The sequence below is a fragment of the Phalacrocorax aristotelis genome, chromosome 8 (assembly GCF_949628215.1).
Source record: "Phalacrocorax aristotelis chromosome 8, bGulAri2.1, whole genome shotgun sequence".
In the NCBI taxonomy this organism is placed as follows: domain Eukaryota; kingdom Metazoa; phylum Chordata; class Aves; order Suliformes; family Phalacrocoracidae; genus Phalacrocorax; species Phalacrocorax aristotelis.
This window is the reverse complement of record NC_134283.1, coordinates 38535420-38605031: the sequence shown is the minus strand read 5'-3', so window position 1 is coordinate 38605031 and position 69612 is coordinate 38535420. Positions and strand designations below refer to the sequence as shown.

The 69612-nt window shown below is 49.2% G+C and overlaps 3 protein-coding genes across 5 annotated transcripts; 1 reads left to right on the top strand and 2 right to left on the bottom strand.

Moving 5' to 3' along the window:
• Positions 1–13093: 13093 nt before the first annotated feature.
• Positions 13094–28680, bottom strand: LOC142061503 (LON peptidase N-terminal domain and RING finger protein 1-like). 2 transcript variants are annotated; one of them, XM_075102653.1, is made up of 12 exons: positions 28155–28680; positions 24348–24466; positions 23562–23684; positions 22666–22797; positions 21837–21972; positions 20987–21080; positions 19212–19326; positions 18448–18569; positions 17878–18036; positions 16807–16969; positions 16571–16717; positions 13094–15482 (listed from the first exon to the last, which is right to left on the bottom strand). In XM_075102653.1, exons 1-12 carry the CDS (start codon positions 28543–28545, stop codon positions 15285–15287), a joined length of 1899 nt encoding a protein of 632 aa, XP_074958754.1. In that variant the 5' UTR covers positions 28546–28680; the 3' UTR covers positions 13094–15284. The 2 variants fall into 2 exon arrangements, with proteins under 2 accessions (XP_074958754.1, XP_074958755.1); XM_075102654.1 differs by having other exon boundaries at positions 18448–18527.
• Positions 28681–45044: 16364 nt separating this feature from the next.
• FAM114A2 (family with sequence similarity 114 member A2) lies at positions 45045–56547 on the bottom strand. 2 transcript variants are annotated; one of them, XM_075102650.1, is made up of 14 exons: positions 56421–56547; positions 55033–55238; positions 54715–54814; positions 54150–54245; positions 53750–53862; positions 52713–52847; positions 52389–52547; positions 51651–51774; positions 50580–50659; positions 49744–49872; positions 49386–49525; positions 48541–48613; positions 47906–47959; positions 45045–46647 (listed from the first exon to the last, which is right to left on the bottom strand). In XM_075102650.1, exons 2-14 carry the CDS (start codon positions 55234–55236, stop codon positions 46546–46548), a joined length of 1509 nt encoding a protein of 502 aa, XP_074958751.1. In that variant the 5' UTR covers positions 55237–55238; positions 56421–56547; the 3' UTR covers positions 45045–46545. The 2 variants fall into 2 exon arrangements, with proteins under 2 accessions (XP_074958751.1, XP_074958750.1); XM_075102649.1 differs by having other exon boundaries at positions 56441–56543.
• Positions 56548–56555: 8 nt separating this feature from the next.
• Positions 56556–66880, top strand: MFAP3 (microfibril associated protein 3). The gene is made up of 3 exons (XM_075102651.1): positions 56556–56661; positions 60949–61410; positions 62797–66880. The coding sequence occupies exons 2-3, from the start codon at positions 61131–61133 to the stop codon at positions 63537–63539; spliced, it is 1023 nt and encodes a 340-aa protein (XP_074958752.1). The 5' UTR covers positions 56556–56661; positions 60949–61130; the 3' UTR covers positions 63540–66880.
• The last annotated feature ends 2732 nt before the right edge of the window (positions 66881–69612 follow it).

Sequence of the window (69612 nt, the reverse complement as noted above, 5' to 3'; positions counted from 1 at the left end):
AGCAGGAATAAGGCAGATTTCCTTTTCACAAGATGTACACAGACTGCAATATTCAAATGCTCTCAGGGAGGTGGATTTTGCTGGTCTTTAAATTTGGAGGTCCCGAAAGTTGTCCTGGGGTGAGAGGTGGGATAGTGTCACATCTGCTGGGCTGCAATGTGTCCTTCCATGGCTGCTCTGTGCAAGCCCACACTGCATCCGTCTCCCACTACATCTTGGCCAGCCAAACTCAATTTAATACAACTATAAAATTAATGACATTGAAAATAGCTCTATGGACTTTTTCTGTGTGCTTCTCCCTTGCCACTCTCCCAACACACACATAAAAACATCCAACCATTGGGCCAGACTGAGGTCTCTCTTCCAGCTCTGCCCAGGGTGTGCCTGGCGGCGGGCAAGAACAAGCACAGATGAGCAAGTGCAATCTTGCTCAACCCAGCAGGTAAGCGCAGATGTTTGGAAAACTAACCTCTTTGAGACCAGAAGAAAAATAAGTCTGTTTCTGCGAGATTGATCTGCTGGCACCAACAGGGAGATCAGCTGGACTTCTAGGAGAGTGGCAACAAACAGCAAATTAGAAGGTGTCAGCCCACTGCGATTTCAGACAAATTAGAAAAGGAAACGGCAATGTTGCTGCGCTGTGCCTTTCAGCAGCTGCCGGCTAGGCTAAGCCAGCTTCTTGCTTTCCTGCAAGCCAGCTTAAAAGGCCCGTGACTCTGCTGCAGTGGCCAGTGGCCACGTGCTAAGGCGAGGGATCAGGTGGCCAGGGGAGAGCTGCCACTGCAATGCCCTGCGGGGATACTGCACCCACTTCCCATGGCCCAGGGCTGGCAGCGGCCATCAGGCACCTTCAAGCTGAGCTGTTCCTCCCACCAGCCAAAGCTTTCACTTCCTGTCAACTATCTACATTCTTAAAGCAAGCTCAAAGCTCTTTCTGGTTGTCTTAGAGGGCTTTGAAATACAGCTACCCAAAAACCAAAATGCCAGCGCCTCGTGTGCAGCAGGAGCGCTGGGCAGGCGCTGCAGGGTGCTTTGGCTGGTGTGAGCACTGGTGGTGAATCACCCTTCTGCTACAGCCTGCTTTGAAAATAAAATTCCTGCATTCACTAAGCAGCATCCCTGTCCACCTGTGCAGCCCAAAGATAGATCTGGATTTTCCTTAAGGTCGCCGATTTCCACCTAATTGTGATGTTTCTAAATCCCTCTCTTCTGACAGCAAGATATTCCTCACTGTGCAACAGAAGAGGAAAGCGAATCATGTTCAGAAACAACCATTCCCACAGGAGGTCAGTGGGTCAAACAACTTGAGCTGCCTTCACAAACTGAGATGATCTGGTGACAGATGATTCCACCAATGCACGATATTTCAGTAACCATTGTTTAGCTGCACTAAGGAGGATCTGAGGACTGAACAAACGCCCCACAGAAACTGTGTCTTTATCCCCAAATGCTGACCTAACATAGAGTTTAAACTCTGATCCCACGGTAATGATGCTCCCAATGCTTTTGTCCACCAGATCTGATATTGCTCCAAATGAGATGGATATATAAACATTTCTGCTGATCCTGAAAGCCCTAAGAATAAAAAATCCTGGATTACTACAGCACAGAAGCACATTGCCGAGGAGTGCGGGTTGGCAGCCAGATTCTGTTCAGATAGAAGCACTAACATGTGTGGCTTTGTCTTTTTCTGAAGTCACAGAAAATTAAAGAAATTTTTGTCCTTGGTTCTAAGGAGACCAATCCTTCACCTGACATTTTTGAACTTAGATTAATGAAGTCTGCTTTCACTCCTTCTCCCATTTTCATTGAATAAAGGCAAACACTTGCCATTTTCTCCTGCCACTTTTATCATAGAAATTAATGCTCCTTTTTGGCTGAAATATCTGGAACAAGTTAAACTAACCCGAGAAATTATTGCAATAGCTAGATGTGCAAGACAGGCAGAATGAAGAGTCTGCAAACAAAGTGGGGGAGGGAGAATGCTTTCAAGTGTTTTAGAATTACAAAGGGTTTGGGTTTTTTTAATTCTGTTTACATTTAACTTTGCACATTAAATTTGTAACTGTGGTGTGCAACCAGGTGCAGTAACAATATACAAAATCTTATTAAGAGGAGCAAATGAAGAAGATGGGAGAATTTGGGATGGGAAAAGAGGGGTGTTGTGATGGAATTAGCACCTGCTGATTTTCAGCCTAACAATAAATTAATTGTCAAGAAACTCAAAGGGGACCAACTACCGTCAGTTAACTATGCATTTAAGAAAAATAATTGGAATGCCAAATGCAATGGCTCACAGCAATCTCCAAAATGTCCTGGCTCCTTGGATTTCCATCCAGCGGGCTCTGCCTTGCTACAGCTTGGCACTGTTCAATGTCCTTTCCGCTCCTCTCTTTCGCTTGCCGATGTTAATTGCTGTGGTTTTTTACCAACCCTTGTTCAAACTTAAATACAAGTGTCTTGAGAAGTCTGGCTGGATTGAAATATTGTGTCTGCACCTTTTCATCCTTGCCAGTGATGTCGAAATGAAAAAGTGAGATTTTAACCAGGTTTGCTATTAGAACAGAAAAAAAGGATCAACCGATTACTGGTCTCACTTAGGGAACTCTCTCAGCTTAAGCATTATCAGCCACTTCATATTAACAGTTGTAGAAAAGAAAGTTAAGTGTTGTCATCCTTCTTATACAGTGGCAGAAGTCCTGGACTGAGTGAGAAGTGACTTGTTAAGGTTGCTCAGAAATATAAGTGCCGAACCAGAAATTTAATCTCCACCTGGGGATTATTTGAAATTCTCATTGCTACCGCAGAAATAGGAGAAGGACCTGTACAGAGAAAAGAAAAACAATGGACGTGTGGGTATACTTCAGGATTTACATTTCTATTACTTTTCAATGGTTAATAGATACACCGTCTCCCACAGGATGGGCTGCAACCTGCACCCTCCCTTGAACAGTGAGTCATGAGAGCCCTCCTTCCATCCCAACACCACTTGTCTTTGGAAAGGGAGGTAAGCTGCCAAATCAGGACCTTAATCCAGGTCTGAATCCGGGTTAAAAATTCTTATCAGGGATCCAGTGAGCTCCCCAGCCTCAGGCAGCTGGAGGCAGTGGGCTGTTGGGCAGTCGAGTTATACTTGGTCAACTGAAGGATCCCAAAGTCTTTGCTGAGCATGCCTGGGGCCACCTGAATTGATCACCCCATTCCCAGCAAAACTCTGGATAATCTCAGGCTGGGCAAAGGCCTTGGAGCAGGAATGGGCTGCAGCGGGACCCTGTGCCCCCATGAATGCCCATCTGCAAACCCAGGGCTGAGAGAGCCCAGGCTCCCCACAAGCACCTGGGAAATCTGAGCTCAGTCTAGCACAAGCCGAGAAGCCCAGCCAGCCTGAGCCTTCTCAGCAGTGACATCTTTTCTGTCACATAAAAAAATCTCCTGCAGAAAACAGAGGAATGAGAGCTTATCTCCAAGATATGTCATCTCCCTGTGCCACCTTCAGCTCAGTGTTGTCATGGAGCTGCCAGGGGACTCTGACCTTTGTGAGAAATGTTAAATCATTGTGGTTTTCATATTGTTTAATATTCCTCATTGATTAGTTTCCATCTCCCTGAAGGCAAGAGGATTTGACTGAGAGCCAGAGCTCAGCAGTAGCCAGTGCTGTGGGTGGTATTGAGCTTTCCAGAGAGAGAAAGCTGACTAAATAAAACGCAGCAAATGACTTTCAAAAATAAAGACAAGAAAACAAATTACTTTCAGAATGGACGTTTTTCCTGACCTGGACTAAAATCCCACTACCATTTCCATAAAACTTTAACTCCCAGAGACAGACAAATGTTGACAGATTATTTCAGCTCCAAACCATGGATTTCATTCATTGAAGCTACAGAAATGACATGTGGGCCTGGGTTGGTGGGTTTTGGGTTTTTTTTTCTGCCAAGAATTGGCTGTATTTTCTGTGCCCACCCAAGAGTAGGCTTGTGGATGCACCAGCCATGTTTCCTTGCCAATGAACAGGGATGCAGGTGGCATGATGCTGTGTGCTGGCTCCCCACCTCGCACCCTCTCGTGGACAGGACTTCCAAGTCCAGCCTCGAGCAGGAAGAGCTGCATGTTCAGCCAGCACAAGGGGAGCTGCTGCCAGGGAAAAGGCTGGCAGAAGCAGGGCACAGAGCTTGGGGGAGGCAGTTTTTCACCGAGTGGGGGCCAGCATGGCTTTCTGCACCCGGAACATCCATCCTCACATAAATCCACCCCTGTGCCAGACATGCTGAATGAAGCAGAGCTGCTGTGTAAGGAGGGGTCCCATTGTTACAGCCTGTTTAATTGCCTTGAAGCTCATTTTGAGGAACCCTAAGCAGTTAGCTCCCTCCTAATAGAATAGCCAAGAATAGCCATGTCTGGGCAGCTCTTGCTACTTGATTAATCTCATCTCAGGCCCAGCCTCCCTCTCCCAAGCTTCTTCCACAAAGCCCTGACTCGCCTTTTTCCACTGAGTAATGCACAGCACAGACCCCTTGACTCCCAGGCTGTTTCTTCAATTTTATTATATTTTTGAAACCTGGGTTCATTCTTTTCCTCCCGCTGTGTCCAGCCAAGTATACGTTGGGATCTGATTTACGAAGTCAGGTTTTGCATCTCCTGCCAGGAATCCCGGTAACAGCCTCCAAAGGGGACCTGATGCCCAGCACACCCTGTGCCATCCTGGCTGTGCTGCAGCTTTTGGCATCAGCAGTGGAGGAGCCCCGTTGCAGCAGCCGGTGCAGGGGAACACACTGCTCTCTTCTGCCCAGTCATTCCCTCCCTGGTCCCAAGCTTTCGGGGTCTCCATCGTTTTCAAATGGTTGTTACACCTCCCCAGACTGCCTCCCTCCCCCTCTCCCCAAACGCCCACTCCTCTGCTATGTGGTCATTAACGGGGAACTCCTGCCCACAAGGCTGCAAAATTGCTGACCTTTCTTCTACCAACAAGTACCAGAGACATGGAGAGGAAAAAGAAGAAAATCAAGAGGAAAACATAGAGCTGAAGACTGGTCATTGCTTTTGTTGTTCTAAGGGGTTTGTGCTATCCCATGTCAGCTTAGGCGAGGTCAATATAATAGTAACGGTAGATACTGGAGAAATACTGAGTATTAAGAAGTAGCTTCGAATTAATCTCAGCTTTATTTATTTATTTTTAAGTACAGCAGTGCACCTCCTAGCTCCCTTATCTTTTTGGGTGCACCTGGAACTGCAAAAGCTTTAAGCTTGCAAATCCAAAGCTTAAACAGGGTAAATAGTTTTGCTTCAAACACTCCAGAATTGTATTAAAAAAAAGAAGATGAAAAAGGAGGAAAATAATGCTCTATATTTGGCCTTTGGATTTGTTGCATGCACAGGAGAGGAAGGTTTGGGGGAGATTATGGATTTGTACAGGAGCTGAAAAGCTCGTTCCTGCTCAGCAGCCTTCATTGCAATGAACGCAGGAAGGAGCGAGCTGCTCTTCTTCCATGCCAGCGGGCACCCCAGCACTGCCCTTCCATCCATGCTGAAGGGTCCTTCTGCAGCGTGGGCACTGCGGATGGATTTCCCCCAACTCTACTCAATGCCTTTAAAATTTGCTTTTTAAGCATCTCTTTTCCCAGCTCAGAGTAAAACTTGCCTTCCTCCCACTGCAGTTATTTGTGGAAGCTTTATAAAGTGTCCTGGAAGAAGAATCATTTTCCCCCTTCACTCCTGGGCCCTTCAAAATTCTAAAAAAAAAAAATAATCTAATCCTCTTCCTAGAAAAACAATAGTGATGTCAGTGTGTCTGAGTGATATCAGGAGTGGTCATGGAGGCATCCCCGTAACTAACCCCTGAAGGATCCCCACGGGACTCTGCTCCAAAGGAGCCTGCAAGCGGCAGAGCAGGGACCTGTGCTTGCCGGCAGCACTGGAGGTGACTGTCAGCAGAGGATGCTCCACCAGCACAAATTTTCATCGCGCAGCTAAAGAGCTCTGACAGCACATGCCAGCTGAAGCAGGGTGTTTGCATCACCCTAACAACACCACCTGCATCTCTTGCTGTGGAAACACACTCCAGTCACACCAACCATGGCTCTTCTGTGCTGCAGAATGTGCAGCCGGGGGCACTAGCGACGGGACTGTGACCTTGAGGCAAAGCCTGGCCAGAGGGTTGAGGACAGCTTAAGCCATTTCCCAGAGGCAGAGACAAAGGGGGACAGGCCAAATCCTGTCTGATATAAATGTTTCCCAACCCATGACAGAGTGAGTCTGTCAGCAGCGGGGCATTTCCCACTGCTTGGGACTGTCCCCCACGGGATGTTATGACCTCTCGGTCTAGGTTGGGACCTAGGAACCAAGAATGGGATTTTCCTGGCATTTGGGGTACATCATGCCTGATTCCTCAAGGTTTAATTTTTGACCAGGATCTTGCAGTGTTGTAAAGAGGATTTGTGCTACACTGTCCATCTTTTAGCTATTTGCAGCAAAACAGGGCACTGCATATAAGAAAAAGAAGATCTGCAGCAGCAATTCACAGTCCCATGAATAAAATTTGATGAGGAGTTGCTTTCATTCAGTCCTGGCTACTTTTTCCACCTACACTACACTCCCCAGAGTACATGTGGTTGGTCATGGACAGCGAGCAAATCTGCCCAGAGGTGGACTTGGGTTTGATGTGAGTGAGAAACCCTAATGTAAACCCAGTTTTTAAAGGTATCTTCAAGAGCAGATTGATGTGCCAGTGGATTCAGATCCATATTCCAGTTTTTTCTTCAGGAAGGCTCTATGTCCTTTCTGCAGGCTCAAAAAGCAAGGAGACGGAAAGGGCTTCCAATCTATTCATATTAATTATATTTCTTTCCGGTCTCGAATTTTACAGCACTCCCCAGTTTGAGCTTCTCATTTTTCAGTGTTTGGGGCTAGCTGGCAGGTTTTCAGTTTCCATCAGTGGAGTAAAGCGGATGGTTACCCCCAAGTGCGTGAGAAAGCCCAGAAGAGCCAGGGGAGGTCTGAAGGAGGGAGCGGGATGGCACCGGCCTCACAGCGGAGAGAATGAAGAGGGACAGACACTCCACGATGCAGCCCTACCTGCTGCTTTTCAGTAATCACCCAATTTAGCTGCTTTTTTTCTCTCTCTCTGCTTTTTCACTATTAAGATTTATGGGGAGGAAGGTGCCCAGCTGCATCTGAGTGAAATAAACCTCTTGTGGCTGGTAAAAACCAATGAGCTATTCTTCCAGCTTGTTAGCAGTCAGGAAGATGGAGGGAAGTGGGAGGAATCCAGAGGGTGAGGTTTTCTAATGCCTCACTCGTCACTGCCGAACCCAGTGCTATTTATGGTGCAATTATCACCGCAGACAGACTCCTTTATCATCCAGCCAATATTCTGGGTAGAAATCCTATTGCAGCCCAGCCACTCCATATATCATCTGGGTGCAGGCAACGGCCAGGTGAAGAGGTGCACTTGTGGAGAACACATTTGCCAGACACTGCTTGTCCCTGGCAACCCTGCCCACCCCCTATTTATGACCCGGCAGGACGCTGCCGTCCTTTTGCCCTCCCAGCAGTGCCCAGTGCAGCGGAAGGAGGCAAGGACAGTGTAGAGCTGTTCTGCACAGCAACGCCAATGGGGGCTTCCTGCAGGAATCTGCTCCTGTTGGGGCACAAGGCATGGCTTTTTACTAGTAACACGAACACAGAGCCAGCAACAAGTCTGCCAGACTGAGGATGGCTCAGGGCAACAGGGGAGGGAGAGGGATCTGCAGAGACGTGACAGGAGGTGAGTTTTGAATCCCCTGTGGTTTCTTAATGAGCCACAAGGCAGGAGAGGGGGAATCAAGCACCCTACACCCTGGCCATGCCTCTGAACAGCAGGTTTCCTGGGTCTGTGCGTAACCCCACAACTCTGGTGCACCCTCCTCACCTCCTGCCTGGGCCCATTGCCCAAGCCGGTGCTACAAGCATCGTCCTCGAGGAGTCACCTTGTGTGGGCAACACAGCTCCGCGGACCCAAATTTGAACTTTTTTTTCCTTTTTTCTCTTCCCCAAATTCCTTTTTCTTTAGGGAGGAAACTGGGCCTTTCGCCTTACTTTGTGCTGAAATCTCTCCCAAAGTTTGGCTGTGTTTCTGTATGGGGCTAGAGGGTCCACAGGGCTCCTGCACAGCCCACTCCTCTTGCTGGTTTGGGACAAGACCAGAGCAGATTGGCTGAATGACAACACCAGTGAATCCAGGTTTCCTCTTAAATACCTATCTGGAAAAAGACCATGGTGTAGATTCTCTGGTGTCTAATAAGGGTTGAGCATCCCCTTTCCACTGGCAGATGCATTTCTCTTCTCTATTTCATTGCCCTTTTTCACAGATCATGTCAGGACCTCGACATATCTGGAAACCACTTCCCCTGTGTCAAACGTGGGTGGTACTGGGCAGCTGCTAGCAGGAACCAGCAAGAACACACACAAGGCTGCTGAGTCACGTAGCCTAATTTTCACCGAGAATTGGACTAAACTCCCACCCACGTCGCTGTTTCCACTGCCAGGGCAGAGCTGAGATGCACCCCGGTCTCCTCTCCATCATGTCCCCTTTATCTTTCATTGCACAAAGCCAGGCTGCATTTATTAAGGGATGAGCCTTAATACTTACAAGGAGTGAAATTCTTGAGGCAAAGGAGCTAAAATTACCATTGCTCACACTGCCTGTTTACCTTCTAATTGTCACTGACTCCTGCCTTTTCACATTCCTGGTGCTTGAAAAGGCAAGAACAGATCTAGGCAGTGTAACTTAATACCCCAAACATACTGGCTTAATTGCAATCCCCATAAGCCAGCCACACAAAACTAAACAAACTCGATTAATTCATTTCAATTTGCACAAGTCTTCCTCTCAGACCGTAATTAATGGAGGGAAACAATTAAGGTAAACACCGCACAGCTGAGAGAGCTGTCCTTGCTAAAAGTCACATTTTATTGTACTAATGCTGTATTTATATAAGTTTCACACTTTTAACAAATTTCCCATTTCCTCAATGTTTAATCAGTCCTGCAAATATTTTGCCTGGCTTGAAAGGGTTTTGTGAAATCAGAAATCAGCAGCGGAGACAAGGGGTAAGGAGAGACTGAACCACCAATGGGCACTTGGGGGGACAGGGGCTCTGAGCAGAGACTCATGCAAGGGGCTGGTATATATATAGGGCCCCGTATAATCTCCCTGTCTCCACAAGCTGGCACATTCCAACTGAGTATTGGCGATGGCTTGCTTTGCTGAGTTTGCTTTGGTTGGGTGGTGGTGCCCTACACTGAGGGAGACCTCACAGAGCAGGCAGTGCCCGTCGCTCCCACCCACTGCAGCAAACATCTCCCCATTGCTGGCTGCCAGCTCTGGCTCTTACAGTCCTACACATCTGGACTGAAGCTAATTGGTGTTCATTAAGGCTTTGACAGCCTCCAAGAGAGCCATTAGCATCAGTGATGGCTCTCTGCTTTACCCATCCAGGAACATGGTCCCACCTGAACCCTCCCATGGCAGGGGCTGGCCAGAGCGGTGCCGGGGAAATTCCTGAGCCCTTGCTCAGCCTCAGGTGTGTTGCTGTCATGGGACTGGAGCCAGTCACACACTGGAGGGCTAATTCCTCCTCCAGGTACTCCCTGAGGGGCTGAAAGGTGCCTCTGAATGAGGCGATGTGGGAGGGCTGGGATGCAGCCGCATGAGCTGCCCCAAATCCAGGGCCCCCCGGCTGGACGTTGGTGGCGTCACTGGTGTGATGGGCCCAAATGGGGCTTATAAAGCCTGTAGGAAAAGCCTGTCCCAGTAAATCTGTTTACTAAAGGTGTAAATGATCACGCTGAGAGAGCCCCACCTCATGTATCTTCCCAAGTTTCCTGGTCCTGCTTGGATCAGAGCTTGGCTTTGCACAGCTCCTGTGTGCAGCACAGCCTGGGGACATGCCAGTGAGGCTCCTCCAAAATGCCACCGAATGGGAGGGGAAGGCATTTGTCCAGCTGCCGCTTCATCTCTGCTCTGGGCTGCCTTCAGCACATGTCCGCAATCACCCTGCTCTGCTCCATACAGGACAGAGACTGATTTTGCACCAGGACCAGCCTGGCCAGAGGAAGCAATGGGGCCATTTCTTCAGGGGGACGGGCAGGTCCCACTCTAACTGCTCCAGCAATGGCTTTGAGTCACTTTTTTCATCACTTGTCATTTTCTGTCTTTGAATACATCCCGTGGGTGAGTTTTCTTGAAAGAGACGGCACATCTGTCTTCATTGCTTTCCTTTATTTTTTTTTAAAAAGCAGGAACAATATGATCCATCTTTCATTTCACCAGCTGGTATTGCTAAAGGATGGAAAAAAATCAGGTGCTGTTTTCTCCCTTTTCTTCCCACCTTCATTAGCCTTAACATGTACTGTGCTCCTCTTCCAGCATGAGCATGGCCTTGCTAAAGAAGATCTTAGCTCGAACAATCTCACGTCGATTTTCCACTATCTCAAGTACCGGCTGCTCTAATTAGTTTGGAAATGCACCATTTGTTAAAGAAAGACGAGGTGCAGGCTGACACCTGCTGTATTAATTACTTGCCTCTTTAGCTAATTCCTTGCCCACACTATTAGGTGAGTGAAGTTGTCACTGATGTCTCGAGTTGAAGGTGCTGAATGGGAAGGGAGGAAATGGCATTGCTAGAGAGGAGGTAGGGGGAGCTGGAGGATGTGTTTTGGGGTGGTGGGAGCAGGGCCTGTGCTAGTTCTGGTTTACACCTCCCCAGAAATGTAAAATCCAGGTTCAGGATACATTCCAGCATCCCCAGAGGTAGGGGGACTGGATGCGGTGGGAAGAGGGACCCATTTGGGAAGTGGTCCCCTGCCTATCAGCGACCTCGTTGGGTGACCCTGGGCAACATGTTGCCCCTCCCCACCCCTGGTTCCTGCCTGTAAAATCCAGAGAAGGATACAGATGTCTGTTCGAAAGGCCGTGATGACAAGTGTTATATAAAGGCCAGAAATCGGAGCACATGCAGTTATGGAAAAATACAGGAAGGAAACAAATCCAAGGAGCAGAAAGCAAAGTGCAGCCGTGCAAGCAGGATGGAGCTCCTGTGCTGTGGGGTCGGGTGGCTCCATCTCCCCTCAGACCCCAAGTGCCTCCAAGCAGCCTATGCAGAGGCAGCCCCATCTCCCCATGGCTCTGGCTGCTGATCTGGGGATGAAGCTTCTGTGCATTCTACCACTGAGCCTGGGGCACAGAGGCTGGAGGTGCCTGTAGCTACCAGCCCAGCCACGCCAGGCAGGACCAGATCTGGCCTCTCCACAGGCTTGTGACAGAGGACAAGATGAAGCAGGAGCCCTTGGAGCTGGGAAAGGAGCCACTCCTGGCCGCCTCAGGTCCTCTGTGTCCTCACAGAGTCAGGCCATAGCAGCCTGGGTCCAAAAGCTGCCCAGAATTGACCTTGAAAAGTAGAGCATCTCAGGAGGGGATGGTTTGGTGGGAGCCAGTAATGAGCCCAACAACCACCTCACAGTCCCACCTGATGGTGGGGATGCTCAGGTTCCCTCACCCAGGTAGACATTTGGGGAAGGTTTGAGAGAGTGGCAGAGTGGATGCGGCCAGGCCCCTCCCAACTGCCCCATCCAGATCCCAACTGCTCAGTGAAGCAACCTGTGAGCCCAGTGGGGCTGTGAGATGCCGGGTCTGCTTTTGCAAGGGGTTGTGGGACACTGTTATGTCCCAGCTGTGTGCCGGGACAAGAAGTTGCCTCATCTCCCACCTTTGAGCTACGGCCATGACCAGCAGGGTGGCCAGAGGAAGATGGCGACGAGGACACCCCTCAGCTGCTCCAGTCCCCAGAGGGCAAACAAGACCTTGCTGGCTGGAGAGGAGAAAGGATCTCCCAGGACAGACACTGTGCACTTGGGAAAGTGGAGGTGGCCTCAAGTGATGGACTGCACCGGTCCCCAGCCTCACTTCTGTACTGATGGAGGACTCAGGGCAGCCCAGCCCTACTTGCTCTGCAGGGCCAGGGCTGAGAGTGGGGCTGCTTTTGGGGCTGGGGGTGAGGAAAGCATGGACAAGGCTCTGGCAGTGGCTGATGCTGCACATCCCCTTCGCTGTGCTTTCCTCCTCACTCGCACTCAGCCTCTTCCTGACATCTAGCGGGAGCAGGGCAACACAGCAAAGAGATCCAGTGCCAGCTCCAGACACGCATTAGCCACCCGGCCCGGCACAAGGCCTGGGCTGCCAGAGCCACCAAAGGGGTTGGCATTGGCCGCAGCGCACAGCTGGGCTTCACCAGGGCATGGCTGTTTCTGTAGGGAATTGCTGGGGGTGAAACCCAGGTGTAATTCCTCATGGACCCAAGTATTAATGGCCTGGCAGAGACCCTGCTCTGTGGCATGGGACCTTTTTAGAGTTATCCACCATCTCAGACCACTTGAGCCCTCTTTCCCTCTTCTACAGTTGTTCCAGGTTCCCGAGCAGGATGCAAAGCAGAGCTGGGCAGAGGAAGTTGCCTTCTTGCCCTTGGTTTTAGATGCCATGTTTGGGAGGTAGAAGGAAGAGGTAAGGTAGGAGCGAGAGACAGGTAAGAGCTGTCTTGGCAGGACATCCCCGTGCTCAGGGTTGAAGACCATCCCCTCTCCATCAGGACCACCCTCTCATTCTAAAGTCTGTGTGTGTCTCCCTGGATTGGCACTCATCCCTAATGCCAGCTGCCAAAAGCAAACCTGCTCCCAGCTCACAGCCCTCTGCCCACAGTTGCAAAGCAGGGGACAGGGACAGATGCTCTCCACAGTATTCAAGGGACAGACACCCTCCAGGGTCTTCATCTCTACCAGACTCATCTCCTGCTTCCCATCCTTCCCCAAAGCCTTCAGCTGCAATGACAAGCAGAAGCTAGTCCCTCCTGCCTTGTTTCTCATGCTCACTTTCTGCAAGGAAAACCACCTTATGTTTTTTTTTCCCTTGTTGCCATCTACCTTTGCTGGACTGCATTCACTGTCTAAGTTGCTGTGTGAAGGACAGGGTATAACCTCTCCATGCTTCCCCAAATCTCCCTGGTGATGCCCAAGCACTTTCATCAATGAGCAGCCAAAACTTAAACACCAGAAACAAAACAACAACAACCAAAAAAACAGGTCTTTATTTCAATGACCAGGAAAAAAATTTAATTCAAAGAGCAAAGATACTAACATAAACCCCGAAGGCACTCCAAGCAAACTGGAGCGATTTGCACGAGTCCCTTCCCAAAGCAGCCAGGCAGATGCAGCTCTGGTCCCCAGCTCTCCCCCAGCAGGGACATGGTGCAGACCCACACTTCTCCCCGGCATCCCTCCACACCACGCCCTTGCTAAAGGGACCCACAGCAGTCAAGGGAGCTCCCACACCTGGGTAACAGGCAGTGGGGGTAGGTGAGGGGCTCAGGGTTGGGGGTATCACCAGGTGAGCTCACATCGACCCTGTGGAAAAGAAAGGCACTTCCCAAACTTCAGTGGCATCTGCCCTGGGACTGTGAGGCATCCCTCCATCCCTTACCCCTGCCCACCCCGATCCAACATCCCAAGAACATAGCCCCTTGGGAGAGCCATGGTACCCCAGAGACAGCAGCAAAGTGTGGGAGGACATGGCCTAAAGGTAGAGGAGCAGATCCAGATTTCAGTTGTCCTCTGCAGCCCTGTGCTTGCTATGGTCCCCGGGGAGCGAGCCCTCAGCTCCCCCTGACTGTTGCTCCAGGGAGGCACTTTGCTGGAGAGGAGAGACCGAACCTCTTGCTCCTGGAGAGGGCAGGACAGGGAAAGGCAAGTTGCCCTGGGCAGGGACCACTCCAGAGCTGTGTCCAGAGCCTCCTGCCCCAGGCTCAGCCCAGCAACACATGCAGTACGGAACTCTGTGGGCCCAGCCCAATTTTCTCTCCCACACATATGTTCGACAGCCCACTGAGTCCCCAGATGGGGTGTGGAGCCCTTGAGAGAAGGGATAAAATTCTGAAAGCAATGTTAATCCAATGACTAAGTGGATGTGACTCCTGTAATTCAACCCAAAGCCACTGAAATTACAGATGGGAGGCAAATCCCAAACCTTCAGGATTTCTATTGAGGAAAGCCTAGTCTGTCCAGAGAGATAGTCTTTTCGCTGTGTATAAAGACAAGCAGCAGCCAGCCACTTGCAGACAGGCACCTGCTCCCCTGCCATGGAGCTCACAGCCTTGGTCACTGGTCCTACCCGTTCCCCACCTCTCCAGAGGTTGAGTTCCCTTTGACTTCACCCTGTGCTCTTTTGGGGGATCCTGAATTGTTTCAGGTCCCAAGTGCAAGGATCCGGCCTCAGCTCAGATCCTGATTTTCTCCTGAGGAGGCAGAAAGTTCACAAGAACCACTGAACACTGGAAAATTGCACTGGTCAAGGAGCAGAAAGTGTCACAAAACCACCTCCAGGTTTAAGTCTCTCGTGCCATCAGCTCCTTCCAGCCCCCCAGGTCCGACCCTGCAACCTGAACCCAGTCAGGCTCAGGAACAGCAGCCTTGGGTGGGGGGAAAAGCACCAATGCTGCCAAATCCCCACCTCCCCCTGGCCCTTCACGGCAGTGGAGCTGGCAGTCAGGGAAGTAGCCGGCAGCCTCCAGCACACCTCCAGCCCAGGGAAGTGGCCAGTGAGCAGCAGAGCACCGAGCAGAGCAGTGGGAAGGGGACGTCAGGACCCAGGCACATTAGGAGAGCAGCATCTCCTTGCCGTGTGGCTATGGAGGTGGTTAGAAGGATTGTTTAATTTAACCTTTCTTCTCATTTGAATAGAAATTAAGTTGAAGTCATAAGCAGACGCAGAGCTGTCAGCTCCCAGGGCTGGGGCAAGCTGTTGGCTCCTCTCTCTCTCCCGGTGCCACCTCTCCCAAGCCTCTAAATCTGCTGCATGGAGCAGGACCATCTACTAAAAACCCCTACATTGTCCTTCAAAGGAGAGAGCCAAAACCGAGGCAATCCTGGCACACGGTCCTCTGCCCTAGGGAGAATCCTCCCTAGTGCCAAAGCAGCTCAGGAAGTTATTTTGGTTCCCGAGATGCAACCCAGCTTTCCATCCCAGTCCCTCCTTTGGTGGCACGACACGGCTGTGTCACTGAGCAGCTCCAAGAGGCGTCATGGACGGCGTAGGGTCGCTGCCGGTACAGCATCGGCCCCACCGAGCCGGGCAGAGGCTGCCCAGGTCATCTCTGAGGTTGCTTTCAGGGGGGCTCAAACCACACACAAAACCATGAAGCAACACACAGAGAAACCCAAGGCGGAGGAGGTCTGCCCTGCGGAGAGGCCGGGGGCTGAGGAGCTCAGACACGGCCCCGGGGGCTGCACTCGGGCAGCGGCTGCCCGGTGCGGGGCTGCTGCAGCAGGGCAGTGAGGATGAGCTGCAGCTGGGTGAGGCGGGCACGCAGCGAGGTGGTGGAAAAGAGGTTCAGCTGGTAGGACGGGTCAAGGGGCAGAATGGAGATGAGCCACCAGCACCATGTCGGGCCATCTGCCGAAGCCTGGAGGGGAGAGAGGGAGAGATCCCCACTTCAGGAACTGCAAGGCAAATGCATAGCCTTTGGGCGGCATCACTAATGGGAAACATTTGCTGTTGTCAGGATAGCAATGCCAGCTTTGGCTAAGGTATGCCTCTGAACTGCCCTTTGTCTGTCCAGGCTCAAAATTGCTGGATAAACTAATTTAATTTCCAGACAAGCATTCCCCAGGGAGTCTCCAGACACAGATGTAACTAGGAAAAAGTCTATACTAAAGAGACAAAGAAATATCTTGTGCGTTTCCTTGTTCAAGGCAATGCCTTTTGTAAACATGGGCCAAATCCTGAGTGGTCGGTGTCTTTTATCATCACTCGAAGAGGCAAGGCACAGGCCAGGCAGGCACAACCGCTAGGCAGTGCTATTGCAAACTATCTTTTTTAAAACCTGAGCCAAACTGAGAAGGAAATGCTCAATTCAGCTGAAGGAGGATGAATCATTTTGTAACTTTAAGCACAGCACTGATGTGACTGCTGGCCAGGACAGTCTTAGCCTGGGAGAAGGCCGCAAGAGCATATTTGTAATGGTCCAGGCAGGAAACACTTTCTCAAAGGAGTGAGAACTAAATTTTGGTTTTGTTTTTTTTTTTCCTCCAGAATCTGAATTTGTCAAGGAACTTAATAAGCAAACTAGATCATGCCTTCTCAGCTCCTCTGGCCAGCTATGGCTGTTTCAAAGGAACATGATGAGAGAAGAGACTGCAAACTCTCTGAGCTGTGGGGTTCAGTTCTTTGCCCAAATTCAGGCAGTTCAGTTTCTTGGTTGTCGTTTAGGAAAAAGAGTCTGGGAAAGCTTTTAAAACTCAGTGCTCAGTTTCCAAGAACAGTTTAAAACCATCAAGAAATGTTAAACAGCTTTAACAAATAGGCCCTACCGTATCTCTGAATGAGAGGTGCTGTAACCAGTAGTGGGAATGATGAAAAACAGGGTTTGTTTTGCGCATCTTGGTGGGGAGCCGAGCAAGGAAGCAGGGTGGTCAGCGCAGGAAAGGCGCTGCTTCAGATGCTCTCTTGGTACCCTCTCTATTTAGAGCATCCCTCCCCTGAGGGTGTTACCTGGATGTCCTCTTCCTTCTCCGGCAGTGGTCCATGCTGCATCAATATGTACCTGGAGGCAAGGTCTCCGTGCTCACAGAACCGCTGAGCTAAGCGGTAGGTGCTTTCGTGCAGGCACTGCAGCTCCTGCAGCTCCTCCCCCGCCACCTGTGTGGAGGGAAGAGGAATGCAGAAGGTGTCCATGGGGATGCTCTGCCCCATCAGAGCGGGGGCTTTTGCCCTGGCCCTGCCCTCACCTTCTTGTCCTCCAAGTACTCGATGTCAGCAGTGTTGTAGCCATCCCTGTGTCCGCGCCTCAGCACCCGGAACCGCCTCCTGCCAATGGTGTCCACCAAGGACCTCCCGTCCGCCAGCAGCTCGATCTGCCGGATCTCCAGCATGCAGCCATAGTCAGCAAAGCTGACATAGCAAGGAGCCAGGGAGAGAAAAGATGAGCTGAACTGGGATACCAGTGGTGGGAGAGCTGCTTCTCCTGAAGGCACCACCTTCAGGGAGGAAAAGGCCCAGGAACAAGCTGGCTGGGAGGGGGCAAATTTGGAGATTCATTCAACCCTGTTGAGTTACCACTTTCTGCTAAGAGGGCAGGGAATAGCAAGCACACTGTCCACACTCCCTTGGATTTGCCTTATTCCAAAATGACTTGTGTCCTCATACTGCCCTGATGTCCAGTGGTCCTTAAGACACCATCCATTGCAGAGACATCCTCCCAAAGCCCAGAAAATGTTATTTATTTCATTTCACTTGAACAGGACTGGAGCACGGGGATGACATGTAATGTAAATACAGGTATTTAACATAATACTTGGGTTAGGAGCCTGGAGACTGAGGCCACCTGAGATCTGGGGGTGCTGCCAGGAACATAAGGATGGCCACACTGCACCAAACAAAAGCCCATTTAGCCCAGTGTCCTCTCACACACAGAGTATGAGAAATATGGCAATTTTAAAGTGCTCACTCAGAGGAGCTGGAGGACATGGCCAGGGAACCGTGCAGCTCAGAGACGTCCTGAGCCAGAAGCTGTTCCCAGACCATTGTATTTAACAGCCACCGCTGGCCCTGCCAGCCCCAGCCCTGGCCCCATTCCTTGTCTGGTTGGTGTGATACCAGGAAGCAGGGAGATCCCGTTTCACTGGGCTGTGTGGGGAATGCACCACCTTCCTGCTGATTTTATCTGCAGGGTGCAGTGGGGTAGGAAGTTGCACTTATTCCTCCTCTCCAAATTACTCAGGACTTCAGACACTTTGGACTGGGGCAGAGAGGGGCAAATCAGCCAGGGCAGAAGGAATCCGCCTTGCCCAGAAGCTCACCTTTTCCCATTCTCGTATATACACATGCCGAACCTCCTCGTGCCAGTCTCCTGGCACCGCCGGATCATGAGGCGGTAGCGAGGCTCGAAGACGTGCAAAGGGCAAGCGATGCCTGGGAAGGACATTGTGCATACGAAGATGGGTATGTTCTTTGTCAGGCTGAGGGACAGGAGGAGAGACCACCATGAAACCTTCCAGTTCCATCAGCCAATACCATCCCAAGAGCTCTGCATCGGCTGCTCCCCAGAACCAGACATGTCCTTTAGCCCAAGAAGTGATGCTGTGGCACAGAGCACACCAGAGCTTCCTCTTTGCTCACCAAGAGCCCAAGGGCAGACTCTGCCCACAAAACAGCTCCTTGCAGAGATGTTCCCTCATCCCCAGGTGCCCATGGCGTACATCTGCACCTAACCAGCACTACTGTGACATGGTCCTAGAAGCAAGACAGACATCACCTGAGCAGAACCAAGCCAGAGCAATGGTATGTGGTGTGGACAGCCCCCTCGGAGCCCCTCCTGGCTGCCATGCACACATGCACATGCATGCGCACTGGAGCAGGTCCCTGCTTACTTGGAGAGCTCTGCCATCTCAGCCCGATGCAGGTCCCGGCGCTCAGCCAGCTGTGTGGGGAAGATGGCCAGCATAATGTCCTGCAACAGCACAGTGGGGCTGTAGCTTCCAGCCTTCAGGTACTGAAAGAAATTATACCCAGAAACAGGTTGGAGAAGAGCAGGGGGGAGCCCTGAGGCCCTGCCAGACTCTGAATCACACTTACTTTCACTGGAGCTGAGGGTAATTTTAGATCAGAGAAAGTCAGGGATAAAACCTATTGGGGGATGTTGAGCCACCTAGCAGGATGGGATGTCAGCTCCACCGAGACCTCCAGACACAGCTCAGACCCAGGGCCTGTCCAACTCAGTATCCTGTCTCTGACAGTGATGCAGTCCTTGTATGACAACCTGATTTTCCTGATGGTCTTATCTGAATCCCTTTTCATTAAAGATTAAATAAAATCTCCAAGCTAGCAGGTTTTCCATCCATTTCCATTTTTTAAAGCAATTAGCATTTGCTTCTTTCTTCCTCTCTCTCTACATCTCTCAGTCCTGTTTACAATCTTACTAAATCACTGTGGCATCTTGTGGAAATGAATCTCTTGGTCTTAATTATCAACTGTCTGGTCATTCACAAGTGAATGGAGCTGACACTGTCACACCAGGGAGCCACTAGCATGCAAGCATTGCACCTTCCCACCCCAGCCCTGGACACGCTGCCGGCAGCTGGAGCTGGTGCCCATCTCTCCCTTGGGCTCCCTCCCACAGGATACGTGCCCTCACCTCTCTCAGGCTCTGTTTGCAGAGGGGGCAGTTGGGCCGGTGGTCCAGGCAGCGTTCAAGGCACTCCTTGCAGAAGGTGTGCCCGCACGGCGTCGTCACCGGCTCAAAGAACAACCTGCAAAGGGACCAAAGTCAATGAACTGCAGAGAGCAATGCAGGGGAAGGAGAGCTGGTAAGCCCAGCAGAGAGAGAGTTAACAGAGCCTCTGTCCACAGGGCTGGGTGCCCTCAAAACTGTCATTCCACAGGCCTGGCTCAGCACCCTGCTTTTAGTTGGTCTCAGCACCCGGCTGGTCTCAGCCCCTCAGCAGGGGATCCCACAAAGCACTCAGGGACTTGCAGAGGCCCAGGCTGGTGCTGCAAGGCTTGAGCAGGTCAGAGTGGGCAAAGCCGTGGCGGTAGTTTCTGGCTATCCCCAGCCTTGTACCTGCATCTTCCGTGAATCACCTTGCTGAGAGGAAGCGATTTTGCTTCCAGCAGGAATGAGGCATTCCCCATGCCCCCTCCTACCATTTCAAGGGAAATCTGCTGCCTTCACCAGCCTTCTGCATGGAAAACAGCGATGCTGCAGAGATGCAACACCATGGAAAGCAATCTCGTGCCATGTCTTCCAAGCCCTGGCAGCCCATGGCTATGAAGCTCACCTTCACTAAAGCTGAATGGGCTAAGCTTTGCTCATAACTCCTGTAAAAGTTCCTAACTGGCTTACTCCTTTAATTAGAAGTCTGGCCTCAGACTGTTGGACTTGCACAATGATGTAAGATGAGAACAGTCCCAGGCCTGAGCACTGCTCCTCATCCCTGCAGGGTCCCCATGGACCCCATCAGTACACACATGGCACCCCTCGGTCCTGGCAGGGGTGCAGCTCCCCAGGGACCCACAGTGGTGTGTAGCCCAAAAGGCAGCAACGGGAAAGTGCCTCCTTCTCCCCTGCTCCAAGAGCAGAGCTGGCAGTGAGCGCTCAGGTTGCTCACCGATAGCTCCAGGATCAGAAATGAAATTAAGGTCTCGGGAAAGCCCTGCTCAGCACTGGGCCCTGACTCCTGAACATTGTTTCCCTGCTCTCAGAAGAGACCTAAATTCACCTAATTCAGATCAGAAACAGCCCTGATTTCTCCCCCCACCCCATGCCATTCCCCCATGCCATTCCCAGACCTGGAAGAAGCTCCCATACAGGAGACCTTGACCATCTTGCACGTCTGGCAGCGCAACACCCAGCCCTCTGCCAGCAGCCGCTTGCACAACTCCTCATGGGTATGGGACACGCCAGAAATAACAGCCTGGTTTCAGCATGCCCTGTGGCAGTGTCCAGCCTTTCCCCAGCCCTGAGTCAGAAGACACAGGCACTACCTGGTCCCCTCTTCTATGTCCAGGCACAGAGCCCAGCAATGTTCCCTTCTGGGTTTGCAGCTCCCCTGCTGCTGATGGTATTTCCCTGGGGCAACACCTCCCTGTTCCAGCCTGCAGTTACAAAGGGCAACCACAGCTTTCAGTCTCTGACCCCGCTGAACATCCCCACCTCCGCTCCAATGTCCCAAGCGATACAGATCTAACAATGCTGCGCCCTGAGACAGGGCGATCTGAGCTCTCATAGCCTGACAGGGCAAAGCATGCCCTTGTCCTCCCCTCTTATCTGTTATCTCTACTGAAACCTGCATTTTGGCAGTACTGGGGACTGAGTTTGCTATGAAGATGTGAAGAAAGGTCCACACCAGGGAAGAAAACCCAGCAGGTGCTAATTCCTCATCCTAAAAGCTCTCCCGCCAAAGAACTCACCGTATGCAGAGGGAACACTCCAAGTCAGATACGCTCAGCAGCTCCCCGAGGCATGTCTGGGTACCCCTAGCTGTTGCTGTTTCCTCTTCATTATCTAGTGGCAGAAGAGAAGGAAAGAGAAGAATACCCCCATTTCAATCCTGAAAATGACTCTTTGCTTTCTGATCTTGTTCTGAGGTGCAAGTAGTTAGCTGCTACACAAAGTACTTTGAAGGTTAAAACAAAACCTCTAGGAAATGTGACATAAACCCACTTATTAACCCATCCATGTCCATCCACAGCTTTTCCATCAGTGGGTCTCATGGTACTTGGTAGAGGAAGATGGTGTCTCCCTACCTCTTTTTCAGGCAAGGAAACTGAGGCACTGGGAGGTGAAGTGGCCTAAGCAGCTCCCAGATGGAGGTCTCTGGAGACCTGCCACAAGGCAATATCACTGCTTTATGCAAACCCACCTAAGTGGAAGCCATCTGGCTGGACACTGATGGCAAGTTAATGCCAATGGAGGTGCCGCTTCCCCCAGTGCAGCAGGACATGCTGTGTCCCTCGCAAGGGAATTTAAGTTCTGATTTAAACCCCATGGGAACTAAAGGAAGCCCCTCCCTGGCTCCACACAGGGAGCAAGTGATGTCCGGCTTTAGCAAGAACTTTTCACCAATGACACCCAAAGGTTTGCTGTACATGCACCAGCTCAGCACAGGAAGATTGGGCCAGAGCTGCCCCGTCGGGTGTCCCTGGGATCTTTGCTCACTGAGCTGGCACACGGCGCAAACACTAAGTTTTCAGTGCCAAAATGGATTTTAAACAAGTATTTTGCATGAGATTAGATTTTGGTACCTTTGACAACACTCACCTACCAACCATTGGCCCTGGCCCTCTGCCGAAGTCTCCGGTTCCTGCCATTGCCCCGGCTGGGAAAGGGCGGCTGTCCCCTGGCCATGTTCAGGCTCAGCATCCCCTCCGCCATCAGGCAGCTCTCCCTCCTGATCCTAGACACATCAAAGATTAAATCAAGGCCAAAACCTCTCCCCCCTCTGAATACGCTGCCCCACACACCCCACCAAGCCCGATAGCACCAGGAGTTTTTCTGGTGTGTTGGTGTATATCTTGCATCTGCAGGACAGCAGGAGAGCATGGCCTTCATAGACATCTCACAGCTAAAACATGGATTACTCTGTCCACGTGTACCACCTGGTATTTGGGTGTATCTGAGCCCATTTTCTCTGATTTTCCCCCCTTTCCAAACCTGACAAATTTATCCATAGAAAGCAAATTGCAGAAGATGAGCTTTCCTTAATAGCTGCTAATGGTCTGAACTGTTCCCAAATGAAAATTTTGGGATGAAAACCAACATTAAAACTGATTTTTTTTGTTTGTTTCAGGTGAATGTAATTTGACTTGGCTGTTTTAAAAACAAGGAGAGTCTAAAATCTTACCTGAAGTATTGCAGCATAAAACTGGGAGAGGAATGGAGACAGCAAGCCTCCTGTTTCCCCAATCTCCATAGCATCAGTTCCGATGGTGTTTTTGCTCTCCCAGCACGCAACTGCGTGCGCACGGCTATGGTCCTGCACAGCCTCCCCTTATCACACCTCCTTTCCCATCATTGGAAACCCCAATTTGGGATGTCCTAGAGGGACAGTAAGTCCATCACAGACTCAGATGGTTGTAGGCTTTCTCACCTGAGCTTGTGCAGAAGACAATGGGAGTGCAGGGCTCCGTCCATCAACCTGGGGACCAGTCAAGCCCTGGTGAGCATCACCCAGCTGTGCAGCAGCTGTGTGTGGCTGAGGAGCATCCTCCCGCATGAGGACCTGCAAGGAGAAAGTGGGGCTCAGGGCGTGCTGGGAGAAGGAAGCAGGGAGGTGGGCTGCTATGCTCCCTCCTTCCCCGAAGCAGCTTCCTGCTCACCGCAGGGCACGTCGGGGTCACTTGTTTCAGTTCTGGCTGAGCTCTCTGCCAAACAAATGCCTTAGCAGCATGTAAGGAAGAAAGAGGCATGAGGCAGCAAACAAAATGATGTATTTTAAGGGGTGAGATGCGTGTTCTCCATCACCCACAGAGAACAGCACGGGAGTGAGCTGTGAAGGGTACAAGGTCATTCACCATTCCCCTGCCCTTTCCCCCCTGGAGGGCAAGTGTCCATTCATGGCACGAAGTCCCCATGCCAGGGACATTGCTGGAGGCCCCCCAGTGACAGTGGTTTTGGTACACAGGTGGGTGCCGGCCTGAAATCATCTGCAGAAAAGTCACTGACTCTCCAGTGGCAGTTTTCAGCTGGCTGCTTTGCCTTGGGTGACTACTGATGTTGCCTGGAAACCCACCTCATGCCACGTCAGCATCTAAACCCAGCAAAACCTGAGACTTGAAGATACGGACTGAGGAAGGGGAGTTTTCTTCATGGGTGAACCTGCATCAGAGTGATGGGAAGACTCTTGGACCAAGACCCGACTTCACCTGATCTCCCAATGCTGGCCAGAGCAGCATGATCATGATGGACATGAGCCTTTCAGAGGACAAGGGCATCTCCCTGTCTGATGCGAGGACACAGGACCCCACCATGATATGGCCCACATACCTTCTCCATCTCTCTTCGAGCAGGGTGGAAATGGGGACTGAGCATCAGGCAGTGCTCCCACGCCAGCAAGGCTTCAGCTCTCTGTCCCATCTCCAGAAGCACCTTCCCTTTCCTGAAGAAGCCCTGCAGAGCAGAAAAACCTGCAGTGACTATGAGACAGTGACCAGCTGAGCACAGGTCCCTTCAGCTCCCATGTGAGCCCTGAGGGAATCTCCCTGCAGCCTCCTGCCTGCTCCTGTCCCAGGCCAAAGCACCCAGACACATCACTGCTCCCATGCTCAGTCTTGTCCTTTTTGCCCAAGATCCACTCACAGCCAGGTACCCATAAAACAGGACTCTTCCAAAATGCAGCAGTTGCAAAAGCCAAGCAAACAAACCCTACTGAGACCCAGAGAAGGAGTCAAGGGCTTCTGCCTTTGAAGCTGCAAAACCACTGCCAACAAATGCTTCACAAATCGGCGGGTGAGCTCCCACGCCTGATTTCTCAAGAGCAGCTCAGCCTCCAGCCAACACCTCCCCAAGCCCCCAGCTGCGATCCTGCACACCAGCATGGCTACGTGCCCTCACTGCCTGCATGCCAGCACGGCTGGATGCGGCACTGGACCTCTCCCTTTAGTGCAACACAGCACTTGCAGCCCGGATTTGCAACTTAATAGGTTTGGCAGGTGTTTTTCTGTGCGGGATGAATCCAACGGCTAGGAGAATTCAGGAAAGGGAGAAACTGCTCCCATAGAGTAAGATTTGGCTCCAAGTACAGCTGGCCAATGGGGCCTCCCCTCCACTCACCTCGTGCTCTCCAGGCTCAGCCCTGCACACGGCGTCCAGGTCCTCCAGTGCCCGCGAGTGCTGTCCCAGCGCCACAAACACCTCTGCCCGGCACAGCCGCAGGGAGCTGGCATCTGGGGCTGCAAAGAGATATGTCGTCACTCATGTGATGAGTCCGTGTGTGGTGAGGCAGCGGGGCTGGATGAGGCCAGAGAAATCCCACCACAGCAGGACAGCCCCTGTGCTGCTCCCTCATACTGAGCACAGCCAGCTCCTGCGGTCTTCTTCAGCAGGAGTTGCTGGCCTCATAAGTCTCAGCAAGGAAGTTATTTTCCCTAAATATCTGGTTTTAATCTCTTTGAGGCTCTTCCCTTTGCTTTTCACCATCTCCACCGAATGCCCTCAGCCAAGGGGCCCAACCACTGCCTTGGGGCTCAGCCATGCTGAGATCTGGGCTCTCATCCACCCTTGTGGGATGCAGCAAAAAGGCTGTACCATACACATACTCCCGATGGGGGCTGTTGCCACGGGAGGCTCTGCAATGTGATTCACCCAGCGAAGCCCCAATAATGCATTATCAAAAGAGCCTGCAGCTGCAGAGACCTGCGATCCCAAAACATCAGGGAGCCTCCCGGACCCACCTGGCTGCCACCACTCTCCCAGGGCAGAGGAGGAGAAACCGGGGGCTGCAAGGATCTAAGGCCAGCAACATGACTTAGGGTTTCCAAGTATGAGAAAGGGCTGAGGTTTCCCAAAACAGACGAAGGAACCTGAGTATCCAGTTCCTCGCCAGTGAGATATCACTGATGGAATCTCAGTAGCAGGGGGGCACATCTCCCGCAGGCGCTGCTGGCCATGGCATCCCAAGTGTCACAGTGGTGGGCACCCCACATGCTCTTGCCTGCTCCTAAATAATGGGCAGCGAGACCCTCTTCTCTCCTGCATCATGGAAATCCCACAAAAACCTTCCTTTCTACCAGCACTGCCAGCAGGGGAATTGGGGTGGGGGGATGTCAGGGAGTATGAGAGAGCAGCAGCCCAAAAGCCCACACAGGGCAGTGCATGGAGTAACCAGGTGTGGTTACATTTGTGGGTTTGAACTTGTTGTGGAGGATTCCCAGACCCACCCCGTTATATCACAGCTTGCCGCGGAGATGACCTACATCCATCACGCTGCTGGCTTTCTAGCTAAGGCAACAGATCCGTGTACCCAGCCCTGCGTCCCACCCCCAGTGCTGACCATCACTAGCAGGATGCTGGCTCTGAGGCCAAACCTGCATCATAAATTAGGCACCATTAGCAGGCACCAGCACTGCATTTACTATGGCAAAGCAGGGCTGGCAGCACCGCTTTGCTGAAGGGCCAGCAGCTCCTACCAGGATGAGCCAGGTCCAGGGGGCTGGGCATCAGGAGATATGGTTGCTGATGATGCCTCCTGCACTCCCAACCCCAGCAGCCTTTCCTTTCTTCCTGCCCTGGTTCACACATGGTGCTGACGCAGCTCTGCCAGCAAACTGTGGGTCCGGACTAGCAGCCCTGTGACAGCAGGGCGCAGGAAGCTGGCATCTGCCCGCACCCCTGCCTGCCTCTGCTGTCACATGCCCAGGCGCCCACCGATCTGCCCAGGCACATACCATGTCTTATCATGGAGGAGCTCTGCCATGGATATCACCTGCTTTTGTCCCCATGCCCAGCACAGAGCACAGGGAGACCCTGCTCTCTGTCTGGGGCTCAAGGTGCCACCACAACCTGGAAAGCAGCAGAGAGCCCAGCCCCAGCCGCTCCTGCACCAAGGCTGCACTGGCCATGCTGAGCTGTGCAGCAGAGCAACCTCTGATCCCTTGGAGGTTATTTTCATGTATAATGTTAGCCAGGACCTTAGGGCTCAAGTCAGCAAATGTGGAACTTGCTGCTCAATTCCCCATCCTGCAAGCATGCATCCAGAGACGAAATATTCCAGCCCCTAGTGACAGGTGGAGATAAACAAACAGGTACAAAGTCTAGAGGCTTATTTTCCATGTGGGCAAACCCATTCGAACATTTGCACAGCCCGGCAATAAAGCTACTGATCTGGTAAAAACAATATGTGTAAAACGAGGCTATGAATTCTGCATTTCTCTTCTGCTGCAGCTATTTTTGATCTATGGTATCATTAGACATTAGGGACGTAAGCCAGCTGGCGGCCCTGGCAGCTGATGAGTGACTGATCGAGCTCCCCAGCCTCCTGGCTCCAGGCGTGTCGGGAGGCCTCCTGTGTTACGCGTTACAGTGCATATATTGTGTTCACTGAGAAAAACAGGAGACAAGAGTTGACAATTTATCTTCTCCCAAGCGAAGAGAGCTGCTCTGTGGGCTGTGCTGAGCAAACTGGCCCATCATGCAACGCTGAACCACAAAAAAAATCATTCTCGTGGGTTGAACATTTATCAGTGGTTATGTTTAAAAGCCAAGGAGAGCCCGTAAGAAGCTGTACAGCCTGCAAGCGGTCTGCAGGCTGCAGGAGTTGGAAAACATGTCCTGAAAGCACCACCCACATGGCTGAGCCTGAGCAGCACCAGCAATGCAGGTTTACAGGAGCTGTGGCTGTGATTGCAATTTCCTCATTGCCGTAAGCTGGACTTCCCCGGTCCTTCGGGGAACAGAGCGTGCAGGGAGACCGAGGACAGAGCTTGCAACGTTTCCTCATTATACTCACATAGGCTTCTTAAAAAGAGATATATAATTGTACACCCCAATCAGACAAAGTCTGGCAATAAGACAAACAGTACCAGAGAACCGTGCACGTGCATTTGTGCTGAGGGGTGGGTGTGCAGGGTAGGAGACGGGTGCCTCAGGAAGTTGCATAAAGGGACCTGCTTTCTGCTGCCAACACCAGGATCGGCTGGCCCACTTAGTCCTTTGGTTCCAGGCATACCCTGAACCTCTGGCACTTGTCTCGCAGCGGGTGATGAATAAGTGTCTGTGCCACGGGAGAAGAGCTGACTGCTGTCATAGAAACACCAGTGGAGAAAGGACCTTCTGCCTCCAACCCCCTGCTCCAATCACATTGTATAACCCCGTTTATTTAAGCATTATTTTCCAAGAAATCCACTTACAGCCACACATTAAAGCAGATCAACCCCTCTGGGCCCAATCCTGACCCTACAGTCAAATGTCTCGCTGGAGCCGGTTGCAGCAGCTGGTTGAAGGGGGCCGGTGAGGGGGGGACACACGACACCCTGCCCTGCACCGTAGGGCTTCAGCAGGAGCTCGGCCAAGGCTGTGTCCTAGCCAGGCTCTGGGGGCCAGGACATGTCTGTCCCAGACTGGAAAAGTCCCAACTACTTTACATAACGGCCACCCCCCCGGGCAGAGCTCTTCCTCTGACACTGAATTATTGCCGGGCGGCAAGATGCGAGAAGCTGCTTGTGGCTCTTTCCGGCCACTTGCTAAAGCCAGAAACATGCGGCCGACGGGACGGGGGCTGTTCACCCTGCCCTGCCCGCGGCCCCGGCAGCCGGGATGTGCAGCGGGGCTTGCCCGGCCACCCGCTCCCTCCCATCACCCCGGAGACACCTGCGGACATGGGAGAAATGCCCAGCAGCTGGATCCCTCCTCCCCATCCCCACCACCCTTGACTTTCCGACACTTCCAGCTTCCCAGGTCTCCCACCTCTGGTCCACGCCGGCTCGGACGGCACTGCGGTACTGGGACAAAATGACCCACATTGGTGCCCACCTGCTCCAAGAGCCTTCGCATCCTCGTCTCGGCTGTAGGGCTGGCCCCTCGCACCCAGCATCGGCACCCCGCACCCAGCACTGGCACCCCCCGCTCCCCGGTGGTGCTTACCCAGCTCGACGCCTTTCTGAGCCATCCTCAGCGCCTCCCGCGCGTCCCCACGGGTGAGGCAGTCCCGGACACGGGCTGCCAGCCAGGCCGGCCGGCTCTTCCACTCCACGCATTTCTCCAGGAGGCCGCAGAGGACCACGTTGCACCTCGCTGCCCCGGCGCCCAGCAGCTTCAGCCTCTCCTGGCACAGGGGGCAGCGGGGGGGCGCGGCCCCCCTGAGGCACGGCTTGCAGAAAGAGTGACCGCAGGACACGGTCACCGGCTCCCAGAGGAGGAGGAGGCAGGAGGGGCAGCGCAGCATGTCCAAGCCCTCGCTCCCGGGGCCGAGGGGGTGCCGGGCGGGGGTGGCCCCCCGGGGTTGGGGGGACGGGACGGGGGGGCCGCGGTTCATGGCAGCAGTTGGAGCCGACGAGGAGGAGCTGCCCTTAGGGCCGGCGGAGCCCGCACAGCCCGGCCGCCACCGGGGCCCCGCGCGTCGCCCCGCTCCGCTCCGCCCGGCTCAGCTCAGCCCATCCCGCCCCGTCCCGTCCCGTCCCGTCCCGTCCCGCCGGGGCAGGACCCCCCCCGAGCAGCCGGACCCGCGGGGCGGGGGGGGCCGCCGGTGGCGGAGCTGCCGGGGCCGCCATTGGCCGCCGCCGCCGCCGCTCTGCGCCGCCCCGCCCCGCCCCGACCGCGTTTCGTAACGGAGCCGGCGGTACCGGGGGCGGCGGGAGCGGCACCGGGGGCGATGCGGGGTGTGTGTGCCCCGGCGTCGGGTCGGGCGCGGGCTGCTGGGCAGCGCCCCGGGCGTGTTGGGGGGCTCCGGGGCCGATGCCCTGGAGCCGGGACGCGGGGGTGTTGGGGGGCTCCGGAGCAGCCGGGGTGCAGGGTGCCAGTGACTGTCGGGGGCAGACGGGTGTGAGGCCATGCAGGGGTGCTGGGAGCTCTACAGACCAGCTGGGGTGTAGGGTACCTGGGGGGATCTGGGGGTGCTCGGAAGCAGGACCAGGGTGCAAAGTGCTGGGTGATGTTTTGGGGTGCCCCAGAGTAGGGCCAGGGCACTTTGGAGCCAGCCCATGGTGTGGGCTGCCTGGGGTACCTGGGGTGCTGCAGGTCAGGGCTGGGGCACAAGTCCTGGGTGGTACAGGGTGCTCCGGGATGGGGCCAGGAGGGTGGGGTGCTCCAGACTGGCTGGGGCACAAGATACCCATGGTGTTTGGGGTGCTCAGGAGCAGCCCAGGGTGCAGGGTGCCTGAGCTAGCTGAGGCTCTCCAGAGCGGGACTGGGGTGCAGCGTGTTGCGGTACCCCAGAGCAGCCAGGGCTGGCGAGGTTGGGGCGCACCAAAGGCTCCTTTGCAGACCCCACCATGCAGACCAGTCACAGCAGGATGTTGTGGGGGAAAGGGCTGTCCCTCCAGTGGAGATCGGAAACCACCACCCCCAGATGCTCTACTTATCCAGAACTGAACTAGTTCAGACCCTGTTTGGGGAAGGTCTCCTAACCACTCATGGAACCCCAAGATGGGCTCTGTGTCCCACGGGAGATGCATCCCCTCAGCCACACAGCCATAGAGCGAGGAGCCAGCAGCTGTTGCACAGCAGGTGCTGGGAAAAACAGCTGAAATCTGGTAACCCTGGAGCTTAGTAGGTCAGCCTTTATGTAAGGATGATGCACATTCCCCAAGGGCTCTTTTGTGTGTCCCCAAGAACAAACCAAACCCATGCACACGTGGGAAGGGATGCTCAGGGAGGGAGATCACCAGTGGGATACGAGTCCTGGTGAAACCTCCTATGCCCTGCTAAGGGAGTGGCTGGCAGAGGTTTGGGCTGTGGAGCAGGTTTTGTTTCAAAATGTACTGTGATTACATGAAACAGCTCATGAGTGGTTTTAAAAGCTCAACAGCTAAATTGGAAGGCTTTTCTACTTGCTCCGTTATCTTTTTAACTGATCCCTTCAAGACTAGAAAAATCTCAGGCCCTGTTTAGCAGCACAGCCCCGAACACCTCCTGAGCACGGCATTAGAGACAGCCGTCGCCCTGGGAGCATTGTGGGGCTGTCAGGGACTCTGCCCCATGGGACATTTTCCATGTTCCCCATCCACGGGATCAGTCTTTGGTTGCCCTCCCAGAGGGACCTGCCACATCACTTCCACCAGCAGTTCTCCCATGGGCATTTCTCAGGTGGGCAAGGCTCATTCGCACCGGACACTCTCCTCTCATGATTTAGTTTTTGCCATGGCTAGTTTTTCCACCAAAACCTGGATACTCACTAAAACAGAAGATTGCCACCAGGGAGTTCTCACCAGTTTTACCTCCAGACTACCCCTCAAGAAGGACACGTTCGTGGCTCCTGAGACATGAAATGAGGGTAATTTTAGCTACCACAGCCAACTTTGCAGCGATGTGCCTGAAGCGCTCCCATAACCTGTTTGTGTGGCTCAGCTTGGGAGCAGCAGCCCTCTGCCACAGGGAGCCAGTGTCAGGTGAGGAGCATGGCATCTTCCATCACCCCAGCCAGCTCTTCTGGGAGATACCTGGCTGTTTCCTGGGACCTACCTTGTTCTTTTCCTCACCTCCTGATTCACTCCACAACTATTTTCATCTGCGTGGGCTCTCCAGCGCCTTGTAGGCCATGAGGACGTGCCACCGCCTTTGAGTAATGCAGTTAAAAATCAATCAACCACGACATGCAAGTCCATTGGAAACCAGGCTTCATTAGTGCCAGTGCAAGAACAATTTGTTTTCTTCATTCCATCCAGAGCTGAGCTGGTTCTGAACGCCAAATGCTTTTGCTTGTCACTGGTGTGCTTGTGCTGACTCAGTACATAGCTGCAAGAAAAAAAAATTTTAAAAAAGCTTTAAGTGCTTAATGCTAAGCATTCTGCTGGCCAGATGAGGACTTCACGTTTTGCTAACACAGAACAGATCACACCATGTTTAGGAACTATTTGGAAAGCGCAATAGGATTTATTTTATGTTGGGGGTTTTTTTTCCACTTTAAAGGTGGGAAACAGCCCAGGTTCAGTGCAGGGTGAGGAGTTCCAGGTGTTGCTGCAGAGGAAACCAGCTCCTCTGGCTCCCAGCCACATGCGCTGCTTGTGCTTTGGCTCCAGTACAGCCTCACTGATGTGGTCCAGATTGTTGACAGGACAACATGAGGATCAGCGATTTCACACTTGCTATCTTTGCTCATTTTTAGTGCATAAATATTTGTTACAGACGTTGACATTTGATGACATTTGATTTTGACACATTAGGGATTAAGGAGTGGTTCAGAGGTGACAGCACTTACCCAGTGGTGCCTTTTTTTGTGCAGAGAGATGAGACCTGTGTGCTCCTTGAGGTGTCTTCAAAGGCACCATAGCACTTGCTAAACAGGAATATGCACCGGGAATGTCATGACCCCTTTTACACACAGCTATCCCTGCTCTGCCCACCAACCGCCTCCAGCTCTGAAGAGGCTGTCACCATCAGACCTGAAAGTCCTGTTGCACAGGGGTAAAACTAGTTTCATTGTTTCAGAAGCACAGGAAGGAGCAAAGTGTCAGCATCGCAGCTGAGGAGGAGGAGTGTTGCCATTAGCAAGGGCCATGTGGGGATGATGTGGCACAGATGCGTAAGAGCCGGTGCAGCCTGCAGAGGATCAGGCCCCAGGTTGGTTTTTTTTTGCTTGTGTGATGAAGCAAAGAGCCAGGGCCAAATCCAGCCTCAGCATCTGTGCAGACCGACTCCTGCCCCCACGGTTTACAGCACTCTCTCAGCAGTGCTGAGCCTGAATCTAGGCTTGTCTGCAAGCCTTGAGAGCTGGTCTAAGGAATTAGTTTTGTACCTCAGTACATGCAGATAACGTATGGGGAGTTACCTGCATCATATCCCTCCCAGCCTCTCAACAAACGCATCAGCTTCCTGGAATTTTTGCTTTCTTTGCGTCATAATATTTCTAGATCCAGGATGTTATTCAACCACCAGGTTTCTCCATTTGCCACACGTGTTTCAAAGCTGGTCCTGGTAATTGAAGCAAAAGGAAGAGGAAGCAGGTGGTGTGGGAGATTCTTTGCAGTCATGGCTCATCTTTTGTAACAAGCACCTTTTCTTTCAGGTCTCTAGGCAATAAGGGGTGCTGCTCCATGCCTGGTTTTCTCTCGGGCAGAGGCAAGCAGATTGCCACACTGCTCCTTGATGTTTGGTATTCGAGGTCTGTGCTGTGCTGACTAGGCACTGGGCAGGGAGCAATCATCTAAATTACATGGTTCCTGGGTCCTGAAACTCTGCTGCTTGAAAGCTTAGAGAGGCCCCAACTTTTTCCGAAAGGAGAATCAGATGTAAACAGGGTTGGGGAATTAAAGAAAACTTTAATATTTTCCCTTCTGAGTCATACAGGCTTTGCCTGAGGCATCATCATCATCATTCCTAGAGAAATGCGTTGACTATCACATGGATTGGCAGGACATGGAGTTGCGATGTAACGTTATCTCATTGCTCATGTAAATGGGCTTATGCCTGAACTCCTGGAAACTGGAGAGTCCCGGGGGAGAGCCCAGATCCATATCTGGCTCATTTCACTTCTCTTGGGCCAAACATGTTGGCAAAGAGGTTGGCAGAATATTATAACTCAGTCTTGAAAGCAAGTCCCACATAAAATGAGTGGAGATGTCCTTTTCTATGGGTGGTCATGTACAAGCCACATACTCCTAAGAAGGGAGTACAGCTAAAAGCAAGGTCAGAATTGTCCCCATTATCCAAGGGGAATCCCTAGGATGGGTGACAAGACCACAGTCAGTAGTGCAGGGTGCTATAAGCTTGCCTTGATGCATTGCAATTATTTCATTGGTGTTGTGAGGGCAGCTGAAGATCCTCCATCTGTAGGAGAACCTATGGAGGGGTCCAAAGGCAGTATGGCTCATTTAGCACCATCTAATCCTAGAGTACATAAGGGCATGGATAACATAACCAAGTGATTAGAGAAGGAAAAGCCATAAGGAACCCACCTTCTGAGGACATGATTTCACCTTTACGTTGCAGCAAGCTCTACCACTTCCAAGGGGCTTGGTGCCCACAGGGAGCTGCATCCTAGCCAGCCAGACCCAGAGGTCACATCACCCACTTCTGGGTGGGGAGAGCTGATTTATAATCAGTCATTACTACAGGGCCAGACAAAACTTACCAGCTTCACAAGCTGCTGCGCGTCTATGTGCCTGATCTGGGATGTGTGGCTGGGGGTGACGCCATGGTGGCCCATCACTGCAGCTCGGGGACTTGCCACGCTGGCCTGCCCCACTCATTCACCAGCACGTGGCCTTGGCCCCTTGCCCCAGCAAAAAGCAAGTACATGCCGCTTCCCTCATTTCTTCCTTTTTTTATTTTTCCTGTTTAGCTCCCACCCACCTGACAAAGATGCCAGCAGGGCTGGCGGGGACCCAGCGCTGCCTTTTCACTTCGCCAAAGGAGGCTGCAAGTGGCAGTGGGTGGGCTCTGCGGATGGCAGAGCCTGGTCTGCATGATTCGTCTATCCTGCCCTGGCCAGGTCAGGTCCAGGGCTCAGCTTGTCTCGCTCATCCAGTGCCCTAATGGGTGACAGGAGGGTGCTAAATGGTGGAGAAGCCCGGCTCCCCTTCACCAGGGCACCAACTGGGAGTGAACCTGCTGGTGCCTGGCTGTCTGGAGCATTCCAGCGTGACGGTGCAGGGTGAGCATGGACAAGCTGCGAGGTCCTGCAGCTGAGCATCCTCTGCATGAATACTACTTCCCCAGTGGCCAAGAGCCGCTGGGTGAGTGCTTGCCTGGCTGCACTGCCCAGGGGGCTGCAGATTTTTCCCCCTTCCTCTGCTCTTGGTGTTGGCTCCTGTACAGACATTTTTCCAGATGAGCTTTTTTGTGTTGCTTCCTCATCCTCTGCTCTAGCCTTTATCCCTTCAGCTCCAGCATCTCCTCCACCTGCAGCATGAAAATTCAGTGACCTTCTTCATGAGGACAAAAGAGCTCTTGCAAAGTCCCTGGCTGAAATTCCAGCTAAGACCCATGTCTGACCATGGAAGACATCGAAGCATCTTGAAGACTTGGAGCAATGCAAGGGGGCTGCTCAGGGTCTTCCTGCAGCCCTAAACCCAGGCACTGGGCTGGATTTCAGGCAGGATGAGCAAGGCTGTGTCTCCACCACAATTATAAATAGCTGCCTGTGGGCTCCCTGGCTGCTGCAGCGGTGGTGGCTTAGGCAGAGCTTTCTGCTCAGGGAGCAGACAAGTATTTCTGGCTGTGCCTTTTTTTTCACAGGCTGTTTCGCCTCCACCTCTTGCTGCACTTTGGATAGCAGGTGAATCGTGTTTGGGTAAGCGAGTCATCGCCGTGCCGCCAGCACACCCTTTCATAACGTGCGGATGTCATGGCTTTTAAAGAGGTGAAGATGTTACTACTCGGTGGAAGATGTGTCACCCAGAAACCTGTCATGGTGGATCTGCCAGAGCAAACTACAGGTTTTTCTTTGAAAGAAACCTGGCACCATTTCTGTGGGGGTTTTAGGAATGTGTTGCAGTGAGGTCTGAGGAGTAAAGAGCTTGCTCTGCTCTTCTGAAAGAGCAAATGAGGAGTCCTAGAAGAGCTTGCAGGGGAGAGAAGGATGCTGTCAAAGTTGTGTATCCTTAGAGTAATTTTTATGGAAATTAATCCCAAGCACTTCAGTGAATAAAGCTCTGCTATAACTTTTAGCTGCTAATCAACATAGCAAAAAATCTTAATTTACAGATTTCCAGAATGAGGGGACGAGTTGCAGAAGGCCCCAGCCTGGAGAGGCGTGAGTGTGAGTGCTCTGCAGGGAGCAGGAGCAGAAGCAGGGATTTGACCTTCCAAAACACCCTTTACTTGCAAGACTCAAGTCTTGTTTGGGTTTTGCTTTTCTTATTATTCAGCGCAAAAATAGAAGAGTAATTTCATAGGAAACCTCTGCCTGACACTCTGCAGTTTAGTGCGTCAGAAGCGGGGCTGCAGGAATCAGCTTTTCTGGGAAACTCAGGATTTCTAACTGTTTCCATTTTTTTAGTGGAATGAAAAAGCAGATTGCATTTTTCCATGAAGAAGGTCACTTGGGACCAGTGGAAAGATTTCTTTTTGATCTTTACCTTAGAGAGGCTTGTCTCCCTAATAGGACAGTTTATATAATAAAGCCCCTAGACGCAAGATGAAAAATTTCATCGCAAAATAACGGTCCAGAATTTCTGTTCTGAAATTGTTGGCACCTATAAACACCTTCATTTGGGGGCACCTCTGCACAAAATGGTACAGAAATCAGTTCTTTCTCCACACCCAAGTTCTTTTGGCTGCTCTTCACTCTGTCTGCTGCTACAAGGCCCCAGACAGCCGTGTGCCATGTGGGGTCCCTGCAGGTACTGCCAGATGCTGCAGCACAACCCCTCCTGCTCCCCAAGGACAAGCTGAGGTTATTATATAAAGAGGAGTAAATGTGTGTAAACAAGACTTGCTTAAGTAACTCCATGGCTGCCAGCTTCTCTTGCTGGTCTTCTTTTCCTACTCCGCCCCTCCAGAGCCTGACATGATGGACGTTCGGCACAGCCCTTTCCTCACTCATCTCCCAGCCGGCTGCAGGCACATCAATTCCAAGGAGCCCCTAGTTGAACCTTGCAGATGTTTCAAGCAAATGAGGTGCTTAAACACCCTGATGAAGTCAGACCTCACGCCTAGCAGTGCTTGGGAAGCTGCTGGCTGTCACGTCTGTGGGCAAGCACCCATCTGGGCACACCGAGGTCGTGCTGGAGGACGTGTCCCACAGAACAGCCACTGTCTCCCTGCGGCTAAGGGTCCTCAGCATCCCCAAAAGCCAAATGTTCCACCTGCTTTTTGCCTTCTCCACTAAATGTTTTTAGAGCCCTGAGTCACGTGGCTGGCACAAATGCTTGTGCTATATGGCCATTCACATCGCCTGGCTCCAAGCCAGGGCTGAGATGCAACGAGGACTTTGGAATGCCAGATTATTTGAAATGGTTTTCACCCCTGCAACTTTCTGGAGATACTTGACTAGTTCAAAGCAAGGCAGCACAGGGGTGCAGAGGGGAGCAAGCTACGTGCAGGGCGAGGTGCTGAAGGCAGGACAGAGAACCGCTAGGCTGCCGGAGAAGACGCCTTCACGTTCATGCAGCTGGTCCCTGGGTGTGTTTTGCTTTTTGCTCTTGTGCCACAGGGATCTGGCTGCACATGTTATATTTGCACAGAGCTTAGTGGAGCGGCCTGAAGCACGGACCATAAAACACAAACAGCAAACAGTAAAACTCTGCCTGGCTCGTCGCTCGCCATCACCCAGCAGCCCACGGTGGCTCAGGGGACATGAGGGTGCTGGGATTTGGGCACTGTGCAGACACATTGGTGGGGTCAGCTGCAGACAGACACTTGCGAGCTTCACCCCCTTCGGGAGCTGGGGTACCAGGTGCAAAGGACAATTTTAGGGCTTTTAGCTTGTTAGTTGAAATATCTGCCATCATCTGAAAAGCAGAGTCTCACTCCAGTGAGATGCAACACCTCTCAGCTCCAACCAAGCATCTATAGGCATGCTTAACCTCAGAAAATAGAGTCTGGAACAGTATGTTTGAAAAGTTTCCAGTCTTTAACTTAAAAAGCAAAGGCAGGGCCTCCCCTTTTCATGTCCAGATGCTGAGAATTTCTTCCAAGAGATTCCCATCCTGCAGGAGTACGGCCTGAGGGGACTGTAAAATGCCGTAACTCCATATGTTATTTGGAAGTAGGTTGTGTCTTGTGCAAGAGCCCTGTGTACTTGCACAGAGGGGAAAGTAAAATATGTAAAATAATCCCACACAGGGTTATTTTACATTAAGGTGCCCTTGTTCACGCAGCAGTAAGATGCTTAGACTTGGCTTTTCCCTGCTGAAGCCAAAGCAGCGCATTGAAACCCAGTTTAGCTTTCGGGATTGTTTGTTTTTCACATCTTCGTGTTTTCCCTTTAATCTTCATGCTGGATAATTAAGACAACATTCCTCAGCATCTTTCCTGCTGTTTGTTGTGATTATACAAGAGCTGGCTGCATTTGTTCCATGAAAACAATATCTAAAGTCACATTCTGTGGTTTCAAGTAAAATCCTCCACGGCGTTGACTCTTAGACTCGAGTTTGTCTGTAAATCTGCATTACTCAGGAAAATACCCTTAAAATAGACTCCTTAAGGAAAACAAATCAAGGCACCGACTCAGTGGGGAGAGCTTGAGCTCAAGTTTGCATTGAAGTTTTTATTGATGGTGAGACTTCTGGGCTCGGCCTAATACCGCCGGCAGCAGCGGGGGTGCTGGCGCTGCTCCGAAGGGCACAACCTCCCCCCCCGAGCTCCCTTGTCCCCGCGGGGGACGGCGCCCACGGGCAGCCCGGCCCGCCCGGCCGCGCCTCCCGCACCGCCCCCGGCGCCGGTGCGCTCCCGGCCGCGCTGCGGGAGCCTTACAAAACAGCCGAGCGGTTATGAAACCCGGGAACCCGCTGCCACACGTCCCAGTCCCGGTAGATGGCGGTGCCAGCTCATTTTTCCCAATTATTCACCACCCTCACACCACCACCCCCTTTTTTTCCCCTGGCGCTGCGCCCCGGCGGGCTGCGGCGGGGCTGGGGGCTCCGCACACGCTCAGCCCCCGGCGCCGGGGAAAGGACTGCAGAAAGGCATGGTTTGGGAGGGGGCTGGTTTGGGTTTTTTTGTTTTGTTTTGTTTTGGTTTGGTTTTTTTTTCCGCCTGTAACCGCTTTTCGTGTGTTTTTTGACCAACCTGAAATCACAGCGACCAGCTCAGCACAGCCCCAGGCGCCTGGAGCCGCCCTTTGCACAGCCCGTCTGTGACAAGCGCCCAGACTGTGCCGCTCTGAGCAGCTCAGGCTGCTCCATCCCATAGCAAGCAGGGCGGAGGGGACAGGGAGGACATTGGTACCACCTAATTTTGGGGGACTATGCAAAGCAGACAGCCAGAGGCCCTAGATTTCTCCCCAGAGTCTTTCATGGCACCAAACAAAACCTGCCTGGGCTCACCCAGATCCCAGCTCCCTGCCTATTGCCATTCCTTGGCTGTTTCCTTCTTGGGAGGGACAGATAGCACTGGGTAGGCAGCATGACTGGATGAATAAATAGCATTTCTCTATGGAGCCCACAAACACATTTATTTGGCTAAAAGTGTCCCAGGCCCCCTCCAGCACGTGCTGCCATTTGCACCCCCACCTCCTCAGCGCGGCCAGGGCATGCACTACAGTTCTGGCATGCAAAGGTTAATCTTTGTCTTCCTTCTCACCACCCTTTTCACTGCCATGGTCCTGGGGCAGAAACAAAAAGAAAAGGGACACCATATGAGGGGAGTGCTGGGTGTTTTGTTTTCCACCCCCTGGTACCTGTAGGTATTCAATAGCACCTGCAACCAGCACCCACGCAGGGGTTTGCAGGTGCAAATCCCTTGGGCCAGCCAGGCCCAGCATGGAGCTGTTGGTGGGGTTACCTCCTCTGAGTCGCTGTCGGAGCTGCTGCTGCTCCTCCTGTCCTCTTGCCCACTTCCCTGCAGGGGCAAAGAGAGAAGGACAAGCATCGCTGGGGACCCTGACACCCTGTCTGCTGTTCAAACTAGAGCCTTGTATCAGAGGCATGTTTGGTCTTGTGGGTATCTCAAGCCGGGCTTTGCAGCATTCGTGCTGCTGCGGACCCATGTGTGTCCATGGCCGCACAGAGACCTCCAGAGCCAAGAGCAAGGACTCAGTGATGTGTGCAGTGCAGACAGCAGTGCTGTCCACAGCAGCATCTCATCCGGGTTGAAATGCCACCCATGCCTGCCTGTGCCAAGCATCCTTCTCCACAGGACTCAGTGGTAACCTGGGAGCTCTGCATCGTTCACATCCCCACAGCGCTGTGCTCACCTGCAGAGGTGGCCCTACTCTGTAGCTGCCTGCCTGCCCCCGGGACACCCATCCTCCTCACAGGAGCTGGCCCCATCCCACCATATGCCGGGCAGCGGGTGCTCAGGGTGCTGAGTGCCCCACAGACACTGCGCAGCCATGGCACAGTTGGTCCAGTGGGTCCCCAGCATCACATGAGTTGGGAAGTGCTGGGCTCACCCTGAGCACCATGCTGGGGTCTCTGGGGCTGGAAACCCTCTGGCAAACAGTTCAGCAGCTAATCTGCAGAAAACTCCATCATTCCCCTACCATTTGCTCTTCCTTCTTCTTCCTCTTCTTCTTGTCCTTCTCCTTTTCTCCCTCAGTCTTTTCCTTCTCCTCTTCTTTCTTCTCTTCTTCCTTGTCCTTTTCCTTCTCCTCTCTCTCCTTATCTTCCCGTCCAAACCCTACAAGAGCACAGAGGGAGGCTCTTTGACAGTGTGCAGAGTCCAGCACGCGCAAACCCAGCAGGTCCCCCTGGGTTCATACCAAACACTCACATTTCAGGATCGTCGACATTTCACTGCAGCCAAAGGGCTCTGGGGCACGAGACCGTCACACCTACAGCACAGAGAGGACCTGAAGGAGCAACCGGAGGGTGGAATAAGGTGAGCTTTTCAGGGATGAAAACGCCTCCCTGGACCCCACCATTTGGTTTCCTCTTCTCCATGGGAAGAGAGGCCCTATGCACTTCTAACCCCTCAAAACAGCAGGGAGAGGGGTAAGGCAGTCTGTGGCCTCCTGAAAAAAAAAAAAGCATCAGACCTTGTGCCCACCCAGGCAGCACCCACTGCCCCTCCGCCTGGGGAAGCAGCAAGGAGAGAGTGATGCAGGCAGACAGAGAAACGTCAGGGCAAATGTTCAGGGAGATGCCTCAACCCCTCCGTGAGCAGGGGCAAATTACAGAATTACTTAAAATTAAATGACGGTGAATCAATAGAGAGCAGGTATTAGAGATCCCAGGAAGCCCTGGCAGAAAGGAGACTCCTCCCCAGGGACAGGGTGATGCCAGGGAGGGAGATGGAGGCGGCAGCAGCAAGCAGAGGAGAAGCAGAAAGCTACGGCAAGAAAACTCTGAGCATTGATCAGGTACCTGAAAGGTGACAGATGAAAAGAAAAGAAAGAAGACAGCTTCAAAAATAGCAGGACCAAACAAGGTCCACGGAATAGCCCAGGCAGGTCAAACCCTCCCCTTCATACACAAGCATAAAAATGGGGCAGAAGGAAGGCAGCAGGGGCGAGGGATCAGGTCCCTTCTGCTTGCAGGGAAGAGCAGGGTCACTGCCGCAGCAGGTAAATAGGAAACAGTTTCTCTTCCAGCCACTGATACTGGGAGGCAAGATACTAATGCTTTCTTTGAATTTTTTCTTTTTTGCACCACAAAATGGCATCATCTGGTTGGTGTTTGGGCTTTTAAAAGAGCTGGTTGCAGCCTTTGAGCTGATAATACCGATTTGTGTCTTCTAAACAGGTTTTTAAACCCCCAGGATGCTGCAGGGCAGTGGGAAGCGGTGGGGTTTGGGGCAAACTGGGGGAACGCCAGGTTGGACGGGGAGGGCAGGAGTGTGGGAGGTGGCTGATAAAAGGTGTAATCAGTGCAAAGTTAAAATCTAATTAATAATGAATGGTAATCTAATTCATCTCTGTAATTAAGAAGTGCAACTACTAATTGAAAATAATTACATTTAAATCTAAAATCATTAAAAAAAAATCAAACGTTAAAAAAGGAAAGGCAGCCCCTGGGAAAGTGCGGGAGAAGGTGTAGCTGATGACCTGACCCCAGGTCCTATGTACCAAAGCTGCTCTGCAGCTCCCGCAGCCTGTGACCAGCCCCAAATCCACAGGGGATGTCCCTGCCTTGTGCCCTCCCTGCCGGGGGGGGTGAGCAGATAGGTGAGGCACAAGGTGCACAGAGGTACACGAAAGTAGACCTCAAGCTTTGCACTAGGCGACGGGCAACCAGACCAAAGCCCAGCAGCCAGGGCTGGGAAGGGGCAGTGCTGCCCCAGCAAGCTAAGAAATGCCTCCACAGAGGGTTACAACCCTTTAATTCCCCACCTCGGGGCTAACACTGTTCCTGGGGACCAACCCAGCCAATTTCCAGGAGATGGGGTGGGCTCCCCCACCCCGGGGCTTTGCCGTGCTCCTGTCCTGGGGGGGACGACACTCAATGCCCTGTGCAGCCCCCACCATGGGTGGTGGCTCAGATGATGGCTGCCAACAGCTCAACTCTTCTTCCCATCCCAGACCAGCAGATCCAGTTCTGCCTGTTCCTTCAGAGCCTCAGCCACCCCATATTTCAGGCAGGCAGGTCTCCCTGCCCTAAATGAGTTGGTTCCCTAAAGCCCAGGGAGGCAAACCAGCAAAACCCAGCGACCGGCTCTGTGGTCCCCGCTGACAAGCTGCAATTGTTCCCCATGGCCGAGCAAAGCGCGGGGTGCCCATGGATCAGACCTCTGGCTAACAGAGCAAACCTGTGCATTCATATCCCAGCAGGTACAATAGCCTGGATGCCCTTACACCCAGCACAACAGGCTTGCGGGTCACAGCATTTGTGCCTGCTCCCATCTCACCCAGAGGACTGAATTCCCTCCTGCAAGGCTCAGGTATAACATCTGATTCCCATCCCCAAGACCACACGGAACACGAGCCATCCCAGGGATGCTCCTGCTGCACCCTCTGCTTCACCCTGCCCTTCCACTCTGCTTCACCAGCCTATAAAATTCATAAGTGACTCTGTAAATCCCCTCGGTGACATGAGGAAGACAGGAAAGCGCCTTACCTGGAGCTGAAAATGGTGAGTGTCCTCCTCAGCGCCTGGCTGGCAGCTACCAGGGATCTGGGTATTTGAACGTTGCGGTCTCCTCCCCAGTCCCACTTTCAGAGCAGAAAAACTGGCTCTGCCGCCCGCCATGGGCAGCACATGACACTGGGAACATGACCAGTCCCATTTGTAACTGCAAGAGCCTCACAGACATTGCCTTCAGTGCGGGCAGGAGCAGAAAGCCCTCCTGACCCTTTGCAATCAAGTCAGGGCAGCTCTGGAGGCTGCAGGCATCCACAGGGACCAGCCCCAGGACCAGGGAGGGCACCGGGGACTCAATCTGGGAACGTGCTATGGTCAGGATCCTGTCTGAAGTAAAGAGGGGGTTTGGGGATGTCCTTAAAACCACACTAGGAGGAACCTCCAGCAGGTCCTTGCTCCCTTCTCAGTGGGTGGTGTCAGGCTCCTCCAGGGGGTCCCAGCAAGGCCGGACCAGGCAGAGCTCAGCACTCCCAGCTCCCTCTGATGCTTGTCCTTGCTACTGGCTTTCACTCCAACATATCATTAAGCAAATACCTGTCAGCAGAGAGCAGTTACCAGCAGGTCTAAACGCCTGCATAATATGCTTCCCCCCTAATGTAATGCCCTCATTTCTAATAGCACCAATATGGGATAACAACAGTAACAATAATGTCAAGAAGGGCTTGTGTACCTGAAAGCTAATTTGTTTTCTCCATCTAATAAAAGGTATTACTTCTCCCACAAGATTTGCCCCATTTAAAGCATTCAACTCTACAACGAAGTTGCTCCAGCAGTCATTTTACTTTAATTTACAGTAATTGCAACATGGACGGGGCCCCCTCCCACCGAGTGACACTAACCCTGGGTAACTCTTGTACAGCTGCTTGCTCCCTGCATCAGTCATCCCAAAAACCTGGCCGTGCCTGCCCCAGGTCTCCTCCACTGGAGCCTGCACTGGCCCCAAATGCAGACCAAGAGTTCCCTCAGCTGGTTTAGATCGGAAGTAAGGGATGGGTTTTAATGGCAAGGGTGGATAAACCCTGGAGCAGCTCAGCAAGGCTGGTGGCAGAGGCTACGTTGCTGCCAATTTTACAATCAAGAGCGGCAGTGCTTTCTAGCAGAGATGCTTCAGCTCACACACAAATCATTTGGAGAACTCCTAGCAGCCAGTGCTCAGACTTGGGGTAAACTGTGGCAGCAATCCCACCTGTCCCAGCGTGATGCAGCCACCAGGTCAATGCAGCCAGGGAATTCGGGGTACAGTGCAGGAGCTCGGTGGAGATGTGCACAGGGAGCATAGCACAGGACCCTGGAACAGATCCAGGGAGGCTCTCTGGTGTCAGGACCGGCTGGCATCCAACCCCATTCCTCTGAGCAGCTCCTGCTGCCTTATGAGGATCCTCCCCCACAAACACTGCACTTGACCTTATTTTTAACTGGTGACCTCATTGCTTGCTCCCTGCCAGCCCCAGCCGGGCTCTCAGTGCTCTGATGCGAGGGACCTGAGCCTGCAGTATCCTCCAGTCAGACCAGCCCAGGGGACAGCCCTGCCACCGCTCCCCAGACACAGGACACAAAGGATCGCCCCAGGGAACCAGCTCTCAGGGACCGCCCTGGCCATCGGGCCAGGCTGCAGCCACCAGTATCTTACAGCACAGGGGTGGCTGCCACCACCCAGCAGGACAGCGGAGGGTTGCAGCCGCAGCCACTTCTAGGTCCCTGCCCGCAAACTGTGTGGGCTCTGCTCTCACCCTGCAGTGGGCACAACGATGCCCTTGAAGGAAAGCAGCCTGCCAGCCAACACCCACAAGACCAGCCCATGGCCACCTCCGATCTGCTGTCACCATGCAGAGCTCTGAGGGACTACCCAAACTCCCAGAAAACATTAATTAGTACAGTACTGGGCACTTATGTCCTCCATTTCTGTACCAAGGAGCCTTTGGCTACAGAAGATCAATTTCTGTTTAAATCACATCATCATAGACCGCTGTTTATTTAGGATCCAGTGTGCACACCTGAGAAAGGAATGTCAGAGCTCTCCTCCACCTCCTGCCATTTCTCCCCCTCCTGCCTCTGAGTCAGGCCATTTCATTTGCACTGCGAGCGACCTGGGACAGCTGTCCCTACGCTCGAGGCCACCAGTGGCAATGTAGCTGCTGCTTCTTCCAAATGAGGACAACTGCACATCCTGCCTGTGTCAGAGGTTTTGCTGCTGCTGAACGTGCATGTTTTAATAATGAAAAACGAGTCCCTGGGAAGCTGGTTGGACAAGGGCTGGGAGCAAGTCCTGAAGCCCATTGGGAGGACCAAGCCTTTTTTTGTGTTTTAAACCTTTCCACAGCAGCTGCCAGGAAGCAGCTTTTACAGCTGCAAGTAACAGAATCTCTCCCAAGGAAAGAAAATAATTGTCGAAGGCTTCTTCTCCTTCAAGTCACTGCCAGCATCTTCGCTAACTCTTATCTATTCTCAGCCACCTCTCACCTCCCCAAACACTACCAGAAGTGCCCAAATTACTGCCAGCTCTCATTAGGCTCATGCGCAAGACAAGGCAGAGCAATAAGACCTCCAGACAGTTGGATGCTGAATTCTGATGAATCCTTTGGGTAGGAAGATTTCAGCAACTGTGGAACTGTTTTTGTTGGTGTTCTATTGTAGTCCTTGCACTGGCGCACAAGTGAAGCTGGTGCACATTTGATTGTTGGCTGCTATAACAAAATCCAGGTGGGCATATGACTGAAAGAATTACTGTCTGCAGCTTCAAAGAAAAAAATAATTCACCTGATTTCCTTTAATTATTAAACTAAAGCACTGCAGGTCAGTAGAATTCATCTGCAGTAAAAGCAGCTGCTGCTTCACAAAACCCCGTTACCTTTATTCCTTCTCTCCTGACATTTCTGCAACTTTTGGCTTTGCGGCAAAGCTGCCATTTCCACTGACGTGGGAACTGGGACCTCGGCTGTGGGAGCTCTCACTCCCCAGCCTGGGTCCAGAGCCCTCCTTCCTATGAGGCAGTGCCCTGCCATGAGAAAAGCCCCAGCCGACCCGGCCGCAGAGCAGCACCCAGCCCTGCCCCGCAACCCACAGTCAGTGCCAAGAAGGAAAAACACTACAGTTTGTTCTTCTGATTTCGTTCGTGCCCACTGCTATCTTGATAGCCTTTAACTGAGACTGCTGTCAAATCAAATCCTTTCTTTAATAACACTATCAACCAAAAGAAGAAAGAAAATAAGAGTTTATTGTAGTGCAGATATTTTTTTACCCCAGACACACTCCTTTCAAGTCTCGTTTTCTTTAAGATGCAAAAAAAGGCTCTCCCTTTAGAGATCTGATCAGCCCAACCATGACTAAGGCAAGGCTTTTTCCATATATATAAAATCAGAGGAGCATTAGCCAAAAGGTATTCTAATAATAAAAACACTTTTTTACTGCACAAATAGAGCAGAGGAATGTTAAGCCTTCTACTGCAGAAATGTGCAAGACCTGCTAAAACCCAAAGGATTTTCAAAATGAGATTTGAGCATCATTGTTACCAACGAGCAAAGAGAGCCGCAGGTGTGACACTCAGTCACCTCTGGTTAGCTATTCTGGACTTCTTGAAGCCCATTTCAGCCATGCATTTCTGCTCTCGTGGTTCCAACAGAGGCTGCTCCCTCCCAGTGGGCAGGCTCAAAAGATGGAAATTGCAAAAAGGAACAAAGCAGGGAACTTTCACAGCACAAAGAAACAGATACCATATGTGGAGCAGCTTCTGAGAGAAATTAGGACTCTCACTAACAGAACCAAATTGCTTCCTCTCCCCATACTTTAATATACCTTCCAAGAAGAAGGAGCATTACATTATAGGGCTTTTACACAGAAACAGGAGAAAAGCAGTGAGTTTGTGAACAGTCTGTGGCTGACCTGTCAAGCTGCACTGAAAAAGGGGTGTCCTCCTGCTAAATTCTCTCATTAAAGTGCCCGAACACAAATCAATCCCTTCTAGCCAGTTCTCATTTATTGCTATAAAGCAAAGAACCCATATTCTTTGGGCCAGATCAGCATTTTCCCAGCTCATGCTGAAGCAAGCACTCTGCAAGGGAATGAGAAACAGCACCCTAGTGAGAGTCCCCATCCCGCATCCCTGAGTCATTATCAGACATCTTCAGGAAGCTGGGGCTTCTTTTCAGCAACAACAGCTTGAATAAGGAATCCCTTCTGCTCTATTCTTTCCAGCCTAGGAACTGCAAGGTTCATAATCATAAATATTCACCTTTTCTTGCACTTCCTAACCAATATTCACTTCAACACCAACGCAGAGCTATCAGGAACCTAATTATGCCTCTCTGGCTTAAAAATCATACCATGATTTTAGCTAACTCTTTAACTAGCCAGCTGCTACTCTTTTCTCTGGCGTTGTCTTCACAGTCCAGAGAGCTTCTCCAAAGAGCTTGTTGACACATACAGCAGAGGGATTTCAGTGAAAAGATATAGACAGTCCATGAAAACAGAGAAGCAATCTGCACTTTAAGTCTGTCACGTTGTCCACCAGCCTGGACTATGCTAATCACATCTCACAATGTGCTGTAAGAGCTGCCACTGCCAGACTGCATTTAATCACCATTCTTGCAGCAGCAGCGATCAGAGTTAATCTTTTTCCCTTTAATAACAGCCATTACATCATTGTCCAGCATGGAAACTACAAAGTGGGAAGGTCAAAAAGTTCTTAATTAGAAGGATTTTTACTGCTGTGGTAGTTCCGTTCTAGCCTCAATAAGAGAGATCTGCAGTACAGGCAGCAAGAGCTGGAAGGCATCTTGGATATATGAAGCACTGTTTGAAGCCTATAAAAACAAAAATCAAAATACACACATGAACAATTACACTACCAATCAGCTTTACTAGCCACATACTCATTTCAAACAGCATTGATTAAAGCACATAAACATAAGCCTAGTTGTTGTTGGATTTTTAAGGCTTCATTCTAGGAATCAATTTAACATTAACTTTTTGAAGGGCTTCATGCCACTAGGGAAAAAACAACTGGCTTAAAAACCACCGAACAAGATCAGGTGCAATCCAAATGTAGGATACTGTTTTCAATAATAGATAAGAATTTATTTCAAAGTGAAGCATAAGCATGCTGTGGCAGGAAGGAAGAACACACCAACAGGAAACACCTGCTTCCTACCACACCTCAGAAGTTTACAAGCATTAAGAACCAACTTAACAGCTGGGAAATGTTGGGACTCTTGCATGCTAATTTAGGAGCTTGTCTAAGGTTTGACTTTGGGCATTTAAATTCTAGAAATCCAGACGGCTGAATTTAATATGTGCCTTCTGACCCATCATAACTGTCATCTGAGACCACATAAGGCTCACTCTTCACTAAGTAACTCATCTGTTGTGCAAATCTACAGACATTTATTAACACAGCTGGGATAGAGCTAATTTTTTTTTTGCTTAGTAGCTGGTACAGAGCTGTGTTTTGGATTTAGGATGAGAATAATGTTGATAACACACTGATGTTTTAGTTGTGCTAAGTAGTGCTTACATTAGTCAAGGGCTTTTCAGCTTCTCATACTGATCTGCCAGGGAGGAGGCTGGGGCTGCACAAGAAGCTGGGAGAGGGCACAGCCAGGACAGCCAACCCCAGCTGGCCAGAGGGATATTTCATACCATACAATGTCACACTGAACAAAACCCAGGGGAGCTGGCCAGGGGGTACGCGGCCACTGCTTGGTATCTGGCTGGGCATCAGTCTGCAGGTGGTGAGCAATTGCATTGTGCATCACTTGTTTTGTATATTCTTTTATCATTATTATTGTCTTCCCTTCCTTTTCTGTCCTGTTAAATTGTTTTTATCTGAACGCATGAGTTTTACCTTTTTTCCCTATTCTCTCCCCCATCCCAGTGCAGGGGGAGTGAGCGAATGGCTGTGTGGTGTTTAGCTGCCTGCCAGGTTAGACCACAACAGGTAGGTAAGCAGAATTTTAGACCATGGATTATAGAATGTGGCATGCATAAGGATAGAGAAGTGGAAAAAAACAGCATATGTATTTTTAAGTATTAGCTTAAAGCTTTAACTTTAGCATAACTGACCTCCAAAAACACTCCAGTGATTAAAGGATTAAGCACATCTGCTTTCTCATTGACCTGCAGAGATCAGACATATATTATCCTGATTGAAAATGTGATCACATTTCTTCAGCAAGATAAAGCTAAATCCTCAGTAAGTTTAAATTAACCATTGCTCCCTTGACTATAGGAAAGCTAAGTCACAAGCTGCAGAGGACCTGGCCCGTAGCATGCAAATAAGAACAAAGTAACCCACATATGCCCAACACAAGTCATACATGAATACACACATTACATCTTCAAACGAACTGTGGACAAGTGAAGAATTTAGACATAATAATATTATCTTCAACAACACCTTAGTGTTTTGGAAAAATCCACAACAGGGTCACAAACCTGTTTTCTTTTGTCTCCTTAGTACTGTCAGCACCAATGCCCACCGCCACTCTGTGCCAGGCTGAACGCAGCAGGAGGCATTCAAAAGCTCAGCGTACGTTCAGCTGCCACAGTTTGGGGAACGCTGACCTAGAAGATCAACTTGCAGGGCAAAGAACTGCATATATAAATGTGCAAACACAAAAAGTCCTTCGTGGTGAAGATCCCATGGCTGTAATCAACTAACCACACCTCATTCCCAAGAACTATGGTGTCATTCTTACCCCTGCCGTCGTTAAGCACGTAGTAAACTCTTTAGAGAAAGCTGACAGTTCTTTACACAGCACAATTGTCATTCTGTGGAAGAGTGGGAAAACCACATAGTAAATACAGTCTATAAGAAAAACTTTCTTTCAGCTTTCCTCTAACACCCAAATACCTTGTTTCCATGCATATAAAGCTAAATTAAATAAAAATCAATATAGAGCATATGAACATCCAGAAGTTCCCCAAATTCAGGGAGGGGAAAGATGGAAAAATAAATCATTAAAGCTGAAGATCTGAAACAGCATTCAGAGGACAGACACATCCATTCAGGAAGGAACAGTACTAACTTGCCTGTTTTTTTTATTGACAAGCATTATTTTCTGAATTAGAAAGTGCTGCACATTTTGTGCACTTGCCAAGTATCTCCCAATATAAAAGAAAAGTCTCGTGTTCAGCATTATTGGTAAGACAAATCTACTAATTAGTTCAGTAATCTTACAATCTCATGTACCTATAATACTAAATGATTAACAAAGAGGTAATTAAGAATCACTTTTATACAACTGCTTTGTCTTATTTTAAATATCTATCTACTAACTAGCACAAGCTTAGGGCAAACATTCTTCTTGGCTATATAAAAGCTTTCAAGTAGGGTTTCCTTTTTCTTATCAAGAAATGTCTTTAAGCTGGAAAAGGAGACAGCTGAATTCTGCTGGAAGATAGTGGTGCCACCCACTCCAACTCTGAACACATACGCAGAATTCAAGAGCCCTGCACCCCATGGATTTGCAAAGAATTATTAGACAGTTTAATCAGTGTTTAAGTAATTATATTCTACACATTTACTAAGAGATGAACTTACTGTGAAAGGGACTTGGCTCTGTCTGTGGCCATCACCTCTTGTTTCTGACCATGTAGAAACAGAGCTGCAGTTTTGTGAAACATTTCAATGGAGCATGCTGTCAGTTCAGCCAGACTTCTTATGGCAACCGCATGAATATCCTGCAAGAGTTAAGAAGACTCCCCATACCATGCAAAAACTAGCAGCTTCTATTATTTAGAACAAGTGAATCACAGAATGTACTATCACTACACTGCTCTTTCAGGCCTCAGAATCTGCACAGAAAGAGAAATCCAGAAACTCTGGGAATCTCAACTGTAACTTAGCAGCCAGATAAACACTCTGCATCAGATATTCTCTTCCTCCATTACTCAGTTACCTCTACTGATTTTTTAGCATCATGGTCACCATCTCTGGATTCTACTTCCTGGTTTTCTTCACTCTCTTCTTCTTCTTTAGGAAGACTACTGTTGAATCGTGCTATCCATTCATGAGCAGATGTCCTCACCTGTATGAAGATGTGCCATAGTATGTAATGACTGGAATGAAGTGCCCCTGCACATCACAAAACATGGAGCATTGGACTTCTCGAGAGGAAGGAAACGGCTACAACTGCCGAGCTAGTGAGAAGAACCAGGACAAATGATCCTAGTGCCTTCAGGACTTTGTAGAGGGTTGGCCACACTGATGTAGTTGAGGGCTCTCTAGCACCGGGTACTGGAGTTTACCAGCTAGACCATGACTAACAGGGGTGCTTTAAAAACAGGTCTGCAGAATGCTGCTGCCACTTGGTGGATCTGAAAGGAAGTGAAATGAAGGCAAGAGAGGCAACTCTACCTCATACCAAGTTCTGAACGTAGTCAAACCAGCTGCTTCGTACCAGGAGTAGGGCTTCAAGTCATGACTGTAGGCTGATTTCGCTGTGATGGCTGAAGGCTTACTGCTCCCGGTTATCTTTGCCACCACTTATAACTGCCCAGTGACAGGGTAAAGACACACTGGTGTCTACTGATTCAGAGCCAACAACATTGCAGAACATGATTTTGCCCCATTAAGTCAAAGGGAAAGGCCTATCTCTTTTGCCTACCATTGTTAAAGGATCTAAAACATGGCTTGTTTTTACGCGTTTGATATTTTCACAAGCAAACCAGGACTGAGAAACAGCTCCTGCGAGGAATCTCACCAGCTTTTTTTAGAAGATGGGAAATAACTCACCGTGATCAGTTTATCTGGCTTTGAGGAGATATGCAATTCTGAAAATAACTCTGTTACTTCCTTTGTGAACTCCTCATCACCTAAAAGAAAGGAAAGATTAAAGAATCCACACAAAAGACAGATACAGGAATAAGCAGCACTTCAATGCACAACTAGTTCTGTATCAGTCTGTCAACTGTTTCCTTTATTTCTCTTTGATTTATCACCTCAGGCAAGAATGCATCAAACCTGGTGTTTTTAAATACAACTCATAAGATAAGTTCTGAAAAGGTGGAGACACCAGTGCCAGAAGGTTAACTTTTGCTTTCTCATGTCTCGTTTTGTAGCTAAGGTAATTAAATTTTTTTTTCCAGGCAGCATTTTATAACGCACTAACTTGCGTATCACCTTGGAGAGTCTGAAATATCATGTTAACCCCACGCTTCTCCTATTATATACAGCAGGGCAGATGTTAACAGTGGGGGAAAGGCTGTGAGATCCATCACGTGCAAGTACAAAAGATACATTAAATGTTAAATGACAGCAAGTGCAGGTGTGTAACCCCTCCCTGATGAGTCATTTAGGTAAAAGCAGTGCAAGAGATTTACATTTAAATCTGCATAATCCTCAACAATCAGACGGCTCTTGTGTATGGAGGCACCTCTGAGTCTTTTGGTCTGTGTGGCTAACTCTCATTTAAAAAAATAAATAAAAAGGCCTTTTGCTTTCCCACAGGTTGGACACCTCTATTCACAGTTCTCCCCTCATGTCAGGGAAACCCAGCATCAATTTGAATTTCTGTCTTGGCTCAAGGTCAGTTGCATGAGCTGCCCAGGAGTCAAGCAACTCTAATCCTGCTCTGGCAAGAAATCGTTCCTGCTACAGAATTAATGCACAGCAACTTTCCAGAGATAAATGGTATTGCTACCTGTCACGCTCCTTGCCACAGACAGCCTTAGGATTAAGCATCCAGCTAAAGAATAACTTGACTTTGGCATCATGCCCGTTGCTAGCGATCAGGGCTGGTTGGTTCTACATTGAGAATTTAATTGAGAACCAGTTTCTCCTCCCAGAAAACTGGGGCTCTCTTACCCTTCTTTTCTTCCTCCTCCTCTTCAAAGAATTCAGGTAAAGAAAATGCTTCTTTGAGTTGTTCCACTTCCTCCTTCAGTGTGTCCAACTCTTCTCCAGAGAGGGCATTTAGAACCGATTTCACCTAGGTGGGGGCAGCACAGCGAAAGAGAGAATCATATAATCCAACAAGAAAAAGAAAACAGGATGGAAGATACAGCACTGGTTTACATTGTATGTAAAAACATCACATGTTAATGAGAAAGTGGTATTTTCCTACAGGAAGGAGAAAAGGGAAAAAGACCTATTTGTGAAGCCCTGTTAGGTAATAATGGATTCTTAAGGAGTTACTCAAATTTCTTTTAATTAAAAAAACTGAATGACTTCCGAAATGGCACGCTGATCTGCCCTCCTCCCTGCCCCAAGACAGAGAGGATACTCTCTGCTGTGCTTGCACTACTCTCCTCCAGACCAAGGCAGCAGGTGGGTATGAGGAGAGAGTAACTTGTGAAAAGTTGTTGAAGACATGCAGGAGCTGAGGCTAGCTGGGTAAAGAGAGAGTGGCTCTAGGAGCCAAGGACAGGACATAATGCTCCCAATGTAAACATCAGACCGTAACACGGGTCAAAGTGAAGTTGTGTTATCACTTCATAGCAAGTTCTGAGCACTTGGTTTTACATGTATATACATATATTTCGAATAATTTTTTCCCTGCTCAGCTGAACTCAAAACAGAAGACAAATTGCTCAAGGCCATTACCTTTGATTCACTCTCTCTGGAAAGCATCTCTAAGGCCTCCAGATGCGAAAGACCCTGAAACTCATCAAACAGTAACCCATAATGGGCTTTCTTCTCCGTAGCCATGGCAACCTCAGTAGCTGTCTGCTGCTCTTCTTTCTCCTTTGCCTCTCGTAAGACCTGAAAAAGAAAAGCAGAGGACTCGGGTCAGTGCCAGCAGATACAGAATATGGGAAGAGAAGGCTTTTGGTTCAATAGTAAAAATGGTTGCTTAATGACAGGACCACAAAAGCAGGAAGAAGAAATGAGAGAAACCAATGAGGAGCTGACACGGAACCACCATACCTGAGATAACGTAGAGTTTCTGTTCATTAGGCCCTTTGTTTTTTTGAATCCAGGGTCTCCCTCAGCTATTACATCCATTGTCTTTTTCCCAATGAATTCCAAGGCATCCAGACCACCACTAATAACACTTTTTCCCTAGGAATCAGATTTTGGAAATTTAATTGGGGGATTTATATCAGCAATGTTACACCAGACACTCAAATAAAAGCCAAGTTGGTCCTTGTCACCCTAAAATTCAACCCTGATCACCACAAAGAAAGCAGAAGGACATGGAAAGAGCCACAACACACTATCATCCAAGATTTTAATACAGCACTCAGACAGCTGCAGCAATCCGATGGGAAATACATTTTTATTTTGTGAACAAGCTGGTTCTCAGCACATTAAAGTATTTAGTTCTCATCCTTCCAATCAGAAAACACTAGACCTGTGGGTTTGAACTCTTTTTCAATCCTCAAAAGCAGAAGCTTTCCATCTGTGGCTCTTTCAGATTCGTGAGCAAATTGACAAGACAGCAGATCACAAAAGCACAGTTTCTAAGGGTAATGGGTTCCTTTGAAGTTCATTTCTCACAGTCACAGGAGCAAGCTGATTTCCAAGCAATTTGGGCTAGTTTCACAGAAGTTTTTGAAGAGGAGAATGGATTTAATCTCTAGACAGTTCTGTGGAAATCAGTGGAAATATTCCAGGAATGAGTCTGACCCTGCATTTACCTGAATACTCTAAAGGAAGGGAGCAGAGAGAACAGAGTACAGAGGTGACATGCACGGGAACACATGCACCACAGTCCACCGTTAGCTCTTTTTGTTAGGTATCAACATTTAAAACAGAATACAAAAATTCAAGACAACTTAAAAAATAAATGCCAGTTAGAAGCAAAGCACAGGACAAATGTTGTCTGAAGGTTGAAACAGTTTCTCACCATTCATTCCACAAAAGTAAAAATTAAAAGTTTCCTCTTATGATGTTTCAGATGAAAGGCAAAAACCCCAATGGTCTCTTAAACCCATTTTCTCCTGCATTCCCAACTCACTCACTGTGCTTTGGACAGCAGTAGAGATGGTTGATAAAACTCCAAGAGCCCCAGCAATAGGAAAGGAATGGCCATCATCAACTGCATCTGTGCCGCTAGCACCAGGATTCTCGCTTCCTGCATTAGAAGGCAGAAAATTAACTTCCTCACTCCCAAAAAAAAGATCCTGTCAGCTGCAGAGTGGAGAAAATCAACAAACACCAAGTGTCAGCCAGGAGCAGGGCTAGAATTGGGATTATTTTCCTACCTACTTTTCAGAGCTAACAGAAGTAAGCAACAGAGTATTATTTTAGGACAGAGGTATCTACCTCAGTATGCAAGATGCAGAGCAAGGTGATGTTATTTTGGGGCTGACTGTGTTATGAGAAACATTTCAGTGTTGTTCTTATGCAGTAAAAACTGACCTCTTGTAGCATCTCTAGTTTCTGAAGAGATTTCACTAGGACTGGGGATCCCAAGGGTTGTTTCTGCTTTTTCTATGACATTTGAAATACCTTGACCTAGAGAAGACAGCAGTATTACTGTAACCATGAGATACAACAGAAATCAGAACAGAAACAGAATTAGGGCTGCATATAGTTTTTATTATTATGGATCCATCCTGTCAAGACAGTTTACCCAGCACTAAAGTCTACTATTATCCAGATTGTTTACCAAGGTAATGAACTCAGGTTTTATCTTAGCTTTTAAATCAAGTTGTAAATACTGACTCAACACCACTTCATAATACCAGGCAAAAATTTTGCAAACACCTAAAAAACTTGAAAGTAATTTTTGCTGGGCATGTTTCCTTAATCTCACTATAACTTTTAGTACAAGTTTTCCCCATTAAATGGACAATTCTCTTGGTATCTTTCCAATAATTGCTGCTATAACAGAAATCCCCTTCTCTAGAAACAACCTCAGAAGCACCACCTTGAGACATGAAGCACAGTTAAAATATTTATCAAATACCAGAAAGAGCCTTACCTACAGTGGCTACAGTAGCAGATGCAGTTGACAGAAGAGATTTCCCCCAGCTTCCCCAGTACCCCCATCCTGTCTGAACAGCAGCAGGAGAACCTGAGACCTTTAATGAAGAAAAGCAGAAGAGACTGATTCAGGTGTTATGGTGAGGCGAGGAACACAAGCAGTCTGTGATGTGTAACTTTGGTGCAGCTTTTTCTTTTCAGATAAACAGAAATGTGAATTTTCAGAAAAGGAGTGGGGCTTATGCTCAGAATTCTTCTATGCTCAAAGCCATGAAACATTAAGTCACGTTATTCAGAGCCAGTGCAGGAAACAGACCTTGAGGGTTTCAGCTGCAGGCTCTTCCATGGCAACAGGCTGGCTTGGGGGTTTGGGGTCAGGTCTTTTCCGAGTCATAGGCACAGGCTCAGGCTCTTGCTCTCTCTCTTCATTGGTCAAGGAGCAGCCAAGCTCCTCTGCCTTCTGTTCATCTTTGTAGGAGGTATCCTCTTCCAGATTTTCACTGCTGTCTTTCTCAGACATGACTATGAACATCCATAGAAATCAAAGTGGATAAAATAATTACTCCCTTCTATGCATTGACGTTAGTTCAAAAGCATCACATTTGTATTATAAATAATTAAACACAAGTAAGACAGAAAACCCTTCATGTTGCCATGTACAGGAACAAACAGATTATGTTTTTAAGCAAGCGTGTGCATCAAGTTACGCCTGACTAGAGGAAATGTCACACTTGGAAGTTTAAAGTCCCACAGAAACACGTGGCTTTATCTAACTCACACACCCTCTCCTCAGGAAAGAAACAGATTGCTAACTCTGAAAAGGAAATACAAGGTATAAAAGGTCCTTAGATAATTAGACCCATGACTTGCTTCACAAAAAAAAACCAAAACAAAATTGCTTGGGATGGCTGCTTTGAAGGGTGTCAGATACGAATGGGGATAGTTGTCAGAAAATCAGGCAGGTAGGGACACAGCAACTGGTTTGCTTCTGTATTTTGGGCTGAGCTTTGCCAGGGCATTAACACCACCCAGAATCTGAAATACGCTCCAGCAACCGGCCCCGACATTGCACAAGGGGGATGACGGTGCCCACGAGCAGGGCTGCCACGCTGCGGCCCGCTCACGGGGGCAGAGGTTTCTCTCTCCTGGCTTTGCCGGCAGCACTTCGCCAGCTCTGGGGCAGTAACCTGAAGGCAGCAGCAGCCAGGGCCAGGCCGAGGACCCCAGAGCCCCCTGGCACTACCGCCAGCATGAAGCTGCATCCCTGGAGAGGCAACCACTGGTGCAGTCAGGGCAGCTCCCCCCAGCCACGGGGTTTTGTGGCTTTAAGCGAAGCAGGAGGACAGACAGCACCGCGGAACGGGCAGCTCCGGGTGAAGGGCTGGGGACCCCCACCCTGTTTCCCCATGACACCCTCAGCAGCTGGTGGGACCCTGTGCCAACCCCAGCACCCCAGGCCTGCCAGGGTCACCCCACCGGGCCGGACCCCACCTGGGACACCCTCCCTGCGCCTCCGCTTCCCTGGCAGACCCCCAGGATCCCATAGCCCCCGCCCCGGAACTCCTACCCCACAGGAGGCCCCCAAGTGCCCTAAAGACTCCCTCCCCTTAGGACATTCCGTCCCACAGCGGGCCCCTTCAAGTCCCCTGTGCCCCCAGCGCTCCGAAAGCGTCCCCCCCCGCCGCCTCAGTGCTGCTCCGGTACCGGTGCCGCCCTCGCCTCACCCGCCGGGCCGGGCCGCCCCACCAGCTGCACGGTCCCCCGAGCCGGGCGGACAGTAACCATCGAGGCGTGGCGCAGAGCGGCACCGGTCGGCTGACCCCGGAAGTGTGGCCCAACCCGGAAGGGCGGGCGGAGAAGCACATCCGGGCGGCGGGGCCGGCGGCGGCGGTAGCGGTGGTGGGCGCCAGGGCCGGGGCCGGAGGCGGCGGCACCGGTGGTGGAGGTGCGCGTCGGGGCCGGGGCCGGGGCCGGGGCCGGGGCCGGGGCCGGGGCCGGGGCCGGGGCCGGGCGCTCTCTCTCTCTCCCTCTTCTCCGGGTGAGAGCGGCGTATCGCCCCCTCACCGCCTTACGGCGATGCCAAGCTTTCCTTGGCGGCGCGAGAGCCGGGGATAACGGTGCAGCGGGGCGCGGTTCCCTCCCCCCCCGCCCATTCCGCTGCTGTGGGAGAATTTGGCCGTCTTACCTCGCTGTTTCGGCATGGAAGTACTGCCGGAGGAGGGGGCAAAGAGGTCTTATGGCGTGACGTCGGGCCGGCGTGGCCCGGGTTGCCTTGGCCGCAAGGTGGGGAGCACGGGTGTCCGTCGGGTGTCGCGCCGCCTCGACGAGGCGGGTTTTTCCACGAGCGCCCGCGGGGGCCGGGTTGCTGCTTTGTGCCCCATCACTTTTAGCTGACGGAGGGAAACCCACCCCCCCGCTGCGGTGCGCAGCCGACCCCCGGGCCTCCGCGACGGGACGGGACGGCTGCCAGGCGGCCGAGGGACCCCGCACCGCAAGGCGCGCCGTAGCGTTGGGTGTTGAGCGGCTCCCGTAATGCCTGCCCCCAGATCGCGCCGTCTGTTTTCACGAATTCCCAGCATTTAATACCTTCAGGGCTCCGCCAAAGGCGGCTCCCAGATCTGAGGGAGGGTCATAGCAGCCTTGATTCCGCAAGGCATCGCGCTGCGCGTGGGAAGGCGCGCCCTGTGCACGAGCCATCTGTTCAGATCTATTTAGCACGCATTATTACCAGTTAGCTCGCTGTAACTGCCAAAGTATGTTTCCACGTTGTGCGCCAGAAGTGGCGGCCCATTAGAGCGGTCTGTGGCCTGTCAGGTGTGTCTCGGTTTATTGCTTCGCTTTTCTCCAGGTATGGAATGATGTTATGAGCAGGGAATGTTAAGCCATATAACTTGCAACCTCTTGGGCCCCAGTTTTGCAGCGCCTTATAAATGTGTGTCGTTTGAGTACTGTTAGTACTTCCAGTGACCTCGGTGGGACTACTTACAGTGCTCTAAGTTAAACACACATACATTATTTTTTTTCAGGATAAGAGCCAAAGATGACTCATACAAGCGAATGCATCAGGGATTTTTACCTTTCCACCGCTATTTGTTGTTACACCTTATGGCTTAATAAAGGTTAAATATGTTGAGCTCAACTTCAGGTTCAGTTGTAAAATAGACAGTTTCTATTCTGCACTTTTCATCTTGCTTGGGCTTAATGCTTTCTTGAAGAATTGTAGTGTTGGTGCTGTTCACGCTTTATCCTTTTTGGATGCTTTATCAGCTCCAGCAGCTGTTTTGCATAAGTGTGATGGTTGGAGAATATGGATTTCGCAAATCATTTTATTTTTCCTAGCATTCGGCAGTGACAGGTCATTGTCTGCCAGCAATAATGGCTTTTCCAAAAGCAAAATGTGACAAACAATTTCTAATAAATCAGACCTGGAAGAGTTTAGTAGTAAAATTCAATGACCCATCACCAATGTTTTATACATTATGCAAGCTCAGTGCAGATATAGTGGAGAGCATACGCAATTACTGAAGATAATTATTCTTATGAGAGAAAACATTGCTGAGTATTTCTTGTGTTAAATAATTGACTGAGGTTGGTTCCTAAAGTCATTTTAGGAGGAGTGTCACAAACACTTGGAAATCTAACAATTTAAATTTAATAATTTATAATAACACAGACAAAGTACAGGAGGTACTGGAAATATTCTCTAATATATCTAAAGCATTATTAGTTGGGAGGTCATTGTTTTGGAAGACTGGAAGTTATTCTGTGTATTTGATCCAGTAACGAAGAGGAGAGTTGCTTTTGCTGCAGAGCTGGCCTATCTTGTAACTGCATCAAATGCTGTGAAGTCAAGTCGGGATGCAGGCAAGTCATTAAGTGCGGTGGCATTTTTAACGGAAGGCAGCTGGACTGTGGAGTAGTATATGTTGAAGATCTGTGACCACAGTGCCTCGCTTGCTAGCGCAGCCTGTGACAGGCTCTCAAATGGCAAATCCGGCAATCCAAACATCAGTGGTCTACAAACTACTGACAATCCACAGCCTGCCTTTGAGGAATATGCACAAAGTGACCAAAATAAGCAGGTCAGCTGTCAGCAGCCTTGTGAAGGCTCTGAAACACTGAAAATAATAGGGGTCTAAAAAAGGAAGGTTAAAACCACTTCTTCAAACAGAAGAATAGTTGCTGATCAGCAGCAACCTTAGTACTGGGGTTTTTTCCAGACTTGTGCAGTTCATGTGGCTGGGATTCTGTACTGCAGAGGCACCATGTCTTGGTAACACATTCCCTAAAGTGTAACTGGTGGAGAAAAAGAACAAAGGAGGTCTTGGTACTATTTTTAACCGTTTAGCTGTGGGAAAGTAGCTTCTTCAGCACAACGGTATAATTGAGTTCTTAGCGCTGGTCTCATCTTAAATGAACGGACAAGAGGCATGATAGAAGACAGAGTGGGGCCGATAAAAAAAGCAAGAGGGCAGATGAAGGGTTTGCTGTTTACAGAGAAACAAGTGGAGGGCCTGTTTTCCAGTTTCTCTTGCAGGATTCAGTGGGTCAGTTGGTTAGTCAAGCTTGAAGGAGAGTTGGACACAGCTGTTGTCTTTGCCTTCTTTGTTAAACTGGTTTTGGCAATAGCGGCAACAGAAGTGGGTCAGGCAGCACATTTCTCATTCTTCAGATGTCAGGCCTGGAATCTTGTTTGACCTTCAAAAAATCAACTGAAAAAAAGTCCTGGTCTGGGTAGTGTGTTATCTGCAAATTTTCCTGTTCTTGAATATGCTTAATTTTTCTCTGCTGAAAAGATGATTAGTACAAATCACCTGTATTTATTTATATTACGTTATTTTTCATAAGCGATAGGATTTCTGTCTGCTTTAGGTGGTGTTAACTAGTGATTCTGGAAGGATGAGAAGTGTATGCATTATTTATTAAGAAAATTTATTCCTTTGTATTGTGGTATTTATGAAATTCAACTGTACTAGCATTTGTTATTGGTAGAAGAAAAGATGATAAATTTGAAGTCACGCAGTCAATGGGATGAAGTGAGATATCCTTTAAGATAACATTTTGGCTTGGGGCTTCTGTACTTTGTTAATTGTTTTTTAGGCCTTTGGAGCAGTCTAGATGGAATCATAACTTCAGGGAATGCATATTTGATTAGAAAATTTCTTGAATCAGGCTTCCAGGAAAATTGATTACAGATTTTGTCTTATCGGTGTCACGTCATTTTGTTACAACTTGGTTTTAGCCTGGCTTTTTAAAAAAGGAAAATCCTTGTGTGCAAAGAACATAAAATTAAAGGCTGTATCCTGGTGTCTTGAAATATCTTTTGTGAACAGTAATTTGAAGAGTGTGAATTCTGTCCCTAGGCAAAATGATTTTTCAAATTACTGTGACATATGGGGCAGCATTTGGGTAGAGAAGATGATAAACAAGATATGACCGCTGAGATGTAGCAGCATAAAGTAAAAGATTTTCAGCGGGAGCTTACTGTAAAACAAACAAGAGAAAAAAAAGGCAGAGTTAGAAAGTGCAGCAGCAGCAGCAAGAGAGATTGCAAAAAAGGAAGTATGTTTAAACATCAGTGTCCTGACGTTCAGAAGGGGACTTCTTCTCTGGGGCTGTAGATAACTGCCAAGAGAGTTTTTCCCAATGCAAGAAACTATAAGCTTGTTTTGTAGTATTTAGACATCTAACACCAATTGTGCCTCTAAAATCAAGTAAGTAGGTGTATAAATGCAACATATCAGATGTGTGTGCACTTTGGTTTTTCTCTAGATGCTAAATGAAAGGCTGGCTTTAGAAAACTAGGGCTTGAAAGCATGTTGGTAGTGGTGGGGTGGGAGGCAGAAATTATCCTCTTTCTTGCTTTCCTTCCTCTATTAAGAGAGCACTTTTTCTTGGTTTACAAATGCAGAATCCACTTTCTGACCCTAAAGACAGTTATGCATTTTGAGTAGTCTGAACAATTTGTTCTTTTTTTTAAAACCTTTTTCCCCTAATGATTATTGCTCCTGAGATTATTTATTTGGATAGGAAGATGAACATCTAGAGGACTGAAGGTTATGCTAATGCCTTCTTACGCTCGTTTCATTACTGTGTTCTGAGCAGAGCTCTGATTTGGAACCTCTCAGCTGACAGTTTATATTATGCTAATTGAAATCTGTTTACTGGAAATGAAATTTGAATACGCTGTAAGCTTGCTATCATTAATAAACTTAATTCTTTTTTTTTTCAGTTGGATCTCCAGTTTCCACTTCTAATATTGATGGTCTCAAAAGTGCATTTGGATCCAAGACGTTTTTTATCACTGAACAAATCAAGAGCCTCCTCTCCTATCTCAGAGCAATACAGACAGCTTAATATCATATGACCTCATTTCTCCAAATTAAATGAAAAAAGAATTTTCTCTAGCTTTCCATGAAGCTCAGCTATTGCCTGTTAATTTTGGCTGTTAATGCTGATCTGTCAATTGGATTTACACTGGAAAATGTAGCTTTTAACAGGACAGTTGGTTTTGGGTCTTTCAATACATCACTTCATGCAGTGTCTCAAGCTTTAGTGAGTTCTCCAGCACACCATGATATCATAGCCAAAGAGGGGACCAGTATTTTAATTGAATGTAAACTGAACAGCAGCCAGTATGACTATATTCTTTGGTATAACTCCAGAGGACACCTGCTTGAACAGAAAGATGAAGGTGAGCTTTCCTGCTGGTTTCTATCCTTTAGTATTCCCTTTTTATACAGTATCTGAAAAACCTCTGGGGCTTTATTATAATTTTCTCTTTCTGTCCTCCAATCTTTATGGCTGGGAGATAAGGGGAGAGCAAGACAAAGCCCTTTGTTCTCTGGTATGTGAATTATACCTGAGTTGTTCTGTCCTAGCTGATCCATCCAGCTGTGGTGCCCCACAGAGCCATTTAGTTCAGGAGGTATCGCAGTATTCAATCCAGAAGAAATGAATCTGCATCCTATCAGATACTAAGTGATGTTTTTATTTATTATTGCTCTTGTTTGTATTATATTTTTCCAAGCACATGAATTGAACACAATTCTCCACAACTTGTGACCTTTTCCAGCTGGCAACCAGTGTGTTAATTTTGTTACGGGATTTTGTAAAGCACGGGATAACATTACATTTATTTTCTGGTTTAGGCACCAGTGAGACCGTGGAAACTAACACAATTCATAATGGCCAACAATGAAATACATGCTACTTAACCCTTTTGTACAGAGGGAGAATGTGTTTTCCTAGTCATTGGCTCTTACAGTTCTGTCCCTGTAGTTTTTAATTTTCAAAAACTAATGTCTTTTAGAGATGCATGTGGTTTTCTCTACTCTATTAGTATTAATGAAGGTCATCAAGCTAATTGATAGGATCTTCTCGGAGGCCATCTTTCTGCCTTAAGTATTCAGTAACCTCTTTGTAGTTAGAAGGCCATCTGGATATTAGTTCAAAGCCGAGCAATTAGAAGGATGAGTTATGAAAACAGCTTTCCCCTTAAGTTATAAATGCATAGGAAATACTGTATAAAGCTAGCTTCTTTTATTGATTTCTTTTCACATGGGTTTTGTATATCAGCACTGCATGCTCAGCAAAAAACTGTGTCTCAGGAAAATTCTGTGTCCTTTTGCCAGCGGAGCCATTTACTGACTCTGATGTTTTTCATGGGTCACTTGACTTTTGACTCTGAACATATGGAAAATTAGACTTTATAGAGGACAGACGTTCAACATGGTGTTACAAAGTGAGTGAGAAGCAGTAGCTTAGAATTAGGTTCCCTGTCAGAAAGAGGTAGCAGTCCAAAAGCACACAAGAAACTGCAGATGAGAGAAAGCAGTAGAACCAGAGTAGCAATTGCGTGAAGCCATTTACCATTAAGATTGGTACCTGGTTTGTGGCTTTCTGTATCAAAAGCATGAAAAGGAAATTTCCATCCTCGGTGTCCTGTTTGTATTATTATGCTAGAAATGGACTGCTTACCTCTGAGCTCTGTCTCCTGTTGACGGAACAAACCGTGTGTGTCTAGTTTACCAAGTTATGTTTGTTTCATTAGCTCAGTTTGTTTCTTTTGACTCTGCAGGTGGACGGTGGAGGATTGCTGATAATTCCCTTAACATCACAAAGGTCAACTTTGCTGACCGGGGGCGGTACACGTGTGCAGCTGTTAATCGTAATGACACCTTGTACTACACAGTCACCCTGAGGGTTATCTTCACCTCAGGAGACATGAGTATCTACTACATGATTGTGTGCCTCGTTGCCTTTGCTATCACCCTCATTTTAAACATAACCCGTCTGTGCATGATGAGCAGTCACCTCCGCAAAACAGAGAAGGCTATCAATGAGTTCTTCAGGATGGAAGGGGCTGAGAAGCTTCAGAAGGCTTTTGAGATAGCCAAGCGTATCCCTATCATTACATCTGCCAAAACACTAGAGTTGGCCAAAGTCACTCAGTTTAAAACCATGGAGTTTGCTCGGTACATCGAAGAGCTTGCCAGAAGCATTCCCCTTCCACCGCTGATCCTTAACTGCAGGGCATTCATGGAGGAGATCTTTGAGGCTGTGCGAGTTGATCCAGATGAAGTTGGTGAGGAGGAGAAACAGACCCAAGCCTGCGGTACCCAAGCTGCAATATACCCCATCAACCCAGAGATGAAGCGCAGCGATTCGCCGGCCGGGGATTCAGACGATGGGTCCATGAATGAGCAAGGTCAAGAGATAGCAGTTCAGGTGTCCATTCACCCACAGTCAGAAGTGCAAAGCATTGACACCGTTTCTCACGATAGCTGCCAGTTTGTGCCTTCTGAGGAAGGCACCTGCTGAGTCCAGAGGTACGCTGTTGTGGAAGAAGCACAGGTGACCCTAGGATACTGCGAGAAAGGGGTCTGCAAACAAGCTGCCTCAGTCCCATATGCACAAGCGTTTTCCAAATTGCAAGTGCCAGAACTGTTACTGAAATCTGTATTTTCTGTCAGTGTTGATCTAACAATTTCAAGCCTGTTAGAGAAGGCCGTTTGGAATATTGTGCAGCGGCTTTTCTCCTTAAAGCAAGCTTGCTATACTTAAAATATTTACAGAACAGGAATTCTTTGTCCTTGGCTCCTTGGTAGATTCTGATGCTCCTGATCTGTATCAGAAGTGGCCAAGCCGAGCGGTACAACTTGCAATAAGATCTTTTCCTTTGTGAACTCTTTTCTCCCTTCACGAAGTGAGCCGGAATTCCTTTGAGTCAGTGTTGTTGTCCTGATGAATTGAGTTGTGTGCTCTTTTTGAATTGCCTCTTGGTGCGTGTAGCCCATCAGAACCATGGTGAGCTCGAACAAATCTGTTTCATGTCATGTGCTTCTATGTTGCTATCGAAATGTACTGTACTTAGGAGAAGAGTAGTACCAGGATCTGCAGCTGGATTAAATGAATTTTAATTTCAAAGCAGCTTAGAGAACAACCAGGGGGTCTCAGTATTCCATGCATCCGCAGAAAACTTGTGTGTACTGTAGTGCATGGAGAGCGATTGTTGTTACAAAGCTTGTCGCTTAAACTTGGTGCTGATTGCCAAAGCGCCTTACCCTGGTTCTGTCTTACAGAATGGAGCAGTAACAGCACTGCCAGCACTGTCTGTCTTTTGACTTTGCTGATTTCACTCACTATAGAAAATCCAAAGTTTTATATTGTATTTGACATTGTTGTGAGAAAAGAATGACAGTAATCGCGTAGTGGCATAATTTGAAAACTAATTCATCTACAGATCAGGTGTCTCAGGCACTTCTTTCTGAACAACGTTACAATAAGAGGTGAAAAGTGGTGACACTCGCTTTGCTGTGGCTAGTGCTTTCAGAAAGCAGCGGAAGAGAGTGGTTAGCGGAGGGGCTGGCTGAGCTGTTTGCCAGCTGCTGATTACAGCAGTGCAGTAACTCGCTGAGCGCGCCCTGCCTCACCTGCTGAGGAGGGGTGGCAGACGGGAGAGGTGCAGGTGCTGATATACCTACACACATAAGTATTTCACCAAGGATCTCCCGCATGCCTTCCTCAGCTGTAGAGATCCAGCCTCGAGAAATCAGAGTGCAGATAAGAATCTAGTTTCTTCTTTCACTCTTTGGTGCTGATTTTTTTTTTTCTCCTTAACGTTCGTAAGTTGTATCACTTAAATAGCATTTTATATCCTGTTGAGATTTAGTAGATGTAAGGCTTGTAAGCACTCCACAAATTAATTTCTTACAACTACTGGAAGCATATTGCCATATAATTTTAACAACTTGGCAACAGGAGCACCATTTAATTTCCCACAACTCTTTTTCCTTTCCTTATTATTACAGAAATGTCAGTTGAACAAGTGATTCTGGACGGCTGCTTAGGATTCTTAAGAGGATTTGACGTTACATTTACATGAGTAGAGATGGAAAACAAGCAGGCACAGTGGTAATAACAGGGTGGGGCTGTCTGTTGTAATGCATGCTCTAAACAAAGGGTCTGAACAAATGAAATTTATCGTATCATATCAGAGGATGGGAAACTGAAGCATTTATTGTCATTTTAAACTACCTTCTGGGAGAAGCTCTGCAGTCAGCCACCAGGAAGTGCATCCTAGTTGGCTTTGGTGTGTCAGGCGAGAGCGGTGTTTGTCAGGAAGGAAGAAGATTGCTAGCCTTGGTTATAGTAGCATTCTCACCGGCTTGGTACCATTTCCAAGGCTGTAGCAAACATTACCTGCTTCAGGGGAATAAACCCTACAGTAGACACTTATGATAGCTACTGCCCTCAACAGTAACTTCCATAGTTTGATGGCAGTTTATGTCCAGGTGAAAAGTTTGTATAGTTTTGTGTAACCTGTCTGGTTTCTTTTGGAGTGATCAGTGTTAAAAGATACTCTTGTGAATAAACGCCTAGTTCTCTTGGAAGCCCTGCTGAGGTACTGCTGGCTTCACTTTTCTACTGCACCAGGCTCTGCAGGTTTGTTGCAGATGCATGAGTGGAGATTGGGGGTTTGCACCATTCTGGATGTCCTAGTTGACAGAAGAGAAGGCCACAAGAGGGGATGATCGGTTTTATTCTCCTTTGTGCCCCAGGGCATTGGGATTGTACCCGGGCCTGCCTTTTTTCCCCATAAACAGCTGTCCTCACTTCTGTGAAACTGTTGCATTATATGCAGCAGTAACATCTTGGACATTTTGTCCCGAACTCCATATGCAATGCAGAGATGCAGCTACAAAAGCAAAGCTCCATTTAACTGCTTCCTAAGAAGCAGTTATGCAATGGTGATTGACAGATGTCTCATCATAACTGGCAGCTTACAGGCAGCAGAATGACACTAGAGGTGTGTCAGATGGGTGTCAGGAGAGCAGTTTCTAAATTAATTCAATCTGTTCTTTGATTTTTATACCGTATTTACATAGCTCCGAGTTCTTACTAAGCATGGTTACTTGGTGTCTTTGTGTGTCCTGTTGCTGGTGGAGAGGAGAGAGTGATCATGCATAAAGGTCCTCAGAAGTGCAGGTGCAGTGTCAATTGCTGGATAGTAAAGCTAAGAGTTTTGCTGAATTATTACAGTATTTTGTTCACTAAATTAATCTCATTCCTGGGAAAGAGGCTGTTTCGTAAGGATTTCAGTAAATCAGGAGCACTCAGTAAGTGTGGGAACTGATCCTACTCCCACTGAATTCAATTATGACACATTGAAGCTGTAGTGTGTTTTACAAATGGTATTACGGGATTTTTAATGCATCTGAAAGCAAGGATGATGGTGATGTTATACTGTAAGCGTAACATCCAGAGAATGAAGCCTGACACTGGTTTCCAAACAACTTGTGAACTATTGTTGTTATCCTGAGTAGTTGAGCACTTAAATTTGTTTGATGAACATTAACATTGAAAGATAATATAAGCATCAGTGTTTCTCTCTTAATTTTTTGTAGGACAAGGAGAGTCTGCAGTGGTTTCCTTGCTTTAAACTAAATTCTTTGACAATCACAAGGATATTTTTCTCTTTGTGACTTATTTTTATTTTAAGTAATATTAAATCTACTTGTTATCCAAGAGTACTTAAAACTGACTTTGTAGTGGTTATTTGTATTCCCTGGATTGTAACGTAACTGTTTAATGTAACCACATAGGATTTCATACTTTCATAAAATGAATTGATAGATTTGCAAAATAAATTAAAAACAAAAGCCTCGTTTTGTTACAGTTTTCTTTTTTATCAGAAAGGGGTGATGAGTAGCTGTCACGGCTAAATGGCCATTGTATTCGACTAAGGAGAATGTTGTTAGCCAGCCAGGCAAAGGTGGCTGGGGTATTCAGTCATCTGATAGACCGTTCCTGCTGTGACATCTTTGGGTCTGTCATTTTTTTATGTCTCAAAGTCCCCAGCAGCATCTGTAATAATTGTTACCAGCTGCGTAAACAAATGATTACAGACCTGAAATGGTTTCAGGAAGACCCCTGGATTCTTGATTTCACCTTTGCAAGGGCGATTGTGAAGTGCAGTGACCTTCAGCCACAAACCTGTATTTCCTGTTCTTACCTTTTTCACAGGATTGTACTATTCTGTGCTGTAATCATCTCTTTTTTTTTTTTTTTTTAATCCTCCCCAAAACCTGGTATATTTGGACACAGCTGAGCTCCTAAAAGGCAACACAGCAAAAATGTGAAGTATCAAGCCTTTAAGTGACCAAGTCTGTGTTGCTGTTTTTCCAGTGAGTTGCTGAAATGGCATAAAGCATTTTCCACTCCTGTGCCGAGGGAAGGATGTGGGCTGCTCTCAGTCTGCATCCCTAGAGGCGGAGGACATGTAGGTCTGACGTTACCCTTGCTCTTTGCCAGCCAACAGTTTATTAAATTACACGGAGAGGGAATAACATCCCCTGGAGTGCTGTGCTGAGCATACTGGGCGTGGGAAGGAGGGGGCCATCCTACCTCATTTTGGTGGCCAGGCTTGGGTTCCCGATCCCTTCGCAATCAATTCAGAGTATTAAACTGCCAGAGGATGATCCCAAGCCCCTGAGCGAGGCGCTTACCTACACCACTGGTTACACTGGGAAGCCCTATTCCCACGTGAGCGTCTGATGTTCCATGGTAATGGGTATCTTCTGTATGGACATGTCAGGCAGCTCTGGGTGCCAGCCCGGAGCACAGGATGAAAGTGCCCCTAGTTAAGTTTAAACTGCAATCCCACCCCACCCCAAACACCAAAAATCCAGCCCACTGAGAAACCCTCTGTAACATAGTGGGGTTGTGCAGGTGTGACTGAGAGCAGACTTCACCCACGTTGTTTTTAAAGGACACTGTCTGGTTGCCAGTCCCTGCACAAGGCAGATAATAGAACTACAGCTGAATCTTGGGCATTTTCCAATGAGAATCAGCTGCTTAAAGAAAGAATTATTGGACCCATACTCCACAGGCTAGGTCAGTGTTCAGTCAGCATCTGCTTTCTATGTCCATATTACAAGATATGCATGAATGGTAACGGTTCTGTTTCTTAAGGCTCCTGTAACCTGACTCTTCATGGTCCTACTCACAGTGAACAAACTCCTTTGCATGAACTTAAAGCACTTTTCCATTTGGATAACAACAGATCATTGAAACGGGAGCTGCACTAAGGGTGACTGTACTTTAATTTTATGTATGCTCCTTAAAAAATACAATTTTTTATAATGTTGCAGCACTCTGGTCTTGTGAGTCAAGTCTCATGCTGGAGACACGCAGTGGAGACACCACTCAGGCAAGTTACAGCTTTATCGACTTCCATTCAGCCAGATCTTTTCACACCAGCTGGGTCTCTCTCCTCGTCATTCCTTTTTTTTATTGTATAGCAGCCTGTTCAGATGTCTGCCAATACTGCCAGCTTTTTTGCATGTGGAGGGGAGAATTACACCATCATTCCAAAAAAAAGAATTGTTTTGCTAGATGTTCAAATATCAAAAAAGCCCCAAGAGCTGGAAAGTTGCACATTATTCCTGGTAAGACAGTGCTTATTCTTTGGTCACGCCTGCTTGCCAATGATGGTAATAATACTGAGCAATTAGGCCTTTCATTTTCATTAGGCTAATTAATTGTTTGCACAGTGCCCTGAATATGGAATCATTTTCCTTTGGAAAGAATAAAAGGATTAGAATGGCTTCATCCCAAGATGCTCAGGACGTATTTTATTTATTTTACAGGAGAAAAATTCTCTCGTGCCTCAAATGCAAACCATATACTCGAGTGCTAATGCTTGTGCCGGGACATTTGCAGTCAGCAGGGACGCACACAGATTATACATATGTCCATCCATCTGCCTCCACGCTCCATATGGTATCTGGGGTTTCTGCTGCATGTCAATGAGTCTGCAAAGAGGCTGGAGTCGTCGTCGCGTGTGTGCTGCCGGGTTTGTATGTCAGCCGTTGTCAGAGGCTGGAAGAGTGATGAACACATCGCCTCGGAGATCGGCTGTCCACGGCACAGACGTGTGCCAAAGGCAGCACCGCTATGATTCTGAGCGCTGTATTGCGATAGCACTCAGAGGGCGAAGCGCCGGGGTGGATAAATGTACTGAAGCCTGTCTCAAGAGGTTTATTCATTAAGTAAATCAAAGGCAAATGAAACCTGGGCAAAGATTTCATGGGGAAGGATGTGTGTCCCCATGGACACAACATTGCAGAGGGTATTGCTAGGTCTGTTTTTTTTACGTATGTCCTGTTCAGCACCTCTTGGTGCTACCATATTATTAAATACATATTTCATATTGAATCGTTCCAAGTGTAATACAAGCTTGCAGAAATCCATTTCGGTGGAAAGTCAGGGGATGTATTCAGCCTTAAGTTTAAGGGAGAGGCCACCATCACACAAACTTCCAGTAAAGTAGTTGGAGATAGCTAACTGGAGTTGCCCTTGCCCTTCCTTCTCTCTGCCTCTGGTGTAAGGC

Bases quoted from the DNA above. Each gene is read 5' to 3' on its own strand.
- LOC142061503 (XM_075102653.1), bottom strand. From the start codon at position 28,545: ATGAACCGCGGCCCCCCCGTCCCGTCCCCCCAACCCCGGGGGGCCACC. The intron at 23,685-24,347 runs GTGAGTGGAGGG...TCTGCTCTGCAG, and splicing joins CTGAGCCTGGAGAGCACGAG to GGCTTCTTCAGGAAAGGGAA. The intron at 16,718-16,806 runs GTGAGGGCAGGG...CCCTCCACACAG, and splicing joins AGTACTTGGAGGACAAGAAG to GTGGCGGGGGAGGAGCTGCA.
- MFAP3 (XM_075102651.1), top strand. From the start codon at position 61,131: ATGAAGCTCAGCTATTGCCTGTTAATTTTGGCTGTTAATGCTGATCTG. The intron at 61,411-62,796 runs GTGAGCTTTCCT...TTGACTCTGCAG, and splicing joins GCTTGAACAGAAAGATGAAG to GTGGACGGTGGAGGATTGCT.
- FAM114A2 (XM_075102649.1), bottom strand. From the start codon at position 56,501: ATGGTTACTGTCCGCCCGGCTCGGGGGACCGTGCAGCTGGTGGGGCGG. The intron at 52,548-52,712 runs GTATGGTGGTTC...TTTCTTTTTCAG, and splicing joins GAAACTCTACGTTATCTCAG to GTCTTACGAGAGGCAAAGGA. The intron at 48,614-49,385 runs GTAAGTTCATCT...ACTCTTCCACAG, and splicing joins AGAGCCAAGTCCCTTTCACA to AATGACAATTGTGCTGTGTA.